General features: G+C 42.1%; 5 protein-coding genes across 6 annotated transcripts in view; 4 read left to right on the forward strand and 1 right to left on the reverse strand.

Moving 5' to 3' along the window:
* The first annotated feature begins 1,694 nt into the window (after positions 1-1,694).
* Positions 1,695-11,785, forward strand: LOC117557476 (CTP synthase 1-like). The gene is made up of 18 exons (XM_034233332.1): positions 1,695-1,904; positions 2,875-3,055; positions 3,152-3,322; positions 4,542-4,642; positions 5,357-5,473; positions 5,566-5,649; positions 5,888-5,968; positions 6,104-6,255; positions 6,390-6,522; positions 6,714-6,802; positions 7,205-7,299; positions 8,383-8,445; positions 8,587-8,630; positions 8,716-8,812; positions 8,898-8,953; positions 9,168-9,264; positions 9,429-9,573; positions 10,361-11,785. Exons 1-18 carry the CDS (start codon positions 1,818-1,820, stop codon positions 10,437-10,439), a joined length of 1,872 nt encoding a protein of 623 aa, XP_034089223.1. The 5' UTR covers positions 1,695-1,817; the 3' UTR covers positions 10,440-11,785.
* An 827-nt stretch (positions 11,786-12,612) lies between these two features.
* On the forward strand, positions 12,613-16,637 carry rab42b (RAB42, member RAS oncogene family). The gene is made up of 3 exons (XM_034233343.1): positions 12,613-12,950; positions 13,144-13,366; positions 14,144-16,637. Exons 2-3 carry the CDS (start codon positions 13,149-13,151, stop codon positions 14,592-14,594), a joined length of 669 nt encoding a protein of 222 aa, XP_034089234.1. The 5' UTR covers positions 12,613-12,950; positions 13,144-13,148; the 3' UTR covers positions 14,595-16,637.
* A 166-nt stretch (positions 16,638-16,803) lies between these two features.
* taf12 (TAF12 RNA polymerase II, TATA box binding protein (TBP)-associated factor) lies at positions 16,804-21,979 on the reverse strand. 2 transcript variants are annotated; one of them, XM_034233355.1, is made up of 6 exons: positions 21,789-21,979; positions 20,791-21,006; positions 20,581-20,658; positions 20,222-20,336; positions 17,275-17,363; positions 16,804-17,138 (listed from the first exon to the last, which is right to left on the reverse strand). In XM_034233355.1, exons 2-6 carry the CDS (start codon positions 20,866-20,868, stop codon positions 17,103-17,105), a joined length of 396 nt encoding a protein of 131 aa, XP_034089246.1. In that variant the 5' UTR covers positions 20,869-21,006; positions 21,789-21,979; the 3' UTR covers positions 16,804-17,102. The 2 variants fall into 2 exon arrangements, with proteins under 2 accessions (XP_034089246.1, XP_034089256.1); XM_034233365.1 differs by having other exon boundaries at positions 20,791-20,898; positions 21,789-21,938.
* A 1,426-nt stretch (positions 21,980-23,405) lies between these two features.
* Positions 23,406-33,232, forward strand: si:ch211-79k12.1 (uncharacterized protein LOC568891 homolog). Its single transcript, XM_034233740.1, has 7 exons — positions 23,406-23,574; positions 24,302-24,423; positions 25,062-25,257; positions 26,317-26,462; positions 28,806-28,950; positions 30,665-30,809; positions 32,503-33,232. Exons 1-7 carry the CDS (start codon positions 23,523-23,525, stop codon positions 32,588-32,590), a joined length of 894 nt encoding a protein of 297 aa, XP_034089631.1. The 5' UTR covers positions 23,406-23,522; the 3' UTR covers positions 32,591-33,232.
* Positions 33,233-36,852: 3,620 nt separating this feature from the next.
* Positions 36,853-71,621, forward strand: part of cadm4 (cell adhesion molecule 4) — a 165,341-nt gene continuing 130,572 nt past the window's right edge. The window contains exon 1 of the mRNA XM_034233385.1: positions 36,853-37,183. Coding sequence (XP_034089276.1) covers positions 37,111-37,183 — 73 coding nt within the window. The 5' untranslated portion in view covers positions 36,853-37,110. The remainder of the gene's footprint in view (positions 37,184-71,621) is intronic.

Here is a 71,621-nt window from a genome sequence, read left to right on the forward strand (position 1 = left end):
GTATCAATACTCAGTTAACACTTAGAACAAAAGAAAATAAGCCTATTACTGTTATACAATTCCATCACATGGGAAAATGCCACTTTGCGTTCACTGATACAATTGTCGGGGCTATGAATGATGTTACATCCTTTTAAATTGCCACAAGTCAAATCATTTTGTGTGAACTGCAATATGATTTATGTCAAGACCTCTCCAAACTCATTGGCTTGTCTTGCTCTGTGTGGAAGGTAATAGATAATGATTAACAAACAAGAATGAGCTGTTACAGCTGACTTTGGCCACAGTCAGACACATGACCCAAACACATTGCAAAACATAGCATTGCACTATCTTGTCATCTGCAGAAAATACAATCATAGTGTAGGTTGGTAATACTGTGCACTGCCATCCACAGATGCGTTTTCCAAAAAGGTGTATTCATCGGGCTGGAACTGCCTTTAAATGGCCCACTCTGTTATTTTAAGATTGCAGAAAGATAAGGGGAGCACAGTAGCTCTTTGTGCAGGAGGTTAATGTGTGTCTGTGCTCACATGCCAGATGTAATTGAAGGGAACAGCTTATGAAAATGAGGTGGCAGGGATGAAGTCTTTAATTAGATCAAGACCATGGACAGAAATGAATTAGAATCACCACTCTCATTGCCCACAGCAAAACTGGAGCGGCACGACAGTGAATACATGAAGGAAAAACTCTAATATTTCACATACTGTTACTGTAGCAAATGGGTTTTAAGGGACAATTGGTCCATCTTGAAAGGCCTCACTTGGACAAATAATAGTCTATTAAGGAATCTATACACCAGTATTACAATCCTTGTAGCTGTGTCTGACGCCTTTTTCACATCATTAAGTAATTGGGTTCAATATGTGTGAAAAACAATGTTAAAAGCTCAATTTAGTCTAGATGTGTGCTGAATAATGTAATATAGAACTAACATGCCATCTGGTGGTGAAACTGATATTTGAAAGGACACAGAAAAATAGCAAGTGACACAACACAATTATAAAAAATAGTCTCAATGTTGTTAATGAGTAAACATATTACAAATGTATTACATATAAAATAAATTGACTACATCAAATAATATGTCCAAGAACAGTCATGGCAACTTTGTGATCTTACTGTAAAAGAACATGACAACTTCATTGACTCATTACGCTGAATATTTGTAAAATAATATAATAAAAAAGGTACACGTTTATTGAATCCAATCTGAGGGAAACTGCTGCACAGCAGTTGCAATACAAAGCGTGCAAATGTAAGTCTAATAACAATATGATGAAAATTAGGTAGGCTGCAAATCTAAAAGCATATACAATGTTGGCCATGGTAATGCCAACACCAGGTGAATAGTATGGGACATTAAAATATAAATAAACAGTATGTAACTTTTGTTGAGATACTAGGTGGGCTTGCAAATAGATAGAAATGCAGTAGAGTATAAGATCTGAAGTACAGTTAGTGGAAGAGTACATGATACAAAAATTCCATATTATAACATCAAGTTGCACTTGCATTGACCTTGAAACGCTTTATCCACTCCAATACGCGACGCATGTGGTGAAGACATTTTATCATATTGGTTAAATACTGCCCAGAGTTTAGTCTCTTAGTAACCTAACTCTGAATGCAGGCACCTGATTGGTTGATCCTGGGTGGTCGGTACACTAGGTTTGCCTGAGAGTCTGCGAAGAGGGCACAAAACTATTGATTTAGCAAAAATACGGAAGGAAATAACCTGTAATGGACAAGTGGATCTGTCTGTCAGCTCCACGTGTTATGGCGTGTTACTGCAGCAAGGAAAGTGGAGACTGATGCTTCTTAAACAGCTAAAAACAGTTTTAGCTTTTAACAGTCAGTTACTGAAACTAAACGCTATCGTCTTTCTCTCAAGCCGTTTGGTAAGTTTCTGTGGTTTTCTAAGACACATTTGGTGTGCTACTGAGCCAGTAAACAGGTTAAAATGCTGCAAAGTCAGTCGTTGTCTAAAACTGGACAAAATTAGCTTGCTAACATAACTGCTAGCTAGCTTAACTGTAGCCTGTTAGCGGAATACTGTACAGGTTGATATCACTTTACCTCTAAGTAGCCTATTTATAACATTCAGCCTGCAAAACTGGTTGTGTGAAGAAGCGGTTCTTGCTGTACAATCAATCCTCCAAAATACACGTGTGTGTAATTATATGTATTGTATTTCTTGACAGACTATTAATGCTTGTTCTCGCAATGTCAACACATGTGTTGGACTGCAAGAATGCTCTCAGTAGCCTCCCCCTCCATATTTGGTTGTTTATTGTGCTACTGGTATTTCCCGCCATTTCTTTTCCTGTTGATGTGGTACAAGACTGTTCAACTTTTTAAACCTGTCTTCAAGTGCTAGAAATTATCTATTTAAAAAGGCAATAACTTTGTATTTACTAGTTTAGCGTCACCATGAGTTTTATGTCATATAATATCCCTTCTCCAGATGTAAACAAATGTGAAGCCTCTTAAGTTTCATGAATCAATAATGTAACCCATCATGATTTCTAATGCCGATTCAATTTGTGTAATGTTATAATGGTGAAGTTTGAGAACACAGGAATCCTACAAGTAAAACAGACCACAATGTTTACATTATAAAGGATTATACACATTAGATAAAAGACTTCTTATACGTACAACGTTTGTTCTAAGGTCAATACAGCCATGAAATAAACCAATGGAGAATTGTTATATTGGTATTCCATTTGAATTATAGAGCACATACTACACAGTGTATACACTCGTGTTGTCTGTATTGCATCAGGTCCTCATCCCACACATGTGGTTGAACAGGTTGGACAGGTGTGTGTGTGCAGCGTTGTGTAAAGATGTATTCTTTGTTTTTAGTCTTCACAAACCACCATGAAGTACATCCTGGTAACCGGTGGTGTCATATCTGGTATTGGCAAAGGAATCATTGCCAGCAGCGTGGGAATAATCCTCAAGTCCTGCGGCCTTCACGTCACAGCCATCAAAATCGACCCGTATATCAATATTGATGCGGGCACCTTCTCACCTTATGAACATGGTGAGTTGTTTGGTGCTTTAGCATCAGTTGCATTTATGTTTATACGTGTCATTCGGTCAAACCCTCTGATAAATAGATATAATGTCTGTCGTGCAGGTGAAGTTTTTGTTCTCGATGACGGCGGGGAAGTGGATCTGGACTTGGGGAACTATGAGCGTTTCCTGGACATCCGTCTTACCAGAGACAACAACCTCACGACTGGAAAGATCTACCAGTCCGTCATCAACAAGGAGAGGAGGGGAGACTACCTGGGCAAGACTGTACAGGGTGAGTGGGTGCACATTAGGGATGGGTACCGAGCCCCGGTATTAAACGGGCCCCGGGGCTGAATTATTAAAGACCGTGGTACCGTTAAGCTCCGACGTTATCAGTGTCGTTCATCAGTGCAGTTTTAGTGTCGCCAACTCCATTTCTAACACGCAAAAAGACTGCAAAATGCGTCATTTTTTTGTATTTTCGATCTCTCTCCCCCGCCTGCTTGCGAGGGGGCGGGGCAGTTTACACACACGCGGCTGCTACATGCAGCAACACACACGGAGGAGATGGCGGAGAGAACTCGCTCCAAGGTGTGGTTATTGCCTAAAGTGCAATAAGAGTTCAGCATGTAAGGGCGGTAACACGAGCAATGTGTCTAAACATTTAGCAAAAGTGCTCCACATCCAGACGGAGAAATGCACCGGGTTCGACTGTCTTTCTAGCAGCTCTGTAGCCCCATCCACGAGTAACGTTTCCACGTCTGGTGTTATGTATGCTAGCAGCAACACACAACACAATTATACAAACTTGGGTTAATGATGAGAGGAAACTGAGTTACTCTTTATTTTGTTAAAGTTTCAGCTATTCTGTTTACAGTTCTGTCATCACATTATTTAATATGATTTGTTAAAACGTTGTTTCTTTTGATGTGAAATATTATTTATTTAATTTAAATAAAAAGCAATGTTAGTTTTGTTCACAATTTGTTTATTTTCATTTAATCGTTTATTTGAATAGGGACAATGCACTTTAATGAACACTTTAGACAAATAATGCTTAAGTGTAAATATGCCGGATTTTAGCTTTGAGCTAATTTCCATCCGTATATTATTTTTTAATATTCTTTGCGGAATTTGGCCGTGTAAAATGTCCTCTTGGTTTGCTGTACAGCCAATGCGTGACGTCATTAGTGCTGATCTGGTAGGCCGTGCACATCTGGTACCTACACCTGACATACAACATATAGTTAGTTTAACCGTTAAAAGACCGGACCGATAAGCGGTATCGATAAAAGTAGTAGTACCGTTAAAACCTTAACGATACCCATCCCTAGTGCACATTCTCCAAAAAAAGAAAAAGCTTCCTCTGACTGTTGTGAAATTCTACATTCTCTCACCTGTATGTGTGTTTAGAGAATGGATAATCTGCCAAGAGCTACATTCTTCACAAGCTTGTCCACTAAGCAGTGATGATTGGTTTTAAATGACTTGTTTTCTATAAATCTCTCCAGTGGTACCCCACATCACGGATGCCATCCAGGAGTGGGTGATGAAGCAGGCCAAGATCTCAGTCGATGATGACGGAGTGGAGCCACAAGTTTGTGTCATTGAGGTACGTTGGTCTTGTAGGTCATTTTCTCTGTTTTTGTGAAGTGAACATTTTATTAAATTGACAAACTGGAATTTGCATATAAAGTCAACGGTGTCATACTTCAACATTTCACGGGCCACACGCAATTATTTGTTACCTTTTTTTAATAGTGGTATTTAAGGGAAATAAAGATTTAATATCAGAAAGGAAACCAAGCATGTTGGCCAAAGCACTGGAACATATTGTACCATTCAGCAAACAGAGAAAATAGCTGAATTCACACATTGATCGGCCAGTGAAGCCGAAAAACAAGCTTTATTTTCACTGAAAAACCAAGGGCTTTAGACATTGATTTGTTGAGGAGAGTCTGTAAAACTTTACTTCTGTTTGCCCAGCCATTATCGGCAATGGGAAATGGTGTACTAAATAGTAAAACAGTGTTTTATTTATTAAAAGGTTTGTTTAAAAACATGTACTGCAAAAGTATATCATCTTTGTTACATGTGCCGCTGAAACTGGTCAACTCTTCATAAACAAAGCAGAATTATTACCCTGCCTCCAACAGCTCTTTCCTCGTGGCATAAATCAAAGCCTGTTTGCCAGTTGAATGTGCTCAGTACAGCGGTTTTCATTTTGTACTCTCCAGGGTGTGTTGGTTATGCAAGATGCCGAGAAACACCTGTGTGTTGGTGCATGCAGTTCTTTGCGCTGAGCAGGTGTTTCTGTGTTTTACAGCTGGGAGGCACAGTGGGGGACATCGAGAGTATGCCCTTCATCGAGGCCTTCAGACAGTTCCAGTTCAAGGTGAAGAGGGAGAACTTCTGCAACATCCACGTCAGCTTGATACCACAGGTACTGCACACCGGTGAACGCATGTGTCCAACCTTGTCGTTTGTCACACATTCGTGCAAACATTTGAGCTGAGTTTGCTTTTGTGTCCTCAGCCCAATACCACAGGAGAGCAGAAAACCAAACCGACCCAGAACAGTGTCCGAGAGCTCAGAGGCCTGGGCTTGTCTCCAGATTTAGTGAGTCGGTTTAAAATATGTTGTTTAATTTGGCATCTCCTCCTGCACCCCATATATAACAGAGCAGGCGTCCACTTTCCCTGTATGTGGAGAAATCTATATCCAATAATTACATACTCATCTCACAGCGATCTAAATCATACCAGACATCACATTTACAAGTGTGTTTTTATGTTGGAACCTTTGAGGGCCATACCTTTTTTTAATATTATAATACAAATGCATTGATTTTTTTCAGATTATGTGCCGCTGTTCAACACCCCTCGAAACGTCTGTCAAGGAGAAGATCTCCATGTTCTGCCATGTGGAGCCCTCGCAGGTAAAGGAGTTCAGAACGTGCATCACTTGGAGCTCGATGTGAAACCCAAGCTGCTTACATTAGTTCTGAACCAATACAATTCATCTGAAGGTGTGGTATTGTATTTTCTAACACACGTTGTGTAATTGTTTCCAGGTGATCTGTGTCCATGACGTCTCCTCGCTCTACAAAGTGCCGCTGCTGCTGGAGGACCAAGGAGTGGTGAGCTACCTCTGTCAGAGACTGAGTCTACCCATCGAGGTGAGGCCCAGGAAGATGCTCACAAAGTGGAAGGAGATGGCTGACAGGTGAGGATGTTGGTTCATACAACTTTAATTTTGCCCGGGGTTCTAAAAAATACATTGTATTGTGTTTTTGAGTCTGTAAAGTAAATAAATGATGCACTCGATCGGTACTGTGAACAATTTTCCTATTTTCGCAGAACTGCCCGTCTCTTGGAGCCAGTCTCCATAGCTCTGGTGGGGAAATACACAAAATTAGCTGACTCCTACACGTCCGTTATCAAGGCCTTAGAGCACTCAGCCCTCATTGTGAATCACAAACTAGAAGTCAAGGTATTGAAGCATCTCACATTTGTATGTTTTGTATATTTCACTTTCGCACCAATGCTGTGCAGTTTATGTTGAATGTTGTCTCTTTAGAAAGTAGCTAAATGCCGAGCGTGTGCTCATATTAAACAGCCTGTTGGCCATGATGTTGACTTGTCCCCTTGCAAATGATGCGTTTTGTATTTTCATGATGACAGTACATAGACTCTGCTGACCTGGAGGCTGCCACTCAGAGGGATGAGCCTGTGAAATATCATGAAGCCTGGCAGAAACTCTGCAGCTCTCAGTGAGTACAATATGAAGATAATGAGTTTTACACTCGGCTGATACAAGGTTTATTACGTATGCCACATGATGGCAGCAGAGTCCTGTCATACCAATGGGTTTACATCGTTTCACAACATGGGATGCATTGGTTTTAAAGAAAGCTGGCATGTAGCCTAATCAAATGATGAGCCATTATGTCTTGCCACATAGTGTCTCACAAAGTTTAGCGAATATAGAACACGAATGCTAGATATCAACGTGTCACACCTTTGTTGAGCTTACTAAGTGGAACACTGATATAGTAGCTCCCCAGTATTTTACTCCTAGACTACAGGGGTTTAAAATGTTTAATGTTTGCCTGCAATGTAATCTGGACTATTATGAAATGAACTGAGGCTGCCCCCCCCCCCTCCTCTCACAGTGGCGTGTTGGTACCAGGAGGTTTTGGTGTGAGAGGGACAGAAGGCAAGATGCACGCTATTAACTGGGCGAGGAAAGAGAACAAGCCATTCCTGGGTAAGAGAGGTTCAATCCTTCCTGCCTTCATTACATGCTATTGTTACATTTCATACTAATAGCAAACCTGATGGAAACTAGACATGTTTACCAGTTCACCTTAAAGACATGTAAACAATTCTATTATTTCATGTTTATTTGTCCCGCTCATGGTACGCAAAACCAAATGTACAATAATTGCCACAAAACATGACTCTACCAAAACACCATTGAGCGAAAAGGAGCAGGGAGAAGAATAACGTCTTCTGTGATCTGCCCCTCTCTAAAAACAACAACATAAATACAAATAGATGGTCTGCCCTTCATAATAATATATATTCACAGCCAAACATAACAGTATCTTAGGATACTAAGAGAAACACAAACAAAAAAATTTCCCACTTGACGGTTAACGGAAAGAAACAAAACATCACAGGTATAAGGAAAAGAAAAGTGCAACACCCTCACCTGAGTCCTGCAGCCTCATACTTAATTAGAGCTGCACTGTATATGTATATCTCAGTTCGTATTGCCTTGTTAGTGCAGTTGAATATAGACAGGAAAGAGGGGCATGGGCCATAGTTACATGGGGGTGCTCAACGCGGTGAGCTTTAGACGCCTCTTACAATAATATGAAGAACAAATAGAATTGATTGCATGCTGCCACAGTCTGTTATATTCCTGTAACTGCCATGAAATGTGTTTTTCCTGCTAAAAACATTAGCATTTGATGAAATATCTAAAGAGACAATGAAAAAGTGTTCAGGTTTCTACATTCGTTACAGACTCACTGTATCCACGATTCAAACCTCAAAGTGCTGCCACATAAAGAACATTACATGAAGGCCATTCATTATTGTGCATTCAATGACTTTGTTCCGACTGACGTTATAATAGAAAAAAAGGTTTAATTGCTGCCACTTAAACACTTGTAATATAATGAGTCCTGAAAAATGTCAAAACCTTATATAGGCACTTTATAATCGCATGCAGAAGCATTAGTCATATAAGTGGTTTTGCACAGTGCGGATATCCGTCAGTCTTCCCTTAAATACGAGTGCTCTGTCTCATTATGCTCGTATCCTGCTGCTCCTGTTTCTGCAGGAGTGTGTTTGGGCATGCAGCTGGCGGTGTGTGAGTTCGCCCGCAATATCCTCGGATGGGAAGGTGAGTGAGTCAGTGTGCAGTTGATGCCACTGTAACACAAATCAACATTTGACTCCTATGGTTCCTAATCGAATGATGAAAGAACACAGACCCGAGGGGAAGTTGATTTGAGCTCATATCAGCTTCGCTTATCTTTTCCAGATGCCAACTCGACAGAATTTAATCCAGAGTCCAGTCACCCCGTAGTAGGTTATCTTCTGAGCCCATATCACATCCTTCCAGCAGAGTCCTCACCAGAATCGGTTTAAACGTCCCGTTTTATCTTGACAGGTGATTGACATGCCAGAGCACAACCCAGGGCAGATGGGCGGGACTATGAGGCTGGGGAAGAGGCGGACTATGTTCAAATCCAACAACAGCGTAATGAGTACGTCTCCTTCTTGAATGAATGGTACAGCGCTGGTTGGCTTCTGGCTATTGTGTTTCTGATGAGTGTCATTTCATTGTTCTAGGAAAACTGTACGGAGATGTGGAATATGTTGACGAGAGGCACAGGCACAGATTTGAGGTAACGCAAAACGTAGGGTCTGGGAGAGCAGAGCTAATGCATTCCTGGTCAATGTTATTATGCTTGTGCAGGCTGCACTCTTAGCTCCATTGAAATGTTTCTGTTTTGCATGGTTATAGCCAGAGTTCATGTTGAGGTATCAGTAATTAGACGACCTTCTAACCTTATTTGGATACAAATCTTTCCCGAAACCTTGAACCATTCCTCATTTCAGGTGAACCCTGAGCTCAAGCACCACTTTGAAGAAAAGGGTCTTCAGTTTGTCGGCCAGGATGTGGAAGGAGAGCGAATGGAGATCATTGAATTGGAGAGTGAGTGTTTTTTAAACCGGCTTCCACGGGCTGAGTATCACCTGAAAGCTTTGACCGGGCTCATGTTTGGGATGGCTCTTACCGTCTCTACCTCTATAAATGTTACCTCCTATGTACTGGAGCTTAATGGGTGTGTACTAATCCACTGCTCTTTGTTGTGTTAGATCATTGTTTCTTTGTGGGAGTGCAGTACCACCCAGAGTTCACCTCCAGACCCATGAAACCTTCTCCTCCGTACTTCGGTCTCCTGCTGGCTGCGGCAGGGAAACTCCCGAGCTACCTGGCCAAGGGCTGCCGTCTGTCTCCACGGTGAGCTCTGACTGCTTCAGACGTTTAGAACTACATTACATCTCATTTGCAAATTACAGTAATTGCAAAAAAACATGGAAATACAAAATTCAGAACACACAGGTATAATCACTCCAAAAGAGCGTAATCACTCAAGTGATGGTGAGTATGTTTCAGATGAGCTATAACCCTTAGCGTTTAATGTGTTGGGTTTAAATCACTCCTTTTTATGTTAATAGCCAAGACCAAGAATAAAATAGCTTCACGATGCTCCAGCAGTTCGTTGGTTACATCTAAATCGTATTTTTCTACAATTATCTACTACGATTGTCTATGCTTATATCCATCTTCTCCCCCCCCCCCCCCCCCCCCCCCCCCCCCCGTACTGGCTAATTCAATTTAAATACGTTTCTTTATTGGAATGGCATCAAATCATGTAAAATATTGTTCCATAACCTGCTTACTGACATTAACTCTGATTAGCTTGAAATCTACCTTACCTAAGATTGGGACATACTGTACATTTCCCCCATAGTGTACAACATAAAGACATCCCATTTTGTGTTTCATTCCCTTTAAAGTATGCCGTTATATTGTTGACGCTTTTATGTGTCGTTGAATTGACTCGTATGTAGTTGACTCTTCAACCTGAACGGCAATTTACAAGCATAATTGTATTAAGTGTCATAATCTACTCTCTTACACTTGGTTCACCGTGAGTATTCTTATCGCAGCTGCAATCACCGTAAAGCAATCGCTGTCAGGCTTTACTGCTGTTCTCACTTTATGTGTTGGCGTTCCTCTGCAGGGACACGTACAGCGACCGCAGCGACAGCAGCTCTCCTGAACCAGACCTCTCGGATCTCAAGTTCCTCTCTCTGTCCTGAGAGCCAGCGTGGGAAGCTGTGAGTTCCTGTGTCACTCAGGCAGAGGAAAGGCTGGACTGTTATTAACTATTTATACCTTCTGATCGGAACGATATGTTACATAATAATGTATACACTCAAATATATTAAGCTTGTATTGGATGTGTATACTGTAGGGGTTTCATGCTGTCTACGCTGTGGGGGTTTGCAGTTGCTTTCATAAGCAGAAGCTGAGGTGAAGTGTGTGTATAGGGAACTGAAAGGAAACACATTTTTGAATACCTGTACAAATATATATTTGTCGAATGGGAAGAGAGAAACACGGACATCAGCATCAGCTTGATTGTCTACAGTCGGCACATTTTAAATCGTAAAGCTTGAGAGAAAGTTGACATGGATATTATATGTTGTTTCTGTTAAGAATAGAAACTTAGGAAAAAGTTTGAAAAAGCCGATCATTTATTAATTTGCACCAGCGAGAAAGAGTCAGGGTTCCAGTTCGAACATCTGTCCTTTAATTCAATCAAATGTATGAAAACACTCATAAGAAACATGTATTGTACAATCGTTGTGTTTGTATAGTCAAAATAACATTTAAACATTTACTTCTTTGAACAATGTCTGTTACTGTGTGTCTTGCAATTATATGTGATGTATTTCTTCTTGCATGTCATATCTCTCATTCAGAGTTTCCACACAACAGTGAGTAGGCTTTATGCCATTATGGTTTCAAATAGTCTGGCACTGTAACTCAAGACTGAGATTAAACGTGTTCACAAAGTTATGTTTAGGTGACTTTGGGGTCTATATTTGTTTTTGTTGTATTAAAGTGAATTGTTTAGACATCAGCAAATCCATTCAAAGCCTTTGTAATGGGTCGTGCACTTTAGGGTGTTATTTCTTCAAGGTTTCTCACCTTCAACTTGAACTCACCGCTCCTGCTTGCATGACTTTTATGTTAGAGCTTGCTGACACACAAAGGCTTTGAACTCCATTGCCTTTTACAGAGCGTACTAAACTGACTTAGTTATCTGAAGATCAGGTCCACTTAAAGTGACCTGTTGAGTCAGCCGTTTTAACAGAATAAAGAAGGCTTGGATATGAGATCTGAGATCTGACGCTTTAAAACTGATAGAGAAACCTAAAGATCTGATTTCAAAGCATCCCCAACAGCCAACTTTAGAAGAGGTCACATTTTCACTTGGAGTCTTGTCGAATGTAATGAGCCTGAATATCTAAATCATTGCTGCCAATGCTAAATCTGTTGGTGACCCAAATGAAAACATGCTGTATTTTTATATGAAGCTCAGATGCATGTGTGATTGTGTGTTCATTCTGAATAAATATATTTATATTCCTCTCGACAATTTGGCTTTTTATTGAAGTAAAGCTGAGAATCATGGCAACTTCTGCTTTTTACCAGCGACTATGAGAACCTTGGTTTAAATGAAAGCTAAACAAGAGCATGCATTGATACTCTAATGCGTTTTAAAGAGACTGAAAAGCTTTTGTATTCATTGATAGCAATACTGTTGATGCTGTTTGGCATTGGGGGAACTTGAAACTACTAGTGTTCTTTTTTTTTATATAAATGTAAAGGCTAGAAGATGTCTTATTCATTACAATTCGGTTTGGACAGAAAAATAACTTGTACAGTATTTAGTTGCTGTCTTGTGATAGCTGTAAAAAGCTGAATACATTTGTGTGCTATTTTATTTGTTGCTCTCATAGAAACGTGCATTTAATGACACCCAAGTTTAATACTAAAATAGTCACAATGACTAAGAAGTAGACATGTAGTCATTACTAAACATACCATGAAACCTTCAACAAACCCATTGTAGAAAAGGAGTAGCCTTTCCTAGTGATTCCCAGGGGAACATAAAGGAGTATTCTTGTCAACTTCCCTTTTCAGGTAGCAATGTTCACTCTACTGACAATACCATAAAGTGATGAGAACTGCTGCAAATCCTGTGGGCAGACAGTTGCCCAAGTCCACCACTGTCAATGATGTCACTCAGATATAAACCAGCAGGAAACATTACGTTTTGTCTTGATATGGTATCAAATGCAACACTACTTCCTTTATAACCCCCCCTCCCCTTTTACTCCCACATATGGCCCTCCCATTCCACAACAGCCCTCCCCATATCCTTTTTCTACCCCGCCTTTTGTCAAGTATAAACAGGGAAACTTTAGAAGTGCACTCCCCTGCAGCACACCCATGCACATGCTTACAGTATCAGTCAGGTTCAGCAACTCGGGTGCCAAACACAGCTGTACTAGGATCTACTTTTGTGGGACAGATTTGTCCACAAACCTGCTTTTTGAAGAGTTTTAGATGAACCACCATGGGGCAGAGAGTGAGAGACTTGTGCTGCAGCCCTCACCTGTATAGGAGTTTGAGGTGACTGTCAACAGATTGCTGATTGCGAGATTTACAAGGAGTGGCTGCTGTGGTTGTTCTCAACATTTGGAGCGTCAAAGATAAGGAACCAACTGGTGGGAAGCTGGATTTCTAGTCTCTTACAGGTAATATGTCTTCTTTAAATATCTTGTACAACCCTTAAGGTACCATCTATAGTGTTCAATATAAACCTTAGCTATTCCTGACCTTACTTGCAACCTCTTTCATAATTCCTTTGGTGTCCATCTTATTTTGAACCCAACTTGTATACTCCCAACAAGTTGTATTCACTGTCATACCTTGTTTCCCCACAACCAGCAACCATGGATCTAACGTTGTGGCAGTACCAGTTCAGGATCATCATGCTGGGGGACTCCACAGTGGGCAAGTCCTCCCTGCTGAAGCGCTACACAGAAGACTTGTTCCTGGAGTCCATCAACCAGACGGTGGGTGTAGACTTCTACGTTCACTTCCTGGAGGTGGAGCCGGGCGTCCGCGTCAAGCTGCAGTTCTGGGACACAGCCGGGCAGGAAAGGTTCAGGTGAGGATGCACCAGACGCTATTCTTCTTTGTATAAGATAGTACTAGAATATAAATATCACAATATGACTCCTCTGCATGCAAATATACTATCCAAATAAACTAGCACGGGTTATTCCATTCACACTGTGTATCCACCCTGCCAAACTCACACCATCAGTGTGTGCAGAGACGCAGTGATGTATGTGTAATGCTTAAAGTTGAAGAGGCCGATCTTTCAAAGGGCGTTATTCTTCATGCTCAGCATATTTAAAGAAAAAACAAACAGTACAATATTTCACTCTGTCTCTAAATTCATTAAATCAGTTCTCCAGTTGAACGAACTGTGACAAATTGCAGACTGCCTGTTTGTGTTTACCTCCTCTCTGCCTCGTATCTGTAGCCAGCTTATCCCACATGAGTCAGCTAAAAAGTCAGCTGAATAGTTTTCCTAAATAAGTCATGAATAAAGTGTGGAGCAACGGGCTCCAAGGAGGACCAGCCCTATGATTTTGGTTAAACATTCAGTGACTCATGGGGGAACTCTATGCCTCTTGACAGTTTCCTGATTAGGCTGAGAGAAACAGTGGTTACTCATTTCTTGACTCTTTAATCAACCTGCTTATCTTTAAAAAGAGCTCAACTCAGACAGTGAAGAGCATCAGCTGATTATTTGATCACTCTAACAGGAAGTTAGTAAGCCCAGTCTGACCTCTGCACCACCCAGTGAGGTTTTCATGTGTTGACATTCAAACCTCCAGCCTCTTTCCTCATGATTTAACCCCGTGTCTCTCCTCAGGTCTGTCACCCGTTCTTATTACCGCAACTCAGTCGGAGGCCTGCTGGTGTTTGACATGACCAACCAAGCCTCCTTTGACCACATTAAGGAGTGGCACGATGAGGTGTGCGAGCGAGTGCAGCCGCATAAGGTTCTGTTTGTCCTGGTGGGACAGAAGAGCGACCAAGATGCTCAGGCGGGGAGGGTGGTGAGTCAGGAGCAGGCTGAGAAACTGGCCGGGCAGCTAGGGATGCCGTACATCGAGGCTTCTGCCAAGACGGGTCAGAACGTGAGGGAGGCCTTCGAGCTGCTCACTCGGAGGGTCTACCAGGGTCTGCTGAGCGGAGAGGTGGAGCTGCAGGAGGGCTGGGATGGAGTCAAGTGTGCCGCACCTCATGCGCTTCAGTTACAGAGAGCCAGCCTGACACAACCCAGCTCCACCACCACCAAGAAGAAGAAGTGTTGTAATTAAACCGTGGACTGGCGGTGGTCTCCCACAATGTTACAATAGAACTAAAACCAGCTCCCAGGAGGTCTGATCTATGCTGGAGGTTTAATGTAATAACGGGACCATCATGAAAACCACTAAAGTACAATGTTTTGACTTTCATCTTTGGGCCATGATGGCAATGTTGATCAGTTGTTTGGTAAAACAGATAAACGTACTTTTAGATGACAGATTTTAGATCCCAAGAGGATTTTTCCCCACTGACTTTGGTGATTCCCTGACTTTTTTTGGTACCACTTTACAATAAGACTACCCTTATAAAGGATTCATAAAGGGTTTATAATTAGGTTATGAATTAGGTTGTAAACACTTTATTTATCATTAAGAACCATTTATAAACCAGTTCTAACATAGACGTCAACACAGGCTCACTATTTGGCAAGATGACTAAGCCTTATATTGGCTACTTAGCGAGAATCAACTCCGTGAGCAACAGATACCAAGGATGCTGGCTGATGAAGGAGACGAAGTAAGCTAAGTAGCCAATATAAGGCTTAGCAGTACAGATAAATGTGGACTCACTATTTGACAAGCAACCGGTCACTGCCCTGTTTATCTCATGTCTTATAAAAGCTTATTCAGGATTTATAAAGTGTTCACAACCTAATTAATAAATAAATTATAAACTATTCGTAAACCCTTTATAAGGCTAGTCTTATTGTAAAGTGGTACCCTTTTTGTATCTAACACCAGCAGCAGGTTGCCATGTTTGTTTTTTGGTGAAATGTCTGAATATTTACTCCAGGTGCTCAGGCCCTTTTACTTTTGTTCTAGCGCAATCTTCAGTTCAAATTTTACATTTGGCCCAACACTTGGGTTTATGAAAACTAAAATCATGCCTATTTTCCAAAGCTGTACTTTTTGGCTGTTGCTATTGTTCGGGGATAAAATGGTGACATGATATATTACCTGCTAATCAGCAGCATGCTAACAAGCTGATGTTAGCAATAGTCACATGTTGCTAGCGCAGCTGTAAACTCTTATTTAATTGCAAAATCTCTAGTTCCTTCCTTTATAGGACTTTTAAAACTTGACAGAGCGGTTCAGATCTCGTTGGTGAGATGCTAGGCCAACAGCTGATCAGCCTAACATGGACTGATGAGGTCTTTGCTTACCTGAGTTCAGAAGGGCAGGAGTTGTAATGAGGACATATTGATCCACCACTGGTGCCAGATGAGAGTGCATCACAATGGCATTCATTGTATACAAGTGGGATACGATCACATCTTCTCTTCTATCGATGTTTGGACAGTAGGTTGCCAACCTTGGTGTCCTGATTCCATTACCATATCTGATTGGTCAGAATGTGTACTGTTGTTGCAAATTGGCATCATTTGTTTTATTTTTCCTTGTGAGACTGTACAATGACACTGCTTTTCCTTCTTTAGAACCCATCTCCGCACCTTAATCTGTGATTCTTGTCCATGTTACTTGTTCTGTCGGTGATTGGCAGCTGTTATTTCGGGTGCCTTGGTGGAGATTATAAACATCCCCCTATGACTGTGAATTGTGCTGCAATGCTTTGGGCCTGATCGGTGTTCTCTAGAGACGGCTTTGTTGCATCACAGCATGTTGAGAGTGAGCGCTGGTTTTGGACGTCCTTTTGTTCAAATTAATTAATTTATACAACTCTAGGGTACATTTGGATATTGTTTTATGTTGTGAGAGGTTTCCATAGCAATTACTGTCCGTCTGGCAGATTAAACAGCCACCTGTGTTTCTGCAGAGAAAAGGCAGACCATTTGTTTTGCTACTAAAAGAAACCCAGAGATTTACTGACAGGTTAACTGTTGTGTGTTTGTACAGGGATGTTATTGGCTCAATGCAAATATACCACATGTGAAATGATCCTATTAGTTAGACTCACTTATGTCAAATGCTGCAAATACAAAATGTCTCTTTTGATACCAGATCCTTTGTTTATGTATTTATTATTTTGTGAAAAGTACCATTTCTTCTATAATTGTTTTGCTGAAATAGACAAAAATAAAACTTGCAGGGATGGTGGCAAAAAGTGTCAATGTAATAAAACCTACTATAGCCATCATATGCAATAGGATGTTATTAAATATCCTAAAATAAAACATTTTGGCATGAGAACACTAAATCTTTTTGAATCCACGTCCAAATGCTTTAGAATATTAAAAAGGTAAACCAGAAACACCTCATCGAAAAGAAGTATTCCAGTAAATGTTTATTGAAAAAATTGCAATGAATAGAGCTCTGCCAGGCTTAGCTTAATGGCAACAAAAACAGAATCCGACACAATAATTACATTATTATGTGATCTATGTGGCACAGTACTCAAAAAGTTAGAGACATGACAATGAAACACTATCTAATATCAAATGAAAAAAAAAAACTTCACCCAAACCATCCTTTTCTTCCTTACAAGTCAAAAAACATCCCAACTGAAAAGGGGGAAAAAAGACAATACACAGAGTGGGTACAACATATCAGAGAACAGTCTTGCTACTTTTTGGTTGTCTTGCGGATCAGCGCCATTCTCTGAAATGAAAAACAAAAGAAACCGGTTAGGCTTGTTCATTTCAATATGAATAAAAAGTAATGACATGTACGAGATTGATCCAAAAAAACGTATGAATCTGAATATTTAACTGTGACCAACAACTGTGTCGCTCACCTGTTTGTGAGCCTCTGTGGTGCAAGCCTTCTTGAACGGCCGGATCTCATCGGAGCCGTAACCAGGAATCCACATGTTCCACTGGCGCTCTGAGAAAAGACATGCAAAATCATTTCAACATCCACAACGGCCTTGACTATCCTTACTGTCATGGCAAAGCAGAGCTGACATTTTATCAGTCAGTGATTTGGTTGCCATGTTACCCCGAAAGCTGTCTGCAAACAGTCACAAGAGCTTCCTGAGAAGTCCATTGTCACTCCGGGAGATGAGCACAAATTACCTTCGCTCAAGGGTAGAACGCAGCTTTTCTATTCGACATAACACTTTCAAAGAGGTTTGTTTTTGTATTTTCTCTACAGCATAAATCCTTGAATGCTTCCTTTGAAGATGCCAGCTTTTTGTAAAATTCTAAAAGAAAATGTCTCTTCAGAAACGCCAATGTGATTAACTGTCATTAGTGTGTGAGTGTGTATGATTATGCAGGGGTAGACATTAAGGGTACAATTCCACTAGCTACTGGTTACAATGGGGGGGCATTGTAACCACTGGCCCCACCATTGTAACCACTGGCCCCCCCCATTGTAACCACTGGCCCCCCCCATTGTAACCACTGGCCCCCCCATTGTAACCACTGGCCCCCCATTGTAACCACTGGCCCCACCATTGTAACCACTGGCCCCACCATTGTAACCACTGGCCCCACCATTGTAACCACTGGCCCCCCCATTGTAACCACTGGCCCCCCATTGTAACCACTGGCCCCCCATTGTAACCACTGGCCCCACCATTGTAACCACTGGCCCCCCCATTGTAACCACTGGCCCCCCCATTGTAACCACTGGCCCCACCATTGTAACCACTGGCCCCCCATTGTAACCACTGGCCCCACCATTGTAACCACTGGCCCCACCATTGTAACCACTGGCCCCCCCATTGTAACCACTGGCCCCCCATTGTAACCACTGGCCCCCCATTGTAACCACTGGCCCCCCCATTGTAACCACTGGCCCCACCATTGTAACCACTGGCCCCACCATTGTAACCACTGGCCCCCCCATTGTAACCACTGGCCCCCCATTGTAACCACTGGCCCCCCCATTGTAACCACTGGCCCCCCCATTGTAACCACTGGCCCCCCCATTGTAACCACTGGCCCCCCCATTGTAACCACTGGCCCCCCATTGTAACCACTGGCCCCCCATTGTAACCACTGGCCCCCCATTGTAACCACTGGCCCCACCATTGTAACCACTGGCCCCACCATTGTAACCACTGGCCCCACCATTGTAACCACTGGCCCCACCATTGTAACCACTGGCCCCACCATTGTAACCACTGGCCCCCCCATTGTAACCACTGGCCCCCCCATTGTAACCACTGGCCCCCCATTGTAACCACTGGCCCCCCATTGTAACCACTGGCCCCCCATTGTAACCACTGGCCCCCCCATTGTAACCACTGGCCCCCCCATTGTAACCACTGGCCCCCCCATTGTAACCACTGGCCCCCCCATTGTAACCACTGGCCCCCCATTGTAACCACTGGCCCCCCATTGTAACCACTGGCCCCACCATTGTAACCACTGGCCCCACCATTGTAACCACTGGCCCCACCATTGTAACCACTGGCCCCACCATTGTAACCACTGGCCCCACCATTGTAACCACTGGCCCCCCCATTGTAACCACTGGCCCCCCCATTGTAACCACTGGCCCCACCATTGTAACCACTGGCCCCACCATTGTAACCACTGGCCCCCCCATTGTAACCACTGGCCCCCCCATTGTAACCACTGGCCCCCCCATTGTAACCACTGGCCCCCCCATTGTAACCACTGGCCCCCCCATTGTAACCACTGGCCCCCCCATTGTAACCACTGGCCCCCCCATTGTAACCACTGGCCCCCCCATTGTAACCACTGGCCCCCCCATTGTAACCACTGGCCCCCCATTGTAACCACTGGCCCCACCATTGTAACCACTGGCCCCCCATTGTAACCACTGGCCCCCCCATTGTAACCACTGGCCCCACCATTGTAACCACTGGCCCCCCCATTGTAACCACTGGCCCCACCATTGTAACCACTGGCCCCCCCATTGTAACCACTGGCCCCCCCATTGTAACCACTGGCCCCCCCATTGTAACCACTGGCCCGGAGCATTCGTCCAAAAAATCCACTAATAATGAAGAAAATGAACACATTTGTTGCAATAGTCATTTATGCACAAACATTACTACAACATTTGATTCATCAGTTCTTCCTAATTTTCCTCAATTGTTCATATTTGGTTTATTAAAATAATGATATTGTGGTCATTGTTAAAAAATGTCTGCTATTATCATTATTACTAGTATAATGCACTTTCTGCCTTCCTGTCATTAGGAGTTAGAAATGTAATGGCTATGTAATAGATTAGATTCTTCATTATCCTAAACTGCTGGGACATTTCTCTAAAGCCAATATACCTTTATATGTTCTACTCTTCGATGGATCAAGCCAGTGTGGCTGAAACTTTCTCTCCCTCTTCTTCTCCTACTCCCTGTCACTCTCTAACTCCTTCTGTGACATTCTTTTATTTGAAGATAGTTTTTTTTTGCCCAGCGCTTGGCCGGTTATCGCTGGTATTAAAAACATTTTGGCGAATGGTTAGGTGGGGAGAAAGTCTGCAGTGAATGAGCACGGGAGCCTGCTGGCGCCCCGCAGCAAACAGCTTATTTTTCTTTTTAAAGGAGTGTCTAAATAATGCTTCCGGGCCAGAGGGGCATTTATAATGTCGAGCCCTGTTATGGCTTCAACATTAAATTAACGTTAGGTTAATGACATGTTAAGACAATTGTTTAGTAAAGCAATTATCCACAACAGCTGACAGGGCTGCCATGTATTGTATACCTGAACACATTAGCTGTTCAAAGAAACGCTTAAACACCGCATTTAAAGCCAACTTACCCAGATGTAATTGAACATCCTTCACCTCCAAGGTGTTGGACTTGCGATGGCGAGCCAGCTGACAGGCCGCTGTCACAACGCTCTCTATAAAGTCATCTGCAATTTGTAGCAGCATCTGAGAAGAGACAGGCATTTTGAAAACCATCCATCGTGCTCAGTAAAGGAAAGTAACTTTCCCCGACGGCTGGACAGATCCCTCATTTTTCATGCAGCCAGGCTTTCCATAGAATAACACTTCCAAATGATGGATGTGGCAGTCAGTTAGGAAAGCTATAGCAACAAGGGCCTGCAAGATGCAAGTAGTATTCATGTCACACTTTAAACTTCACTACCTAACATCATTAAGAAAGCTGACGAACCTCCTCAACATCCTCGTCCAGCTGCTCATTGGGATCGATCTCTCTCACCAGGTCCTGCAGCTTCTTCTTACTGAGCACCTGGAGGCAAAGCAGACGTATTCATGTTACAAAAGAGTACAGATGTTGAGTCCTTGCTAAGTAGTGTAATGAGGGCTCTAGATAAAAAGGTGATAACAGGGACCCCATCATTAAATAAATAGGCTGACTGACCTGAGATCCCTCTGGACTGGTCCTGCCAGCGGGGCCAGGGGTCCCAACCTTCACTGCTGCTGCGGTGCTGTTAGCCATGTTGGTGGCCACAGATAAAGCGAAGGGTCTCTGGAGTTTCACAAGAAGCAGAATTGTTGTGTGTCAGAGTCCGGAGTGACAATCCAAGGTGGGCACAGGAGTGATAGATTCTCGTTTACAGGGACCACCTCCGTAAATCTGGGGAAAAGAGCCAAGTTAGGATCACAGAAACAATACGTTAACATGCTTAAAACTGCTTGCAAACCCTTCACGGAAAAAACATATATTAATGCATGCCTTTAGTTTTTCCTATTGTTATATCCATTATGCTCGATTTCTTGATGTAACTTTTATTTTTTATTGTGGTTACGTGTTGTTATGTCATTATCCGTTTTTGCTCTACATTGTATTGCATTACTGTGCTGATGTTATTGTCTTTGTAGAGTACTTTGTGAAACCACAAATAGGTCATTAACATTACATTTAGCTGACGCTTTTATACAAAGCGACTTACAATAAGTGCATTCGAAGATACAAACTTGAAGAAAACAGAATCATATAAGTACATCAGGTTTCATAGAGACAAACCATTTCAAGTGCTACTCAACTGGCTTTAGGTAAGCCAGTCCTTTATTAGTATATAATGTTTTGTTAGTAGTTCTATCGCTCGAAGTGGAGTCGAAAGAGATGAGTTTTCAGTCAGAAAACTTAGCCGCAAAACTATGCCGTCTGATCTCAATTGTAACAGATACAGAAAAATGACACTGTCAAACAATGGGATCAATTCTGTCAGCTCCAATCGGCTGTGTATGTTGTATAAAGAAAGGAAAAGGTTAAATACCGACGCTAACACACCGTAATGTGCTAAAAACAATAGCAGCTTTGAATGTAGCATTACAGGCTAACATTAGCAGCTAATCTTAGCGCCGCGGCTTTCTGCACCATACATCCTAGAATTAGCCGTTAAGTTGACAACTTACCCAGTAAAACAAACACTATCTGTCCATGTTTCGGGGTCGTTGCGGGGAATATAGGTAAGTTTGATACAAAAAGAGTCCCTCAAATTGCCTCGGCACAGCTAGAAAAATGATCGAGGTTATCTCGTTCACTACTTCCGCTTTGTTTATATCTATTTCCGGTGAAAACATGAAGCCTCTACACTGCCATCTGCCGGATAATTTGGAACTACACCATTATTAAACCAATTGATGATAAGGAAATACAGTATTTTCAAGATATATCCCATTAATAACAAGTATAATACTTAAACAAATGTGTACAAATAATGGCATAGAATAATGGCAATATTTTTAAAAATGCATTCATAGAGCAAAACACATTTAAAGTAGTAAAGAAATAATAGATTTGTGTTGGATAAGTTATAACAATGAAACAAAACATCTTCAACTTCAAGCATTTATTATAATATTCGCATTACGCCTTTATTGTAAATCATGCTGATTTAGACATACCACCTACATATTTTTTTTAAAACAACCACCTACATAGCACTTTGTTAGATTTGTTCAAGGTTTATGTGGTTTAATTTATAATGAAGTTATAGGAAGTAGTACATATCCTTTGCAGTGATGGGCATAAGGATATAATACAGTCTAAGTACAACTTCTCAAAATATGCAGGCCCCTGCGTTGCAGGTAATTGTTAAATTAGATACTGTTTACATGGAGGGTATACATCCATAATGTGTGCTAATTTTAAGATGTTTTAAAGGTTTATTTGATTGTGAACACAAAGGCCTATATATATATATACTTTTATCTTAAATAGTGTTAAGGCTGGTGTAGACTTTCTGATTTGTGTAGATATGTGCATAGGAGGAACATTTCAGAGTTATGAGAAAAGGGAACACTGTCGTTTGCTTGCTCTGACCGACATGTATTTCTGACACAATGTTTCGCTTGTTGAAAAGTCACTATATTATTGTAGTAATAGAATATCAGTGGGAGAAAAATATAGTGTATGCCTATTTATTTAATAAGCTATCCATGATTTATGAAGACAACCGAACACACCTGGATCTAACTGAAAGTGAAAAAACTAGGATTTCAATGATAAGTAACTTAAAGCGAGCTACCCGCTGCAGTGGAAACGCGCCATAAGTGTGCGTTCAGCAAACGCTCGTGATGCTCTGTATTTGATGGACTGAATATCTTTCGATTTCATTCCCGCTCATCTCAATGATCAAAGCGAGTGAAGCGTAAAATGCTTGCTGGCTCGGTGTTATGTAGGCTATATCACGCCAGGGAAATTACGAAACTCTGCTTTTACATGTTAAGACATCTCTCGAAACCTGTTGAACTTATACAACATACTGACCTCAACAACAAGCTCAGAGAGCAAACGTGGAGGGTCTGACTCTGCCCAGAGAGTGGTGACGCAGTGGCACTGCATTTAAATATCACTGGAGCACTTCCTTCATTTACACTTCACATAAACAATTCCAGGCGTCTATTCACCTCATATTATATGTCATGACCAGAGACATTAAAAAGAAAATGAACTATTTTGATTCGCATGGTTGTTTTGTTTAATACTTTCACAATATCGGACTACTTTGAAGCTACTTCCTCAAAATACAAGCCACTCCTACACCTCGGCATAAATAAATACTGTGCAAGTTTCATTTCAGATAAGAGGCTTCACAGGAGATCGCACCATTTCGCCACAGTATTGAGAACATATTTTGAACAATCATGAATGTTCTTCTTGTTGCTGCAGTGGTTGCCCTGATCCATGGCAGCTATGGTAAATCTGTTTTATTTACTCATGTACTGTTTTACAATCTAGTAAAAACATTTAATTTTATTGCTGCTTTGGAAAAATCTATTTAATCCTCAAGTCTTGTTCTGGGGTTTTTAACTTCCATATTCATACATTTGTTGTTGGATTATTGTGTGTGTTTGTGTGTATGTGTGTGTTCCTGCCTGTTTCACTGCTTGCTTGTCTGGTTGGTAGTGCGTATGTCCTCGAGAGGAAATGCTTTATTTTCTCTTCTGTCACACTGATGGGTTTCCCCTTGTGGCAACACAGACTGACGCAAGAAGTGTTTGTTGTATCATCAAGGGACTGGCAAGAAAAACAATGTTGTATATAGATTTGTATGTATTTACACTTATCCTACTGAATACAAATATATGTTCAGTTTAAACTAATTGCTTAACTGTACAAAATAATGCAAACTATGTCTGTGGTATGCAATAGTTCTCGTCTTAAGTGAACAACAAATAGATGACTGTCAGGAGTTCAGCGAAGGAAGTGGAATAACCTGTTGTTGGTCATGTGGCCATGGGGACTTTGAGAGTATTGGCAGTGTTTACAGGAGCAGGAAACAAAATGTCAGCAAAAGGCAGCGGTTGTCTAGAAAGTATTGCCCAGAACAGCAGCGAGATCCCCCAGGCCGATCCCCAGTGAGCCCCCTGCCCATTTATGTTGTGATCAATAACCAGCATGTGTAATCTCTGTCCACACGCAGCCACTTTGCTCATTAAAGGGCCGACCCAGCCGGTCCTGGAGGGAGAGAGCGTCACCCTGGAGTGTCTCTACTCTGACTCTGAAGCCAACATCAGCCAAGTCCACTTTGAGAAATTTGCTGAGGTGAGCCACGGGAACAAATGGGTCGGTGGGAGGGAGAGGAAACAAATAAAAAAAACTCTGATTACTTATCTCATTATTGTTTGCCTTCAACGCTGCAGGAAATAAATGGCAAACAGTGTTCTATTGCTGAAAATTGTAATACCTCTTGGAGTGTTTTATTATGTTGTTATTTTTAACTTAAAGGCGGATACTGCTCATATACAAAGCCTCTTAACATTGTCACATGTAGGGCTGCTCGATTATGGCAAAAATCATAATCTCGATTATTTGGGTCAATAATTGATATCACGATTATTAAAAACGATTATCCATTTGCTTTGAAAACATCCATGTATTGAAAAAAAATGTAACCGTATGTTTTTAACAGTTGATTACCCTGAACTTTAAGTATAATTCAACTGAAAAATCGTTTTATTTCGATTACGTTGTTTTCGTTGCAAGCCAAAATCGTAATTGCGATTAAAATACGATTAATTGAGCAGCCCTAGTCACATGATGACATTTATAACCTAAACTAATTTGAATTGGCTGCCAATATATGGACTATCTACTGCTTTATGTAAATGGTGCAACTGGCTGCTGTGTAGTTCAACAAATGTGAGAATTGAACATAACACATTTTGTCTTTCCCCTAACAGTACATGCAGAAGTGGCTTCCAGTTCGTGAGCGCTTTTGGTGCTACAATCCGAAGCCAGTCGTGCAGTCTGACCGCCTCACCCTGACCCTCCCCCACCCAGGGAGGTTCAATGAAGGCTCCTACCGCTGTGTGTCCAACACCGAAAATGTGACTGAGCAGGAGCGATCCTCCGAGACGCTGACCTTCAAAGTGTATTGTGAGTGTGCAGGTTGATATGAGTAGGAGCTGTCTGCTGTAACTCATGTGAAACAATGACTCCTTTTGATACATACAGAACACTCTAGATCTTTCATACTGTCTTTGTCCTGCAAGAGATTCAAGCAGGAATCTGACAATAAGGTGAACATTTGACTTGCAAATAAGATACTGAGTTTCTCTTCCCGTTAAGGAAATGTGTGACTACTGACCAATAAGGACGCATAAAAAACACCTGATTGTACATTGGGAAACAATCCAGACGAGAAGACAGAACAGAGAGACTCGGAAATCTTCACATTTGTTTGTTCATATTTCCAACCAGCAGGAGGTAAAGACAATCTTTCAGACAGTCTGGACTTAGCTTTCTTCACAGTGAGGGATAGAAAAACACATTAATAGTTAATAAGACAAGACATATCTGTGCAATGCAGCTGCAGAGGGTGTACAACAAAACAACTGTAAGTAGTTCACGCGCCGTGTTGCCATGACATGTTGAGTACAGTCATTTCATTTTTTCTTTCTCTCTGCACTCCAAGCAAACAAAGAAAGCATTCTCCCAGTGGGACTCAAGTTTGAAGCTATCAATGCAGGATACACAGTTGCATGAAATGGCGTAGCTAGTCACATTATCAGTGTCCTCTATCTTCTCAGTGGCCATCAAATCGACCGTAATGCTGTTTGATCGGCTCCTCAGCCTCATGGGGGGAATCAATAAGAGGCAAAGATTAGAACGGACTAAAGGACTGAAAGAGGGCGGAGAGGGAGAGAAGCCATGAGCTGGAGGAACGTGGGTCATCTATTGAGATAGAAGATGAGCCATTATTCACAACACTGCCCCTCTAAAGACTTCGATAAGATGAAGCCTATTATCATTGTTATTGATTGCTTGGGACAGTGTGTACCACTGGAGGCATTCATATTTCTTTATTCTTAAAAGATCTGCTGCCACTGAAAACGTGTATTCAGTCACGTCTCGAACTCTTGAAGCCTCAGCGAACAGAAAATGTCTTGCTTCATTAATGCGTGATCGTTCCCCCTCATTTCCCGCTGGTTTTAGATATGGGAGAGCTGTTACTGACAAGGGCCGGGTTCACCAGCTATCTGGGGGTCTCTACGGAGCTGAAGGTGCGACTCGGGGACGAAGTGGTGTTGAAGTGCTCAGCCGGATCATCAGAGGAACCCACCTACTACTGGAGTAAAGACGTGAGAAAGACTCAATTTTCCTCCAGTGTCCTCATTATGCCTTTGGAAACTTTTCATGCTCTCTCTGGCTCCCTCCCTCCACTTTCCGATGTAACCTCTTTATTTTCTTTGCTGTCTTGTTCCAGTCTTTCTGGGCCCCTATTTCTCTCTTGGCTTCCCTCACAGCACTCTCTCCTCCTCCAACACGGTTTCTCTCCGTGAGTTTGTCAGGCCACTAGTTTCTCCTCGGCTGTCGCCGTCCCATCCCCTCCTCAATCAATCAATCAATGTTTATTTATATAGCCCAATATCACAAATGTTACATTTGTCTCAGTGGACTTTACAGTTTTACAGTTTACTCCTCACAAGAAGTGCCCTGTATTTAAGTGACCGGTTGGCTTAGGCCCACCACTCGCTGGGGATTGCAGCTTGCCCACTTACAGAGGATTAATAGTTTAATGAGGTCTAGACAAGAGCCAGTCAACCTGAAAACAATTATGCAGATAGATTTCTAATGATTTATTTTTTGTGTTTGGTTAACCAGTATTGAATTATTCAACTGGGCTCTTCACTAAGCTAAGGAACTCTTGCCCGAGGGAAATTAACACGTCTCCGTGTAAAATGCCAAAGTGACAATAGGCATATAGACGAAGAATAAGTTGATGAAGCTTGTGGCGCAGTGGATAGAGCCTTGGTGTTGGGATCAGGGGTCACAGGTTCAAACCCCACTGCAGTCAGCATGTCGTTGTGCCCCTGGGCAAGACACTTCACCCCAAATTGCTCCTGTGGGGATTGTCCACAGTACTGAATGTATGTAAGTCGCTTTGGATAAAAGCGTCTAACAAGTAACATGTAATAATAATAATAATGATGAGCCGGGAGATACACCGTGCCCTTGTGGTGAGAAAATGGTATTGCTTTTTCAAGGTGTCATCAACATAACAACAGCTGCCAGCAGCAAGTCAGGGAAGTAATGAAGCTACGCAACCGTGAAGATATCTCGGGATCAGGCAGACAAGTTGCCAAGTTTTCCCTTTTGTTATTATTTTTGATAAGTCGGCTCAAGGTTAATATGCTTGTTAAAGGGTCACTGTAAATCCAGGTTTTAAATGGGCTTACAAGTCCAAATCCAATTCAGTGGATATGTTATACTGCTAATACTGTGTGTCCTTCGATCATATGCAGTGCTTCAGGGTTTTGGTTCCTTATTTGTTAAAGATACAGCTCTGTCACATATGCATTACTGGCAGGCCGGTCGTTAATGATTCACCTGTCAAATTATTCGTAAATAATTTCAGAAGAGGTTTGGTAGAGAGGTGTGACGCAAGGAGATGATAACATGAGATTACATTTGTTGTGTCTATTTACTGTGCGTATGACAGGAATAGATATGGGGAAGAAAGTGGCATCCGGATGGCCTACTTTGACAGACAGCTTCCTTGGTGTGGGCACATTGGCATTGGTAATGACAGCAGGACAGAGGCAGAAACGGGCCACTGCTTAGGCAGCCAGTGGATTTGCATACAAAATGCTGCTTTGGCCAGACCTGGCCTTTATGGGAAATCCTCTTAATTCAGATCCATTCAAATTGAAATGCACTTTCTTGGCAGCAGCTGCAGCTCCCAGGAGCCAAATCATTTGCATGGTGTAATGTCTTTTTTTTTTTTTACCTCATCCTCCATGTACGCTTGTTTTCCAATCCTTGTGTTTGGCCTATTATCTGTTTCCTCCCATGTCGGGCTCTATCTCATAATAGTGCTGCTATTTTTGTGTCAACAATTCGTCCCGCTCCCTCGCCATCTCATTACGTGTTGCGTTAACAGTCTGTGGTTGCGGCATTATTCTTTGCCAATGATGGTGTTATCTGGGTTATTGACTTGTGTCGACGTGTGTTCATCCATTTGGATTACTGCTCAGGTAAATGCTCTTCATTTGGGACTTTGGGGACTGTTCTCTGAGGGCAGTGCTACTGCATGTATGTCTTGCTTTCTCTCTTTACCCCACTGCCATTTAAATCTTTCTGTTTCTCCCTTTCCTATTTTATGTTGTTCTCTTTTTCGCCCTTCTTTTTACTCATATAGAAAATCAGTCAAAAATAACACTTTATTCCCCTTTTCTTTCTCTTACTCTCTCCCTCATGACTGACAGCTTCTCGTTTTCTTTCTGTCTCTTAGCCAACAACCTTAATTTATTCTCAAATCTTCTTGCGCTTTCAGCTCAGCACAATTTACATTTTCCACGAGTGTGTTGATTCCCGCAGGGCTGCAAAAAATCCAGCCAATTTTTCTTCTTCTACTTCCTGACCTCCTTTCTGTTTGTTTCACTCTCCTCACGCTCTCTTGTATGTCTCCATCTTTCTCTCAGGGTGACGACTGGATCCTGCCATCCTCCACGCTGACGCTGAGGAAGATGACAGCGGCCGATGAAGGGCAGTACACCTGCGTAGCCGAGCATCCCTCTGTGGAGACACTCAGCAAGAAACGCACCATCAGCATCGCCGTGCTTCCTGGTGAGATAACACTCTAAATCCTGTTGTCCTCTATACTGACTGTTGTAGACTTGAGCGGTCGTTTCTGCTTCCTCTTTGTAAAAACCTATTTAGGCTTTCTTTGTAACTCTCTGGAAATTCAACTGTCTACATCCTCATAGCACAAACAAAATAAAACATTGTGTTCTTGTTTATTTTCAATCAGCCACTTGAATGTGACCTGAGTTAAGGTGTCTGAGTGCATTCACGTCATCCAGAACAAATGCAGAAGTGTGAAAGCCTTATTGCGGAAGACGTAATGCAGGAATGAGGTTTAATTTATCTGCACACATAAATGATAGTAACACAGAACAAGACGTCTGATGCTGTGATAAAGACAGGGGAAGGCATTTAATGAAAACTCCTCACAGAAAAAAGGTGACAAAGAAAGGAAATCTCCTCTAAAATGAAAAATAGGTACGATGATTGCAGAGAACATCAGTACATTTAAAAATATATAAATACTTCAGAGGACAGGGGGATGATTAGTAAATAAAAGGAAGCAATTACTTGACCTGACCTTTTCATTTATTTTTCTTTTGAAGCTTTTGAAACAGAAGTGGGTACATGGCAGAGAGAAGTGTTTAGTTAAAAATACTTATGCCATTTGGAAATGACATTTGAGAGCATACAATAGGCTGCTGTATTATTATTATGTATGAGTTTTCTGAGACATAGATGGTCATCACGAAGTATACAGTACATTATAATCCATGAAAATAAAATGAGACTTTTATTAAGAAGTCCTGCTGTCTGTGAGCGTTGGAAGCTGGATGTCTATGAAGTTTTCTTTGTGTGAATCTGCATGACTGACAAGCATAATTATCATCTAACAGGAATATTGCATTCAAGTGGAGAGCTAATTTCATTACAACATTATTGCTAATCCAATTTATGGCCCTTCATCTGTCTTCATCATCTGTATCAGTGACCTGTGAGATGACTGCACTGTGTTAATGCACTGCTTTTTTTTACACCCTGTTCTGCCGCCCACTAGGATTCATAAGCCTTGTGATTTCAATTGTTGAAATTATGCAACCTCTAAAAAAGCAATTACGCCAATACATGTTTTTTTTCCTAGAGTAGAGCTATCTTATTACTTCTGCAATTGACTCATCAGTCACTGCGCTACATTGCGTCTCCAGTGTTTCCTCTGAAGCACATATAGTAATTAAAAAGCTAATCATTTCTATATGCTGGAATAATGTTTGCTTATGCAAATATTGCATGTCGTTTCTTTGAAGTTGTACTACAATAGCTGTTCAAACCAAAGCAAACATTCCTGTTGCCAGGAAATCCTCTTAACATATGGAATGGCTGTATATGTGAAAAAGCAAAGCATGTGTTTGCTGCCTCAAATCCTAATAGCCATAATTCTACAATGTGGACTTAGTCCTGTGCTCTAAAGAAGGGGTTTTAGAACACAAGGTCCACACATGTTTTGTATAATTTGTGAATGTAAGCACAGAAAGGGCATAACCAGACAATATTGTTTTACATTTTGAGAAGCAGACTTGTTAAAGGTCAGTGCTTTGTACAGCAGCAAGGCCGTCTTAACTCTTTTCTTCCACAAACAAACAAACAAACAGGAGTTTGTCTTCAGAGGCTGCGCCTGGAGGAAGGAAGCTTGTAGTTGCTGATTTCAGAGTCTGTGTGATGCATGTTTTCCTTCATGTCTGACTGATCTGTCCCACAGAGGATGCCCGCTGGTATGAGTCTAGTGATGGGCAGCTCATCTTGATGATCTCTGCAGCGGCTGCCGCTCTCTTGGTGTTCCTGCTCTCCATGAGCGTGTTCCTGTGCCGCAGGGCCAAGCAGGCCAAGACCAGCAAGGGACCAATGTAAGAAACCAGTGTGTGTGTGTGTGTGTGTGTGTGTGTGTGTGTGTGTGTGTGTGTGTGTGTGTGTGTGTGTGTGTGTGTGTGTGTGTGTGTGTGTGTGTGTGTGTGTGTGTGTGTGTGTGTGTGTGTGTGTGTGTGTGTGTGTGTGTGTGTGTGTGTGTGTGTGTGTGTGTGTGTGTGTGTGTGTGTGTGTGTGTGTGTGTGTGTCTCGGTTCCTCTTTCCTAATGTCACAATCTGGCTCAGGGAAAGTCACAATGAGGGAGTCCGCCCTAGGTTATTCTTAAAACAAACATCATTTATTATGCATTACTCAAATGGACAATGGAGTGTGTAGAGCAGCATGAAAGCGCGCTGGGTGTTGAAGGTGCAAAACCAAATACAATGAAAGGGTGGATACCAGCGGTAGGAAGGTAGAGTCATAATGACCTTGTTTATTTTGACTTTCAGTTAACTGCAGCTGCCCGAACAATATACAGTTGCATGCTGTATGTCGGACATTCCAGTATGGCATACTGCATTCGACATACTATTTATTTGAACGTACTTAATCTTTTCCTGACATACTAAATAGTTTGGTAGTCCGGATGTTGGAACACACAATGTCAGAAAAAGCGTTAACGCAATGGGGAATTTTTCAGGCTGAGAGACAGACGAGCTTAATCAGGCCGACGTCCCTTCATTGCCAGCCAACTGCTGAGGTTGGCCATATTCAGAATCTGATGGATAATGTGTGTGTGTGTGTGTGTGTGTGTGTGTGTGTGTGTGTGTGTGTGGGCCAGTGTGATTGTCTGATTCCTTTACTGCACTTTATCCACACTCACCTTCCTATTTTCCCTAACTCAGCCCCAGTCTCTCCTCCCGCAGTTTGACTTTATATTACGGATATGGTTATTGCCGCAATATTTCATTCTGTCTCATCGGATAGAACCAAGGCCATTTCAGTTACGGAGTGTGTGTTTTTGGCACGCATGCATTTTAGTGTTTACTTCACATTGTGTGTGTGTGCGTGTGTTTCCAAGTGTGAACCTTCCCACAAATATGCCGTCTAGTGCCTGTGTGCTTTTATGTGTTTTTAAAAGGTGTTATCCATATTGAATATTAAAGTCTATCTCGGCAGGTGTGACCTACTTGACCCTGTCCTTGATCCCTTTTACGCTTCTTGATCTCCTGTGGGTTTCCATCCACTTTCTCTCTGTGAAAAGCTAATAAGACCAGCTTTTCATTCTGTGATAGTATTTCAAGTATATATGAAGGTGTCGGCAATGACTAAAACTGTAGCAGGAGTCCTATTACACCCATAGCTGACAGTATGTTAATGTGCACCATGACCCAATGCAGTATTGCTCATTAGCTTATTTCCATATGGGCTGAATAAAATAGAATTCCTTTCAAATGGCATAATTTCCATAAGAGCCTGCTTCATACATGATTTCTGCGTCTTTGTAGTGCCACATAAGAGAAGTTGAATCCTTGAAAGTGGGGCTAGGCGTGAGCCGCCATGTGTATAAAAGCATGGTTGTTAGAAAGAGACAGAGAACCAAAGACAGAAAAATTGACTTTCACATCAACAGCCATGATGTGGCCCCATCGCTCGCTTCTAGTCTATAATTTCCTCACTTATGATTTTCTAGTGCCTACTGGGAGGTCGATATACTGATAATAACGCTCCTCTGTCTTTCTTTCTCTTGCCAGTGATGACCGGTCTCAGAAGAAACCCATCTACAAAACTAGTGTGGAGTCCCTGACCTCCACCTGTGCAGACAAACAACCTCTGGTTTGACTGCACAGGCAGGTGGAAGGATGAGGAGGGAGGAGGAAGATGGAGTGAGTTGCCGGAGAATGAGGGATGGGATTGAGGGAATATTTTAAGAGCGAGGAAATAGTGTAGGACTCTGGATGGTCACATTGGGGGAGGAGAGAAGTGAAGCAAAGAGGGATATTCAAAATCTGTAGGGAAGGGAGAGCGAAGCTGGGTGTGAAAAAAGGGAAATTATTGCTTTAGAAGCTGCTTTGCTTGTGTGTGTAGGCAGCAGTTATGCATCTTGAACTGAATGGTGGGCAATTTTCCTTTCATTTATTCTGTAGCATGGAAAATGGTGAGCTACATTCTCAGTAAAACGATAGGAGATTAATCTTGTGTACTAAGCAATGGTTTAGACTCCACATGCAATTCTCCACTTTTCTTTTCTAAACATAATTGCTCAGCTGTGAATGAGTAATTTGGGTGATGGGAGAAGGTTGTTTTTGTTGTTGATTTGTTTCCTTTTCAACCTGTTTTTCCAAAGCAGAACCAGCTCAAAGCATCTGTGAGAACGTTATTCTAATCCATTTTCCGTGACAGCCCTCAAGCACACCGCACTCTACTATTTAATGTACTGCACTTTGGATTTCTTTGATATTAAATGGCTTTCAGAAAATATTATTTGCTGCCCTTCTGTGTGCAATTGATTGTGTTCCTTTTTGAAGATACAAAAGAGGTAGGGGGTATTGAGTTCGGTGAAAGCTGCATGCATGCTCGTCCAGGCGCACATCTTCTCCATCCAATGCCATCTTCTTGCATCAGCTTGTTTACCAACCTTCCCTTTCAGTCCGCAAGACCTTACTCTGAAGCGTTGACCTTTGTTCAAAGTATCGTGCCTGTCCATGCTTGTGTGTCTCCCCAAATGCCTGCAGGCACAGAGCCATTCAGTTCAGCTCACAAGATGAACCAAAAAGCCCACACTAACAGTGAGAATAATAGTTACGTCAGGTAACCATGAATCTCTGCCCATCGTATTATAAGAGTCTGCCTGGTGAGCCAATGTTCAACCATTTGAAAACTACACAAACCTAACAGAAAACAAATAATATACAATGCAGAAAGAGGCAGAAAACACATTCTGCTTATGTGAAGCCTCCACAAATCCCAATATTATAAAGAACAAGATATTATTATAAAAAAATATGAATTCAATAGTGATGGCATACTAATATAACAACTCATAAAAGAAAACAAATTAAACGTTGAAAAAAAGAAGAATGTAATTGTGAAAAGTGTGTGTGTATCTCTGTGTGAGTGTGTGCTTGTGTTTGTGGGAGGGATATTGGATTATACACCTGCATTGACTGCTGAGCAATAGTTATGTTAAATGTCATTGTGAACAAAACAAAAATGGATTGAAACCGAGATACATGTCAAATACATCTGGACAAGCAGTTACAAAACAGCAGATAAATAGTCTATTAGGAGTTTTATGTGACATTTTATAGAGGAATAGCTTTAAGTCAGGTGGGACAAAACCTTCCATTATTTGGTACCTCAGAATCTAATCAAACTTTGGCCTCTGCAAGGTACACTTGGGGGGCTTAAGAGCTGAAGATTGACAATATGCGTTAGAATGAATCTGTGATTTCTCTTTAAAGTTGGTATTAAACTTCTAGGTAATATTCCCTTTAATAAGAACTAGATTTAGTCTAATCTGATTTCCCCAAATTAACCATCATAGTCTACAACTTCATCTTTTTAATTTTCTCCTCTGTTGCTTTATAACCCCAACGCGATGCCACGGCACCATCGCTTATTTCAGTAACCGTGCAGAGAATTTCATTACGCTTGTCTGTTGAAGTTATGTTGGGTTTTATGTGATTTTATTATCGGTGTGTGGTTGACCGTGGGCCGTCGTTAATAATGGTCGAACCAGCAGTTTAACAATGACACTCCATTAACGGTTGCATGCGCCACGGAGCACACAGCCAGGATAATGTTATTAAACTGATTATTCAAAGCCCCCTGTACAGCTCCTCTCTGCTGCAGACATTCTTTGTCGAGCATTTTACAGACTCCTGGTATTTCTCTACAAACTTCTGCTCACTTTATGTATTAAGCCAAGACCAGGAATAAAGAGACAACAGATGGGGTGACTTTAAAAACAAAAAACTTCCACGCTCTGCTGGAAAAAACACAATGTTGTAAATTTAAAATGCCTGCTTGTGGAATGCCAGCGAGCATCCTCTTGTTTTGGCCGTTGAGTCAATCATGAGTGAAAAGCCGGGTGCTCCCCATGGGCTTTGGTCCTAGGGCTTCAACCGGTTGGCCAGAAAAGACAAAATTATGTATCAGGGATTTCACGCAGCGGAGATGTCCCTGAGGTATAAGGCTCTGGTTGGGAGGGAGAGAAGTGTAGTTTACAGAGACATTTTGACCTTGATAGTGCCTCATGGATAAACCGACGGACAACAGCTTAGGGCAAAGCGTGAGCTGTGAAGAGAATACATAGCAGCAGACATGTTGTGTCTGGGGCAGGAAGGGCCCTTACATGACAGGGATGCAAATATGTGACAACTATAGTGGCAGCTCCTCAGTGGTGACAGTTATTCAGGTGGGCCTGGCTGACAGCCCCCAGTACGCCGACCTACAAGTATAGGTGAATTATACCAAACATGACAGTTCATTGACTAATGCAACAAAGTGCCAGGCATTTCTAACAGAATGCCATCGCCCAGTGCTGTTCTGGTCACGGTCACTTGGTTTTGTATGTGCAACCTGCATATGTTGTGTCAAATGGCTGGAAATGAAGGAGTGGAGTTAGCTGGAAAAGCAAGTGTTTTCCCCTCATTACTTTCTGACAATGCCCCATCTGGTGCAGGGGAGCCGCTGCCACAGACACCCTGCCAACCGGGGAACAAACACTCGCAGAGAGCCTGACAGGGAGAAATGGGTTGGGATTTAGGGAATGAGTTAACCAGATACTATTGACCCCAAAACAAGGTTATAACTTAAAATAAATCATGACATGTAGAGAGCCTGAAGCTGAGACATAAAGATTTCACACACATCCATGGAAAAGAGGTCAGATGTGAGGCAAGAGTTCAAAGCAACTTTAGTCAAGGTTGGAAACATTAATATTAATTCTTAATAGACTGCTTTGATACATAACTGCCTGTCTGAATGTTGAACCAAAAGTGTCAGGATTCGTGTCAGATGAGAGAGAGCCCTAAACAGATTTGAGACCCATGACGTGATATTCATAATCTTACCTGAAGGCGGCGCCAAAGATGGTTGGAAAAAAGATAAAAGTTCCCTTCATGCCTCGCAGGCTACAAACCCATGGTATAGCAGTAGATTAGGAAGAGAGAAAAAAGAGATGCGGAATGAGAAACAATTTTCATAATAGAGAAGCAGCCTCTGACTGGAAAACACAATTATGGGGAAACTGTGGCCACAGCATGGGTAAAGTTAAAGAGCTTCCGTGGGACCTAATAAGCCCTGACTTTAGATGAGCAGAAAGGAAAGGTTCGTCCAGAGCACAAGTTTATGTTGCGGGTCATTACTGTCCATCGTGAAGGGCGATTTAACGGAATACACTCAGGTCTGTTTCCTGCTCCTTGATGATTCCCGGGCACTCTTTGGAGACAGAGCCTCTTCTGCACCTTAATGTCCCCTAATCTTAAAGACTGCTGCATATTCTGATTTGGCAGTGAGTCAACATATAACCTTTCCTCCAGTTTTGATCAGCAAATAATCATTAATAAAAAAGTATAATATTTCAGAAAGTTATTGTTTGCCACCAGCCAACATGTGGAAAAGTGAATCCACATTGCATTACGCATGATGACTGACATTCAGATAAGCACACACAAATATATGCTGATTTATTTACATGATATTTTGGAAATTGACTTCAGAATACACTTAATGACTGCATTATTGTCTCTTCAAACGACTAACATCTGATTCATTTTCGTCATCTTAATCATTGTGCCACACATCCTTTCTCGGTCCGTGGAGCTGAATTTGAAATACATTGGTTATTTGTGCCGGGAAATTAATGTTGGTTATCAATCACGTTTAGAGCGAATGGATTTATATTAATTGGAAGATTCCCCCCCCCCCCCCCTGCTCTCCTCGTGTATAGCCGATGTATTCCAGCAAGCCCAGCCCCTATCTATCCTCCGCACACCCCTCCACCTGCTCCGGCTCTCTGCGATTGGTCGGAAACGCACACCGGCCCGCCCCATTGGAAGACTTTTAAATATATTTACAATGTAAAGTAACCAAGAAAAACCAGCCAAGCCATCATATCCAGTCATTCCAAGAGGGAGGGAGAATATAGGTGTGTGTGGGGAGGGAGCATTACAATGTAAAGACCTGCCATTGAGCGCTTCACTGAACACACACACTCGTCCACGCACATTACGCACTCACACACACAGACGCTGAAGGAGCCGTTGGAGAGTGGACCTGCGGGTTCATGTCACTCTGATTTCTCCAAGGAAGAGGAATAACGAGGAACAGATCAGAGGGGAATATCAGCGACAGCCATGGCTTTCGCGTCCGTTTGGAACTACTGCGTCCCCCTCACCATCCTCACCGTCGCCTGCCTGGTGCGCACTGGTAAGTCACCACGGAGAGAGTGAATGAGTGCGATGTGAATGAGAAGAGAGCCAAGCTTCCGCGATGTGTTGTGGCTTTTACCGTGCAAGTTTGCTTAAGTCCTGTAAGAAAACGCACCGGGCTTATTCTGACTTGACAGACAGGGGGAAAGGGAAGTAAACGCTCAGCGCGGGACAAAAGCACGTGTACTTATAACAAGCTACAATCATCCTGCGGAATAAGGTTATTATCCACCACGGGGTAATTAGAGAACCCATTGCGCAAGTCTGGGCTACATCCGTATTTTCTATTTCAATATCAGTCATTGTGTTGAGCACTTCTCGTAATCTTACAATGGAAATCCCCCAAAACATGTCAAAAGTGAAAGGTTCGCCTTCACTTTTCACCCACGCAGAAATATTTCATAAGCTCTGTTGTTGACCTGCTTGTGTCACGATATTGTAATTGTTTGGTGTTTGGAATTCACTTTGCCTATAGCTGCTGCATGACATATATGTGCTGTAGGTGGAGAGCTCCGATTCTGACACATGAGAGCTCATAACAAATGCCCGCAGTGGACCAGACGTGTGTCACACTACACCCAGCAGTGTTTCGGTCACTGCTTTTTATATGCTGCAGCAGTGTGATGGACTAAAAAGACCTTTGAGACCTCACCATCAGATACAGTCACAACTAACAATCAATTGTGAAGCATTGTAATGGCTCATGCAGTGCCTTTGTTGCTGTTACTCTTCCCACTGGACCCTCTCAGTGTGGGGTAGTCCTGCATCGCTATAGGGATTTGGATTAGGCTCACTCATGACTCAGGTATTTAGTGTCATCTACTTTTGAAGTAGTAAACTATGGTCTCATTATATTAAATACTAACCGGTGCTTCAGTAAATCTGACTGAGCAGGAATGGCAACGAGGAAGTGCACACGGATGTTTTCTTATTGATTTGTGTCTCGTGGTTGTTGTGCACTTGGGGGCTTTGGCTGAGTGGGGGGTTGGCCATTGTCCCCGTCAGACCTTTGCTGTGTTATTCTGATGTCTCTTTTACATATGGAGCTCTACATTGCTCCATTGCCATTCCTCCGGCTGCACTGACACCAACCTCACCATGGCCTGTGTATTGATTTCGTCCCTCGTGTGTTTGGTTCTATTTGTATGTCTGCATGTTTAGCTGTAGAGGGTTGATTTATGCAAAAGTGTGTAGGCGTTTTCTATGTTAGTCTAACTGGAGTACTGTGTAAGAGGTTTGTGCACGTCTGTGTCTGGGCGTCCATTTCTGAACGTGCTTGTGTGTTGCATGTAAATGTGCTTTATGTCTGTGTTTGTGTGCTGCTTACAGTGCCGTGGTTTTGCCCGAGCTGCAGGCAACCTCTGCTGGGGGCTGCTCACTGAGCACTGCCATTAATCTAGCCGCTGACAGGGGCCTGGAGAGACAGGGGGCTGGGGGGTGGAGCGAGGGGTGTTGCAGGCAGAGGGTGGATGGAGGAAGGAGGGAGAGAAGGACGTGCAGAGATGGTTTGATTCACAACACCCTGCACAGGTGCACATATAACATGCATAAAAACATCTTGATCACAAATCAGCGTGTCATTTTTGTCTCCAAAGACGAAAATGGCAAAACTAATCTAGCAGAAAGCAAAAGGGAGAAAAAAAAAAAGGGTGGGAGGCGACGAGGATTTGTTATTATGCCAGAATAGAGATGGACAGATTGATTGGGCAGATAGACGGATGAGCAGACAGAGAGATTGAGAGGGTGCTGTGAAGATGGCGTGACTGGGAGACATGGCCCTCCTTTGAAGAACGAGGGAGAGAAGGAGGGATGGAGGAGATGGAGGGAGCAAGAAAGGCAGAAAAGAGCGAGGGAGGGAGGAAGGAAGAGTGGGAGAAGAAAGGCAGAAAGACTTCACAGTCTGTCTGACGGGCAGGCCTGAGGGACACACACACACAATCACTCACTCACACACAGTCAGCGCTGGGTGTTTATGCACAGTGCTCGGTTTGTGGGGGTGGCTGATCCACAGGCCAAACTTAAACCCCACGTAACAAATGCTGTTAACTCCACCTCTGCTGCTCGGCCACTCTTAATCGCTACCACGCATCCCTTCCATCACTTCCATGCTTCCACCTCCCCCCCATTTTTCTCCCATACCTCTATTACCTCTACTTCCTTATCGCTGTGTGCATTAAATCACCTCCATTTGTTTATTTGATTGTGTGCAATGAGAGCCATCCGTTTTCAGCTTGTTTCCCCATCATGCTGTTTGGACCTTGGCTGGCTCTCTGGCGGTTGAAAAACGGCAGCAGTTGGACGTACTTGTGGGAGGAGATTTGAATACCAATTATAGTTTGTGTGTGTGCAAGCCCACACACAAACACAGGCCATGCATAAATCAATGTCGCTGTGAGTCACAGAAGAGAGGCCTAGCGTGTAAACACAAACATCAAGGGAAATGCTGTACACACCAAAACCAAAAATGTGGACGTGCATGAACACACACATAAGTGCAGGAACACACGTGTACACATACACCTTGCCTGCAGACAGCATAGTGCTTTAGAGTTTCTTTTGAACATAGTAAAAGGACTGCTAATGTAAGTTTGTCTGAGCCCAATTGCAGTTTTTGATGCTTGTCAGGCGCAATTTGCATCATGCCAGAGTTGCCTTTCTACTTTCTTCTACATTGCGCAGTGCTTGCTGTTTCAGCGTCTATCTTTGTTCTCTAATGCGCAGAAAAAGTCTTCACAGCAATCCCAGGTTTATCCTTTGATCCAAACCTTGGAGGATAATTCCGTCTTAAAATAAAATAAACTTGTCGACAGTTTAATTAAAAAGAGCGAGACCTGCCATCTGCCGGTTCACGGTGTAAACTTGTGCTCGGTGAACAGACTTCAGTGTTTCAGTCTCTCTTCTTTTCTGTGACTCCCTGTCTTGTAGGTCTCAATAATTGGACGAGCTGAACTTTGCAGACGGTGCTGACATGCCCGTCAATGGAAGAGAAGCTGAAATTAGCTTTTTTTTTTACAACATGTCAAATTGTGCCGAATGCTGTCGTGCACAGTCCTGTTTGATCAACCGCTGCAGTCCTAAAGGGTCCTGACAGGGTAGTCCTCTATCTCCGCTGTGCAACTGCTCACACATAAGCTCCATAAACAAATTGGTCCGTGTCGCTTTTTGGGCAAGTCATGACTTGGAGAGTAACAGAGCTTAGTGTGGGCTGGTTTTATTCTCCCCCTGAGCTTTTATAGGTCTATTACCCAGAAGCAGAAGAAGTTCCTCGTCTCACCGTTTAGTGCAGGCGATGTATTCTACAGTAATTATCTCCTAATCTGCCCCCCAGTCTTCAATGCGATCCCTAACTCCTTGTTTTGAAACTGCTGCTGTTTCACACTATGATTGCATCTTAATAACCCCCTCCAGCTTTATAGGCCAGTGAGTATTTTATTTTGACATCGACGTAAATAGATGTAAAGGGAAATGAGACCTGACGAGTTACTTAGTTTCTACTGCAAGGTCACTTCATTTGACGGGACCATCACATAAGCCTTTCCACATGTCGTTTATGGCACCATGTTGCAGTCTGTTGTGTGTACTATGAGACCTCATGATTGAAAAAGGCACAATAAGACACCAATTGGTAATTGAAGACTTATATCTCATTTGACCATTTGTTTAATTGTCCATTAGTTAAACTTGCTGTCAATCTAATCAGGCCATTGCTAATGTAGAAACACTCTTTATAGCTGCCACCTCATCTCCTTCCCATTACTATTCCCCAGACAGTACCGCTTGTGATTATCATAATGGTGATCTATGTCGTCCTTACGTGTCGCTCTCTGAGAACAACTGGCGTTTCACCAACTTAGCTGCTGAAGTTTTTTAATGCTCAGTAGGGTGCCAAGGACGTCTCCTCCATTTGCCGACATTAGAGGCCTGCCAATCAATCCAGCGCTTTTAACTCCATCCCATCTGATTGGCTCAGTAGAAGAGAGTAACGTCCTCCTCTGGTGCAGCTTTCCATAGCGTGACCTGATGTCCCCTGAGCCAGCAGCTTTTCTCCAGCCACTGACCCCTCTCGCTGTATATTTGTCTTTGCCACGGGAGTGTGAACTCAGTAAACAGCCGTTCCCGCCGCACTGCTTCTTGGCACAACACACAAAGGCAGTTGCTATGTATTCTTTCTACTGGGGTAGAATGTGTACTAATGTCTCAAGCCAGTCAAAGTTAAATAATGGTTAACAGAGATGGAGGGAGAGAGAGGGAATTCTCAGTCTGAAAAAATAATTAAACAGGGAGGGGGGCATTCCTTGCTATTGGTGACACAGTTTCCATGACTAAGAGTACACGTTTACCTCTTGCTTGGCCCTGGGTTTGTTGAACACCCTTCCTCATTGCAGAGACACCTGTCTTCGAAACTCCCACAGGAACCGGTGCTAACTTGGCTAGACAGCGGTCCCCAGTAGCGCCCGTAACCAAGGTGATTATCCCCACTCAGGCACCGCGGCGGAGCCCTCACTGGTTGTGATTGGGGGAGAGAGACTGATTGAGCTGAAAAGGGCAAGTGCCTAAAATGGAAGAGCTTGGAAACTGTGTACTCTGCCAGTGCAGAGGCTAATACACACCCCATCTGGAAGATGTGGAGACGAGAGGAGGGGACGGCCGGTAATGAGGTGCTCGTCCAGGTGTGAGGAGGATCAGTGAAGGACTTAAACCCAGGTGAAACTGTCAAGGCTTGGCATGGAGGTTGCCAACAAGACCCCTGTTTCCCTTTTACCCTTGGGAGGTCTGCGTGTCCAGTGGAGGAGCTGATGAAGAGTGACCAGGCTTAGCAGGGGCACCAGGGGACTGATGGGGTCAGGGAGGCAGAGTGAAACAGAGGGGGGGGGGAGAGCAAGAGATGGCTGGCTGCACAGTGTATAAAATAAGTGAAGGAAGGGTGTGAGGAGAGGGGGGGGCACCACGGGCTTGAGTCACAGACCAGTGAAGCAGAGGAGAAAGTCGGGCAGAGAGGAGTCCAACAAACAAGTGAATGATTGCAGGATTTCAGCTCTGAAATGGGGGTTTAAAAGGGAGAGGGAGAGCAACCCCTGCTGTGCCAAATGACAGACAAAAAAGGAGGAAGGAGGTAAGGGGGAGATTAAGAGGGTGGTAGAAAAAGTACAGGGTGCTGGAGTGAGATAGGACAAGGTGGAGTAGGAGGAGAGACAGAGAGATGGATGGTGATACACAGAGATAAAGACGGAGAGAGGGCAAGCACTGTGTAGGTGACCACACCTGAGAGACTAGGTGTCATGATCGATGAGGTCACAGTGCGCACACACACTCTCCCACCCCCACACACACACAAGCAAACAAGCATCAAAATTGTTTCCCAGAGCTCATGGCCAGTCCTCCCACTTTCAGAGAAGCTGCGCGGCGCTCCGACTCTGAGAATTAAACACCCACACACGCACAGGGATATTCATCGGTCTGCCATTTAGAATCCTTCTTCGTATCATCGGCATTAATAGGTTGGCTTTGATGAGATTGTCGGAAGCTGAACATTTCCAGTCAAAGCAAGCAGTGCACTATCTACTGGGAAATCAGATGGAGATTTTCAGAAGGCGGACAAAACAACGCTGAAGAGGTCTCGGATGAGTTTTCTATCTTAGGAAACTCTCACAATGTCTCTCCTACGAGTTTGGATTCATTTAAGCCATGATCAAGTCTGACATCGATAAGGTGGTTGTGTCCTTTGTATAAACTTCAGTAAGGAAGTTATTTTGTGTAATCGGAACAGATGAGATTATTCTAATGATTTTTTTTTAAAGCATTTGAAGTTGGGAGAAATCAAAGCTTCAACATTTTTTATTGAGCATCACAAGATTATCAGATATTACCAAATGTTACCACACATCCCGCTTTGCTGTGTGCACTTTTGAACCAAACGCTATCACTCAACGAAAGACGAGCGATAACGGCAGCTGCCAATAGATCAAACTCTGACTGACTACATTCTGGATAAATGCCAAGTGTTTGTTTAAAACCGCTACAAAAAAAGAAATCCACTGCAGCTTTCACAATACTTCCCAGACACACCCTCCCTCTCTCCGCTTATCTCTATCTGACTATTCTTCATCTCTTACTCAGGCCTGAGACAACGGCTTCAACATAAGGACTAGTAAGCTTTGATCCACTTCATTAGCAAACCGTAAGCAACCATTCATTATAGGCAATTAATTGGCAGCACGCGAAAAACTATCCTCGACAAGTTGTCCACTCTCCAACCCCCACTAGTACCCTAGGAAATAAGGAAGAGGGAGAGAGAGATGGCAAGAAAAGGACTCAAAATGAGAGGAATAAGGCCTGTGGTCATACTTAATGTGCTAGGGCGAGATTTACCACGATGATTTGCTGGGCTCTTTTGAGATTCATAAGGTCATCAATTCATGCTCTGCTTTCAGCTGGGCAAAACAAAAGTGAGGCTCTGCAGCCGGCTGCACTGAACTAAGGAGAAGAGAGGCTCGGCCAAATTGGATTGGTGCTGCAATTGTTTCTGCAGAGATTGTTACAGTTGGTGTGTCCACTTAAAAAGTGGCCAAGCACCAACGACCTTGAGGGAAGCTCTGCTCGACACTCTACCAGGATTCATTTTCTCCTGTGCGGCTGGATGGGCATTTAAGTGCATTCACCTCATGGCCGTTAACAGGTACACCCCCTCACCTCCCATTAAGAGCACCAGCTGACTGAAGCGGCGCTTTGACTCGTACTCACAGACGTGTTCCTATCTCCGTGTCCATCTCAAGGTTCTTTATTTGTCATCTGTCGGCTGAATAATGTTATCATGTTCTGCAGAAGGGCCGTGTCTTTACTTCCTGGCCGTTGCAGTAGAGGAGCGGAACAGCCACACAATCTGTGATCCTGAATGAGCTTGACAAAGGCCTTGGGCATTGGGTGCAGTTGCGGTTTCATAGCGACTGCCACCCGCCGAGCTCTACTGCTGAACGGAGATGTGAAGCAGCTTGCAGAGGCCGGTGGGGTTCTCTGCTCCGTACCAGTCATTTTTGCCTTTGTGGACTCGGTAGCCATGGACAGCAAGTGGTTTTTATTTCTGCGATATATATATATATATATATATATCCTATAGTTTGGAGATCCGTACAATACACACAGCACGACACTGTTGCCTCTTGACTGAAAATACAGTAACATGCTTTATTGCAAGAGAAACCAATAAAAGAAAGCCGTAGGGGAATGTTCTCTCATTCTTGATTATTTTTCTTCTCTTCCCAAGGGCCAAGATGGCTGCCATCTGTCCTCCCATTTACCACAGCAACTGCTTTAGTCACCAAGCCTGCAGTATCTTTTTACAAGTGATCCAAAATGACACATGATGCATGATTTTCATTTTAAAATGGGATTTTCACATCATTAAAATGATCTGCACTGAATTATTTGACTAACATTGATAGTGGCTTATAATTGCAATTATTTTTTTAATGGCATATCTGCAATAAGATGATATCGACGATGGCAGTGGACAATGTTTATCTGTTTAGTCACATTAATGTTTTGCTGGCTAAATGTTGTTTTAGTTATTTGCTGTTGATTCATAAAATAAGCCACTGGCTGGACACGACTTTGGCATGATGAGGAGCATAACGAGTGCCAGCGTGCTGCTCAGACGTGTGGTTGGATTTAATTTAAGAACAATGAAAATGTCAGCTCGGTGGGAGTATAACATTCTCTCGTAAAAATGATCAGCGCCATGCAGTTTGTAAGAAATGTTTCCCAGAAATGCAAACAAAACTGCTCTGGGACATTTGAGAAACAGCCACTTCCCATTTAGCAGCAGTGAGTGCTCCATGCAGCAACACGACAGAAAGCAACTGCTACTAATGGCGCGTTTCCACTGCAGCGTGCCGAGCCGTGCGGGGCCCGTTTTTGGTTGCGTTTCCACTTTGCCTAGTTTTGGCCCGGGGCTACTTTTTCACCTTTTTTCTGGCCCGACTAAATCGTGGTTCTAGGGCCAGGAACAACCAGGCTGAGTCGGGCTGAGTATGCTAAACTAGAGAGAAGTAACAACATACTGATACCGGTTAGTAAAAAAACCATGAATTAATGCTTTGACAAGTCTGCAGACAGACGGCAGGAGAAAAACCCCTTTTAAAATGCGTGTTTTCTAAATGTAGCTTGGCTAAGCTAACGTTATATGCTCCGACCGTCCACACTCACAACAACGGCCTATACAGACATAAATACACCAGCGACTGTATTCGCCATGACACAGGCAGTCTGTGGTTTGTACTTGTTTAACTTTTGTCTAGTTTCTGAACAGATATGAGGAGCTGTGAGCTCTGAGTGCTAACAGCTAACGGCTGTGTTGTTTTTCTGGGGCTCTCATTGAAGATGACGTCACGGCTCCGCCTACACTGCGTTACTATAGTAACTACCCCAGTTCCTAAACTGTAATGGAAGCGCAGCATTAATGTGAGCCGGGCCTAATAAGGCCTAACCCAGGGGTGCCCACACTTTTTGGGCTGGTGAGCTACTTTTGAAATGACCAGCTCACCGAGGTCTACCAACCAAAAATAAAATCCCAAATTGCAAGGGTTGCTGAATAACACGTTTTATTTATACATGGGATAATAGGGCTGCAACAAACGACTAATTTGATAATCGATTAATCTATTGATTAATGAAACGACTAATCGACTATTCAGACTATTACTGTATGCCTTGCACAATTTCTCAAACGCTCTTATTTAGCCATCAACTTTTAGATTTAGCTTGAGGTTGTTTTAGGCATGTGGAAACTAACAATGAAGACAATAAAGATGAATACTTGATTCAAAAATACATATTATTAAATTAACTAATTGTTTACAAAATTAACATTGCTTTTTATTTAAATAAAATAAATAATATTTCACATCAAAAGAAACAACAACGTTTTAACAAATCGTATTAAATAATCTGATGACAGAACTGTAAACACAATAGCTGAAATTGTAACAAACTAAATAACTCAGTTACCTCTAATCATTAACCCATGTTTGTATAATGTAGTTAACTCGTGTGTTGCTGCTAGCATACATAACTGACGTGGAAACGTTACTCGTGGACGGGGCAACAGAACCACTAGAAAGACAGTGGAACCCGGTGCATTCCTCCGTCTGAATGTGGAGCACTTTTGCTAAATGTTTAGACACATTGCTCGTGTTACCGCCCTTACATGCTAAACACTCTTGGCAAGGAGCATTGTCCACCTCAAGACGGGTAACATTTAACCACACCTTGGAGCGCTTCTCTCCGCCATCTCCACCATGTGTTGCTGCATGTAGCAGCCGCGTGTGTGTAAACTGCCCCGCCCCCTCGCACACAGACGGGGGAGAGAGATCTCGTCTGGATTGGAAAGATCAAAAATACACCGACCATAGACGCATTTGTTTGTCTTTTTGCATGTTAGAAACGAGTTGGCGACACTAAGACTGCGAGATAATGTTTGTGTAGCAATAATATATGACCTTTCTCAACTCGCTACTCGGAGGGAAGTCGCTGTCATATGCCTTGTGAACACTCCGATAATGCCTCTCCACATTACCTTTCTTTGGCAGAGCGACGCTTGCTTTACAAATAAGGCAAATAACCTTTGAATGTGACATCACAAACAAATATTCTGGGTGGAAGTGGTATGTCTTTAGCTTTTTGTTCGGTCCCGCACTCATTTTGTTGTTTGTCTCTTGTTAGTCTCTTTAACTTAATTTGAGTTTTCCCGGCACTTGACTGATTTTGTATCGCTTTGCATTCTGGGTTAACAGACTGGAAAGCGATAGGTCGCTTTTTCTGTCAATCAAGTAAACTCCTGAATTAAGTGTCAGGGAGGCCAAGAGAGGAGGGATCAAAACCTGTTTTGTCTATTTTAACGGAACTGGATTTTTTTTTTTATGAATGACTCGCGATCTACCAGCATTGCCCCCGCGGTCGACCGGTCGCCCGCGGTCGACGTACTGGGCACCTCTAGCCTAACCAAACCGAGCGAGGCCGAGCGAGGCCTGCAGTGGAAACGTGCCATAAGAGATATAGTATGCAACAAAGCGAGACATTTTTAACAAGGCTACTTTTAGTTAACATAGGTAGTTGTATAGCAGGGTGAAAAGGCTTTCAATGCACCTTTTCCATGTGAAAGAGGAAGGCTATCTGAAAGGTTGTTCTATTGAGTTGTAGAGTTCATTCATTCCTCAGTTGTTTACTTTGCACAGAAATGTTATAAACAAAAACTTTGGCATTGACTTTCGGCTAATGTGTTTTCAAAAATCTTGATTTTGGGCCAGAATTACATACTCTGTGCATTCCTAAATAAAATGAACAATCAGTAAAAACAAGCATTTGAAATGAAAGAATAACAATTCCAAAAAAGACTTACTTCATGCGTGCATCCAAGACTTTCAAAAACAAAGTGTAAACCTAAATTGTATCCATCCCCGCAGCATGAGGTGAATGGTTGACGTTTGCTTTGTGAGGCAGGAAATTGTATCTGCCAACAAATATGAAGGTTTAACAATCCGAGAGGAAGATTATATGAGGAAGTGTGTGTCTTAAAATTGACTCGAAGTTAATTCATCAACGTCAGGAACAGAGATAATGGAGGAGACGTGGCCAATATCTGGTTATTATGTTTCTGTTGGTTGGATAACGCTGCCTAATGCGGAACAAACTTTCTTGGATAAATGTAACTCTGGACGATTGAAAGTTTCATCAACTGAGATAAGAGTTTCAAATGTAATCAAACACGTTGAAAACTGATGGTCCGGATGACTTCAGTTAGTTTGTCAACTGTGCTACTTTCTATTCAGATTGCCCCCCCCCCATTGATTGCTTTAAACCCAGGCTAAAACATACTCTTATGCTCTAGCGTTTGACTCCTTATCAGGCTGATAGTGCCTATGCCTATGTATCTATTTGTACACATGAGCTGCGTATTAATGTTTACGTCTGTGTTTCTTTTATGGTTGCGTTGTCTTCCTGCTCTGTTCTGTACAATGTGCTTTATAAATAAATGTCATTGATTGAAGTAAAAGTCCCGCATTCAAAAATATGTATTCAGTAAAAATACAAAGGAATAAGCATCAAAATGTAAAAGATATTAAAATAATACAAATTCTGCTAATTTTTCTATGATCTTTTGGGATTATGATTATTAATGCTTTAATGTTATCTTCATCTTAATGTTCAATTGAGCTGGGCTGCCACAACAGCAGCCACGGTGCTGCGACTGAGGCTGCACTTCAAGGTCGATGAGGGAGGGGTACATGATTTCAGATTGTGGAACAAATTCACCAGGAGAGTTTTCTTGACTAATAGAATGAATTCTGGGGGTTGGAGCTTAGACTTTCCCACTTTCAATTTTAAGGACCACCCTAATATATATATATATATATATATATATACTGGCGGGTCACTTATACATTTCACCAAGGGCTCCATAAAGTTTATATTAACCTATAAAAATACATGAGCCATTATTGGCTGATCATCTTTTGTATTATTAATCCTGCATTATTAATCTGAAATGTAATAAATTAAATTGATTTAGTGTACCTGAAATGAGTACATTGAAATACTCAATCATAGTACAAGTACTTCAAAGTATCTGCAGTAAAGTTCTTAGTTTCTGTGTACCAATGTATTTATCATCACTTATGTATTCTGTATGTTTCCTTATGCAATTCACTCAACGATGACAGCATTTGTGACAGCGCACACTTCTTGTATATGCAATTATAACTGATGCTTATTTACCATGGAGATGGATTTGAGCTGCGCTGAGGGAAAGCGATTTATGAGCTTATGGGGGAAATTAAAAACAAACATAAACCATAGGTAATTAAAAAGCAGGTTGATCCCAAATGATGACTTATGTATAACTCTCTGGCCGTGTTACAGAAGTGAGCACAAAGCTGCAGCAAAGTAGACAGGCAGGTTGGCAGTTTGGCTTACACACACATTTGCATGCATGAATACAAACACGCCACTGCACTCGGGAGACTGCAGAGACCTTTTGGAGTTTCCAAACTTATTTACTGCAGCGTGTTGTGTCTTGATGCTCTGTGCCTTTTTTAAATGCCATGTACCCTCGCTGGCCTCTTTTTCATGAGCCTCCCTGGGATAGTTTTGACAAATAGAGGGACACACCAGGTGATTGTGCTTCAAGTACACTACATATTCACACAGACAATGTTTTTCATACTTTTTCCCCCCAGTACGTGTAGCACCCTTCTTCTGCCTTTCGTTCTCAAACAAAACCTGTTTTACTCTTAATCGCTGGACCTGCCATTTTCTAAACCTTGTTGTTTTTCCACGCTCCATCCGCCTCTCTTACTGTCTTTTAGTTTTTCACTCAACAGATTTTTTACCACTCCTACTATGTGTTGCTACTTAAATACCCGAGCCAATGCACTCCCTATTCATGTGCTCTGGGTAGTTGTGTGTGCATTCGCTCCTGCTGTTAGAGAGAGTTTGCAGATAGTTGGAAAGACAGATCTTGGTGAAGGGAAGGAGGGACTTCTCATTGCCAGGATCCTTGTTGATGGATCTTTTGGCTAACTGTCTCTCCTGCCTCCCCGCTGCGTTGCACCCCTTTCCCGCCCCCTCCTCTCATACTGTAGCCTCAGGCTGTGGGGATGCCAGGGCCAGGTGTGGAGAGGTAGACAGTGAGAGGAGAGGAGAGGAGAGGAGAGCGGGAGAATTGACAGGGCCCAGGTGGCCAGCTTGAACGCCTGTGCTACTGCTTTCCCCTTCTCATTTGCATAGATAAAATGTTTTTTTCCTTCTGTCTTCTCTCTCTCTGCTTCCATTTACTCTCGCCGCATCGATTCATTTTCAATATTGCTTTTGTTTTCTCTCCGCCTCTTCTCCCGCCGCTCTTCTTGTTTCCCTCGGCTTTGAACTTTCTGTTGTCTTTTTATAGACAATTGCCTTTGCCCCTTTTTCTTTTGACTGTACCTCCAGATTTACCTTCTCTCCCCATCTCTTTTGCTCTGGGCTTGCTGAACTATGCATTTTACTTATGCTGCAGTACAATATCCTGGAGGTGGAGGCTTATTCTCCCCCAACGTACACTTAAGAGACTATGCAGTCCCTCTAACCATCTCCATTCATCTCCCACACACTTTTTCTGGCTCCCATGACTGTTTTCGACCCTATATCTTCTCTCCCACTTTCCCTTATTTTTCCCGAAGCCTGTGCAAAACTTTGTTTTCCTATTATTCAGCTCGTTCATATTTTATTCCCTCATCTACTTCCAATCTTTTGTTCAGGCCATCATTCACACACAAACACACACTTCATCACTCCCCTCTTTCTTCCTCTACTTTTTCCATGGTGCTCCCTTAACCTCTGTGCCACTTTATCTCACTTATCCATTATATCTCATGATCCACCTTTTCTACTTGGCCTGCTCTTGGCATATTGGCCATTTTACAGTTGTCTGTGCTGCTGTGTAGGTGTGTGTTTGAAAGAGGCTGAGTAGTATTCTGCTCACATATGTAGGCACATACACATGCATCATTGTACTGGAGTTTTTGTCATGCCACACACACTCCTGACTAGCTTAGCCTGATCCTACATTCTGAATAAGCAAGCACCTGCTCTAAGAAATATATATATTTAAATTGTTTGGTACTTTATTCGAAATTCAATACAAAAATCTTCCTTTTGGAGATATGCCAGGTTAATATCTGTACAATTCTGCAGAGCGTAATGGAAGCCCACATAGGTGACACAGTCTGGCAGATAGCCACACACAGATTTGCGCACACTCACACACATGCACACACAAGAACTCAGCCACCAGGTTTCCTCAGAATTGAGTTATGTAGGCTGTCAGTCAACTAGCTTGCACTCACACAGCCGCCCGTCTGATGGTGCATATTTCGCACGGGGAAGGGACTCAATTACGGCGAAGGTGAACGAAGCAATAAACACGGCACAGATACAGTGAGGCGCTCAGCAGCACTGCAGCCAATCACAGAGCCAGGTAGGTAGCCGCTCTGCTCATCCAGTTGTGATGTGCCGAGAACGGCCAGGGGTGGTGGTGGAAAGAGGCGAGGAGGAAGACAACATTATTTTATATTGAATTTAAAGCTAGGGGAGTAAACTTTGTCGCCAGGTATTACAGCAAACATATGATATCTGTCTGTATATCTGATGTTAAAATGTGTCTATTTTAATCACTGTCACATGAACATCAGTTTGCATCAAACACCAGCCTTTTGTCTCGGATATATGTCGGGGCATTTCATGTTAACATGACTGTGCTTACATGGTGTAAATAAGGTCATATAAACAGCAGCATGTGACTGAAATGTCTGCGGAAAGCGCAATACAGTTCTCGTAGATCGTCCTCATATCCTATTTTAATCTAGATAGATGTGTACTCCTACTGTTGTTTGTCTGATCTGATTCTTTGTGTAACAGTATAATTACATGTTATGATTGTACATATCACACATGTATAGAGTGAAAAAATGATGTAATAAAAAGAAACATCTTTCTAAACAAGGTGAGAGGAAGGTGTAGGGCAGCGAAAACCTGCCATCCGACCCTTCTGAAAATGATGTGGCAGCAACCAACGTACAGCGACCTGCCACTGAGGGGACACAGAGGTGGGATGGATGCTGGCAGTGGGAGATGATAACAGCCCACCTTCATTTCAGCTCTCAGCATACACCCATAGTTATATTCGGCTGGAACACACACACACACACACACACACACACACACACACACACACACACACACACACACACACACACACACACACACACACACACACACACACACACACACACACACTCTTGACCGTCACTGGTAGCCACACGATTTTGGTCACCCACCCACACAGAGGACCAACAGATACAATCACACAAAACAGTGCAGCATTTGCCCTGTTGTTCTTTTCACTTGTGTGTGTGGGTTTATGTGTGAGGCTGATATAACTAACACCTCGCCTGATGTTGATACCGCCATAAATGAGGCTGTGGGTTGAATATATTCTGGACACTATGCACACGGGACTGCTTATCAGTCTACTAACGACAACTATACATTCAGGCTCTGCTAATGCTGTTTCGGACAAGTTTTAGAGAAATGGATGCAGCAGTTTCTTTATAACTGAAACAAGGAATAGGTTTCCTGGTTTATTACAACATGGATCTTTCTTTTGTGTTTCTTTGGACATCATTGCTTCTGGTTACAATAAGTAATTGCTGAGATTTAGGAACACGTTAACCACAGGTCAAAAAAAGCAGTCTGATAATTATAAAGAACCCTTAGGTTAGTCAAACTTAATTGGAAGACAGAATAGGGATGACTTCCTGCATTAAATTTGACCTACTGTACTTTCTGTAGTTATTCATGCACACAGGTGTTCAACATTTCCAGGTGCGCTCGCTTTAGGTTTAGAGTGGTTTGGATTATCTGTCTGAGCAGTTGGCTCGTTTACAATCTGTCTGACCATCTGATCGTTTCTTGCTCCTTACTGGCAGATACAATCTTCTCATAACAATTAAAATAATGGCTAAATCTAGGGAAATAACATCTAATTTGCAATAAACTGGAGTTATCAACTTGAAGTGCCATCCCACTTCTCGGAGACACAAATGTGCTCGTGATTCTGATATGTTTGCAGCCTTGGGCATGTTCACAAAGTGACAGGTAGTGGGTTACACATTTCAGGCCTGCCTAACATTTTTTAAAAGCATTTTCAAAAAGAGCAAGACAGCTGTGCTCCAGCTTATCTGACAGGTGGTGTCTTACCGAAATAAATGACATAACCTCCATCCTGCGGGGAGATTCACCTGAAATGTACACAAGTTAATCTACTTATGATCCCGACAATCTGTTGCTGCCGATGGATCTAACAAACTTTCACATACTTGTAGTCGGTGATGTTCTGCCATACACCGCCCACACACACACACACACACACACACACACACACACACACACACACATACACACACACCATGCTGTGACAGTTTAGTATTCCCATTAACGGCCTCACACACAGCTCCAGTTGATAACTGCAGCAGAGGCAGGGGAGGAAGTGACTGCCTACTGAGAATCTAATAGTTGCAGCAGCTCTCTCTCTCACCTCAGTTACCTTTTCGATCCTATCTGTCTCCCTCCATATTTTATTCATTTATGTTCCCCTTAGCACATCCATATTTCTCCCTGCCTCCTCCCATGTCTCCCTCTCTTCCCACCTTGTCCGCTTCAGAATTTACCGCCAAACAGCTTCAGGCAGTTCCTCCTCCATTTCTACCAGCTCTTCTCTCCCTCTGTGACTTTTTCTTCTTGGCCTCCCTTTCTTTCTGTCATAGTCTCTTTTGTCTCGGTATCAAATCCCATTTTGTTTTACTTGGCCCAAACCTCTCCGCCTTTCTTTTTCTGCCTCTCACTCCGCACCTTCTTTCACAAGTGTAAGTTGGCAGAGATGTATGGAGGAGATGGGAACACAAAACGTTTCATATTGCGGGATGAGGAGACGCTGCACTGTAAAGAATACCGAAAACACACATCGGCCAGCTTTAAATTATTCTTATTAATTGCCAGTGCGAAACGTAGGGGTTGTGACACTCTTGTTATTGCTTTGTGTTATTAATGAAATCAATAAGCAGGCTTAAAGGGGGAATAATGCAAGGAGAGCAGGGCACAGGGACAAACTTGGTGCCGTTCGGACGTTGTTATTAGTTGCTGCTGCCCCTTTTAATGAGGGTTATTTAACGGGCCAGAAAACAGGCGCACACAGCAACCAGCAAACTGAATGCTGATTGGCTTCTGCAAGAACAAACCAAAGTCTGACAACTCCTTTTATCTAACTGAAGGCAATGGGAGTGCAATATGAAGGTGCCGGAAAAAGCAAAGTACTTGGCCAAAGCCCTCCAGCCTTCTCACCCCTAACCCCCCTCCCCTCCCCACGCTCGCTTGTGTGCGTCATTTGTTTCACTTTCATCCTCATTTACTCTCTGGGCCTTTCTTTATCACGCTTCCTCTCTCTCTTCTCTTTTCCCACAGCGGCTTTCTTTTATGGGAAATGTATTCATTACAGGACAATAAAGGCGTGATTGGAAAGAGCGGACGGTCTTTCAGAACACCGTGTTAAAAAGCAGGACGGAGAGAGTGTGTGATGGCATTACACTCATGATATCTTCACTCAAAAAGGCAGAGTAGATTTCCTCTGCACCGCTGCTTACCCCTCAACATCCTATCAGATCACCTGTAACTGAGCATTGTTTTTTACGCTATTAGAGTCGAGGAGAGTTCTTGGAAATCTGCTGCACTGCAAAAATAATACGGAGCGATTCACTGTTCTGAATGCAAGACGGGTTTTCAGAACCACTTTGCCGATGCTATATTTACATTTAACAATCGTCTAGATCTGAGTGTGACACTCGTTCAATTATGTGATGTGTCTCCCCCGTGTAAACATAGCACGGCGGTGTAATGTAATTCACGGCTATAAAGACATTTCAAGGGTGGATGACAGAGATGGATGGAGCAACGCAGTCACAGAATCTGCATGGTGTTAGTTCAGCCCGGGTTATCACTCCCAACTTTTCTTTCCATGTTTCCATGTCTACTTTTATTTTCTCCCTACTCATAAAGACCAGCATTATGAGATGTATTTTTAAAGTAATGACAATGACGTCTCAAGTTGTTAAAGGGACCCTATGATGCTATTTGGTGTTTTCCCTATAGGTTTTTGCATGTAAACGGTCTGCAAAGGCAAAAATCCCAAAGTTGCCTCCAGGGGAGTTTCTCTCAAACATTGCCTTAGAATAAAAATGACTTTTTCGCAACAGCTATTCCTATCTGGATGATATATTATATCCAGTGCAATGTATGAGTGTGACTGGAAAAGGGCCAATAACACACTACGCATGAAAGAAAATTAATTTTTTGTTGACTTTTTCTTTGAAAATATGCCAAATGTGGTGACATCATCACTGGCATCCCTTCAGCCACTATTAATGATTAGACCGGACCATATAAGCAGCACACACTTTTATTGCATCCTGGCACAGACGAGCGCAGTTGAATTTGATTGAAAAACACTGGTATCTAAAACAATACCAAGTGTACCCTGCACTACATATCACAGACAACATCCTATACGAGCCTCTGCAGCAATAACAGTAAAACAAGTAATATTGTAAAAACAAATAGTCAAGTGAAAGGAGACATATTGGTCGGGGAAATGGCAGTATCCTAAAAGACAAAGAGGATTTATTTTGATTAAAAACTCTATTTGAGTGTCTTTGTTTCCAGCATCCAGTGAAACGATTGCCCTTATAAATCACATCTGATATTTAGCGTAACCACCTGTCATGAAGATTAGTCAAACGTCAGGCTAAATTAAAGGACTAGTCGAGCACACCTGAGAGCATTTCATCGAGGGTGCTTCCCAAAGTGTGAGCTCATGCTGCCCATTTTGCACAAAAGTCAGATTTAGCGCAACTGAAAGTGCAAAGCGCTGTCAGCACTGAAGAATCTGGCCTGCAGGTGTTTACAGGTGTAGACAAATGTGCTGTGAACGCTCTGGGGCCGAGTCAAACTCTGTAAAAACACACAGACGCAGAAATATGCATGTGCAAACACGCTGCCAGATGTATTAACCTGTGTACACATTGTTCAGCGAAATTCATCTCATGTCAGTGTGAAATTGTGCGCAAAGGCACACGTGTGACACTCCTTCGCACAATTATCCAATAATGGATGTCAACAAATCCCTGTAAGATATTATCTGGACATAAAACATTATAAATATATAATTTTTTGCTTAATCTGGCATTTGTGAGAACCCCTGATGGCTTCACAGCAGTCCTTCTTGTAATTAGACACTGATATGAGCCCTAACCGCTTGTAATACTATATTATCTTATGCATGCTATTACACATACGTTATGATTGCATATCTATTTGCACAAGTACAACATCATCATGTAGAAAGTAGGAAGTGAATGCACTGATGTTTGAATGTTATGTGGAGCTGTTTGGAGAATATGTTGAGACCGACTGCATGATGTGCTGGAAAGATTATGTGCAAATGAAATGTAGCCCAAAGCCCAAATTTCCTCTTTGATATTATCGCTCCTCTCTCTCTGCAACATTTGCTGTTTCGCAGTCAGGTCAGCGCACTCATGAAGGTCTTTGTGAGCTCAGTGTAAAGCAAGTGTGGAGGTTAGTGCTGTAACGATTACTTGATTAACGGAGTAGTCAGTAGACAGAAAAAATGAATTGACAATTATTTAGTTAATTAAGTGTTGAAAGCACTGTGTTACACTTGGAAGACTCACAGAAGAATCGTTAACATCGAAGCAGCAGAGATGTCTTGACTTTTTGTCCCAGGCTGCAACACAGGCGCTCTGTTAGCTGAGGTAACCCTGATGACATCACGATGACATCATGTAAGAGGTCGTTTTCTCAGACTTGACAAAGCTCCTTCAGAGTCACACAAGACATTATGCAACTGTTTTTCTAAGGAGGATTAGTACTAACCACGACAAGTACACTGACCTTGTCGATTTTAATGCGAGGGATTGACAAGACGTTTGTTGGAAAAGTGTATGCAGTCAGAGTAATCTTTTTCTAGCTGCTAAGCAAACTTTCAGTGGTTTATGCTTTTCTAATCTGACAATGCTTGCATTTTGTATCATTACAAATTAAATTTCTTTAGGCCTTTGATTAAGTAGACTCAGCGCCATATAGATAGAAGAGTTACGACAACGGAAGTCCAAAAACGGTTATCGTCACGTGGTTCATGTAGACGAGGATCGTTCCCCGGAAGTTCATGGCGGGCAATGTGAATGCATTGATAACAGGAGATAGAACTACGATTTTTGGTAATTATTAGTGAATAAAGGTTTTGATATGCAATATTTATACAACAAATCGATATGTGTATGTATTTACATCAATATATTTGAAAAAATAAAATAGAATTTGCTAATATTAAGTGATAATATTAGGATTAGTGTGAACAACTAGTTTACATGTTAGGCTAACAGTGCCTTGGTTAAAGAGCCTGTTGCTGTTTATTTATAGCTTTGCATTCTTTAAAACCAATATTATCTTCTTAAACTTGTATGGTAGTCAGGAGCATCACTTTCTAATGTTTATTGATATATTTAGAGGGAGGGGATCTAAAGTAATGCTTTAAAATTCAGATTAGATTAATTTCTACCATTTTCTTAAATTCATGGTAGTTTCAGTAACCATGGTAATTGAGGACACAAGTTATCTAAATGACTAATGTCATCTTTATGGCTTTCAGAAAGGACAGGAGACCGACAGGTGACTATCAAAGGACTAGCAGCAGCAGCATGATGATGATGATGTTAAATGTGTTGTTTTAGGAACATCCATTGCAAATACATAGAATTCAATAAACATTGAATAGCATATCATGCAGTTTGTCGGTGCCTTTTCCTCCGTGTTGTCCTGGTTTGCTGTGCTGCCTCCTAGTCGCCACCTTGGTTTGCTGTGCTGCCTGGGGATGCTCCAATCGCTCAGAGAAAGGAGTACGAATGTACGGCTTCCCCACTGACACAGAGCGGAGGAAAAAATGACTGGCTCAAGACAGCAGGAGCAATTTCACAACCAACAGCAAAAAAATATGTGATGTAATTATATACAAACACTGCATTTGCACTTTTTCACAAAACGAAAACCACACCATTGGGAAAGCTTAATGTTTTGTTTAATACAAAAAAACAGGGAAAGGCTTGAAAAACACAGAGTTGAGACTCAGGGTGCAGGGTGAGGGTCTCAGTGCAGGTATTCAGGCTCCATTGAATCCCCCTCTTTGGTTCTTGTGCTGAAAGAGGGATAAACAGACAGGAGAAAGGGTTATACACACCTATATAGCACACCTATTGGATGGGAAATTGCCTTGGGGAGATAAGGTGTTTACTTATATAAAACAGTAGTATTAAACTTACCTTGTGTGTTCACTCTCACTTAAGTCCCTCTCCCTTTGCCATCAATCCAAAATCAGCTGAGCTGCAACATTATACAGACAGGTAATAATCAACATAATCACAAGGACACAATATGGCTCTGCTAAAAACACTCACTCTTACACGCACCAAAGTTATATTTATCTAATATTTAACTCCCTCCACCCCCGCATACAATCCCGTTTAGAAGCCCCTCTTCTCTAATTCAACAACGTTGGACCAAATGACATTAAGAGAACGGAATTTACAAATTTAAAAGGTTGTTCAACGTGTGTTGCTAACTTGCTTCGGTATCCTAGCTTAATCTGTTATCTGTAAACGTTCCCTAAATCTACTAATTTAGGGATAATCCACTGACATCCTTTAATACACATGTTAATTTGAATCAGATGTACTGATAATATCCGCAATATAAATCTTTAAACTTCTTCTTACCTTTAAAAGTCCGTCACGAACGGTCTATTATGCTGCAACTCCACAGCTCTGCTAGCCTTGGCGCTAACTTCCGGGGAACGATTGAGAGGCTCCACGATCCGCCATTGCTGTAAAAAAGTGGTCCATTGGAGTGAACGGAGATGACGTAACTCTCAGTCTATATGGCGCTGAGTAGACTGAGCCCTTAAAAACAACCTTCACATGTATTGACAGGCTTGCATAAAAGACACAAACTCACACTATTATCACTTATTATATATATTTTTCAACAAGTCCTCCAACTCATACGACCAAATGGACCGATTGTTCAGGCCCTTATTACGACCAAATATGTTGTTTGTTCAAGCGCTTAATACGTCCTATAATTACGTTTAAAGTTTTCGCCCTCCTGTGCTCCCGTTGAATGCAAACGTTACAGATGGTCGTTTATTCACAACCCTCTCTGTAAAATCCTTTAGCCATTAAAACGCTTTTTGATTAGATTTTTAGCAAGAAGTGTATATTGTACTTTTAGAATCCACGTCCATTAGATATGTAGGATCTATAGTTTGATAGATATTACGAAGATGATTTGAGGTATGCGGCAGCCTCTATGTAAAGTTACGGGTTGAAAACAGTATTTCCGACGTTTTCATAATAAAACCAATGATCAAATGATTTAACAGTGATATCTGCAGTACTCATCAACTAAAAAAACATCAGTTTATCCTTGTTAATTATACGACATTTATTGGTTTAAATTGTGTACAATGCTTTTGTGTTATTCCCATAGGTTTTTCTCTTTCGATTCTGAGAGACACCTTTCTTTTTTCAGAGGTTTTGATAGGCTAAAACATCGATTGTTTTAGCCGTCGGGATATGGTGTTTATGCGATATGAAATCGGCAAAAACATTTTTTTTAAATAATACTTAATTCCGAGTGCTGTTGCTTTTCTCTTTGGAAGTCATCACATAACGGCATTGTAATTCACGGTTCGGCTGCATTAAATATTACATATCTGCCGTAGATATGTATTTATAGAGCCCTGATCAGAAGACCTTTTGACAAACTGGAAGAAATGCCGCCAAAACTGAATACGTGACGTGGATCATAAATATATCAGCAATTAAACAACATCTTCCATTTATTTTCACACAATACGTCTCCTTGCAGTATCAACACTAATTCGGCTGACTTTTATATTTGATCCAATTGGTATAAAGGTTATATTTACACCATAACGGTGCACAGCTGATAGAAAGGGACTTTTTTGTAGTTTTTAAAGATATTACTGATTTTCTGAACTACCTTTCCAACTCCTCATGCAGTTGACTGTTACAGGTCTATACAGGTTCATGGTACAATGCATAAGCTTCAAATCGAGAGACTGAAACTGTATTTTCCTTTACCGTTCTGTTTTAATTTCACAATAAAGTTAATAGTCATATTATTATGTTTTATTAACTACACCACTGTTTTTTTAACCCGCACCACCTAGTGGTTAAAGCACGTTATTGAATTTTGTTGTTGAATACGTTTTATTTGATGAAAACATTTAAATATTAAGAGTAGCCTACATACAAAATTGGGGGAAAGTAGAAGGCATGATAGAAATATAGAATAGAAAATATCAAGAAGATACTGTAGTGATCTCTAATAAAACAGTTTAGTGCAGGACGTCCAAAGATATTAACAGGAGGATGTGCAAAACAGACAAACTAATAAGGCTTTATTTAAACATTAAAGATTACTTTAAGTTAAGGTCTTCTTTTGAATAAGAAAAAAACGTTGGGGTTATCAACAGATAAATATGAAGTCTGACAAAGTACTTAACGTCCAATATATTGCATAGTTTATTTTGGCACTTGACAATCACCTTCCCTGAATTTGACTCAGGTGTAACTAAACTGTGATTTAAGGGTTGTTTATATTTCACATCATTAATCAGAATCTGTAAAGTAACTAAAATACATGTAGTGGAGTAAAAATACGAGGTTAACCTCTTAATTGTAGTGTAGTAGATCAAAGTAGTATGCTGCTGTAACAAATTCCAGTTTCCAGTTTTGGATAGTCTGCCGTGGTTCCATTCCATTTCAAAGAGCTGTTGACGCTCAGCGTAACCTTGACGCACTGGCACTCCAACATCCAATCACAGGGCTTGATGACTAATCACGGGGTTTGTAAAGCAAGGCGGATGTTGTAGTCCCAAACGATAGCTGGGGATTCTGGGTAGTGTCGTGTCCTCGGAAACTGTAGTGTCTAAACTCCAAAAAAACTATTTGTTTCTCTGAATTGAAGGTTAAAAACACAAAAGCATTGTACACCATTTTAAACCAATCAATATTGTGTAATTAACAAGGATAAACTGATGTTTTTTAGTGGATGAGTAATGCAGATATCACTGTGTAATCATTTGACAGTGAGGGGAATATATCCGGTTTTATTATGAAAACTTCGAGACCGGAAAAACTGTTTTCACCCACGCTAACTTTACATGGAAGGTGCCCCATATACAGTACACGTTCTCCTGGCGAGACCTCAAATCATCTTCGTAATATCTATCAAACTATAGATCCTAAACATCGACTGGACTTGGAATCTAAGAGTACAATATACACTTCTCGCCAGAAATCGAATCAAAAAGCATTTTAATGGCCAAACTATTCCACAATTTAGGATTTTCCAGAGAGGCTTATTTGTGAATAAACGTCCCTCCGGAGCGTTTGCAATGAACGGGCCGGGAGCATGTTGTTTCTTACACGACCACTAGAGCACCTCTAGTGGTCGTGTAAGAAACAACATACACTTTAAAACGTGTCTCTGGGTCGTAATAAGGGCATGAACAATAGGCCTATGGTCGTTTTTTTGTAGGACAGGCTGTTATATTTTTTTAAAGTAGCGACTAATCAGTATGGATCTCAAGTCCGCAAAGATTTACCTTGTGTCCAAATGACCCACTTTACTTGAAGTTTAATGCATCAGTTATCACCAAAAACTGTTAAATTCAACAGCGTTATTCACTGCACGGCACAAAGGGAGAGCGAGAGTACGTTATGAATCCAGATATTTTCATCTGTGTATCTTTACTTTGGCTTTTTCATTCAAGTGTATTAATGTGTTTCAAGACAGAAGTGTGTGTGGGTGTGAGTGTGTGTGGGATGTATCTGCGTGTGTGTGCCCAGGCTTGTGTTTTGTTGCTGTTTCGGTTTTTTGAAAGAGTACAATGAGCTCGAGGTGGGAGTGAAAGCTCAGCCTCGAGTGCTATAGGCCTCTGATGGAGAGATTAGAGGAGAGGGCTGCGAAATAAAAAGTGTTAATTAAAAGCAGAGAGTGGAGGTGTGGGAAAATCAGCTAAGAGAGATAACATAGAGCCAGGGAGGTGAATAAAACATAATTTACCTACACACACACACACACACACACACACACACACACACACACACACACACACACACACACACCCATTGCAACCTGAAAAGATAGGAGATGAGGGAAAAATGAGCGAGTTAGTGATGTGTAAAGTGTGCAAGAAAGGGAGCAGCAGCGAGTAGGAGGCGATGGGAATAAGGGATTAATTGAATCTTATTATAACCGTGCTTTTCGTTGTTTACATTTGATGCTTAAATTTAAAGAGTGGGCCGGTTTAAAGGGGTTTTTCTACTTTTTCCAGGAGGTCAAATAAGGCAGGTTGTGATAGTGAAAGCCATAAGAGCTGTGATTGCAGAAGAAGAGGAAGGAAACTATCTGCAGCACTTCCTTTCTTCATGATTGAAGCCAGGAAAATGGAATGAGATAACATTTGAGTCAGGCATCCAAGATGTTTCTAATCACAGGGAGGAATACTGTTTGTGTCTGAAAGGATAGAACAAGGTGGAGGAAAGAGAGACTGCAGGAGGCAGAATGTCAGCTCATAAAAAAACGATTGAACCGACAAAGTTGGGAGTTATTCGGGGGGGGGGCGGCGGCGCTGGAAGGAAGTTGCCGAGGTGGAAAGGGCAGGAGGAGAGAAAGCATGAACAGAGAGCGGCAGCGAGCAAAAGGAATTAATCGAAACGGATTTTAATCCCGCCGGTGATATTAGGGTGAGTTATATTTGGGGGGTGCCAGGGGGGCGAGGGTATAGTAGGGGGGGAAGAAGGAGCGAGAGAGTGGAGGGAGGGGGGATTACATCTGTAAATCATTTTAATGACATCTCTCCTCTGCATTAGGGGGCAGCCAGGAGGCCAAACAAACAGTGTGTAATTAGAGCAGGGGAATAGGAACCAGAGATGACGAGAAAGCGGGGGCAAGGGAAAGCCATTTGGTAAAGTAAAGGATTGAATCTGGAGACCTTTGCACAATAATGGTTATGGCTCTCATTATATGGTGCCGCTGTTGAAATGAGACCTGACAAAGTCTGTAGGCGCATTCACACCGCAGTACTTTTCCCACAAAGGTTCATGAGAACTTAGTTCATGAGAACTCTTTAGTTCTCATGAACTAAGTACAGATCGCGTTCACACCGGAATAAGTCCCTGGGGGAGGATTAGGCAAATGAAGCCGCTGACGTCACTTCTTCTTCTTCTGCTTTGGGTTTACTGGCAGGCCGCAAACCACTTCACGGCGTATACTGCCGCCCAAAGTCCCCGGCCGGAAGTCCCCGGAGTTGGGGACTGGCTTCAGTAGAAGCTGCTGGGAGTCCCAGCAGCTTCTACTGAAGCCTTCCGAGTAAATCGCCAAAACGCCGACACCTCCTCATCTCCACCACTCCCACGTTTTATTTTGTGTTGCCATAAGTTAGACTCTCTGCGTTTCTGCGCTGGGCTAATGCTAATGCTAATAATGCAATGCGAGGATAATAAAATGGCGGCTTCACAAAACTTTTTGGGTGTTTTTACGGGGAGTGGTTTGCAATCCGCCCAGCCAATCAGACATAGGAACCTTTTTCTCCCACGAAAGTCCCTGCTCTCTAGCAGGGACGGAAAAGGGGGTGAAAAGGTTCTCATGAACTAATTTTAGTTCCGGCTCTTTTTGGTGTGAACGCAACATTTTGGAACTATATCGGAAATAAAGTGGGAAAAGTACTGCGGTGTGAACGCGCCTTATGTAACCACTAAGGAGCAGTATGATGAAGCTGCGGGCGGTGACGCCATCGCCGTGATGATGAGGAGAGTGGTTGAGGTGATGTTAGACACCATCCTCCTGGGTGGGTGATGATGGTGATGAAGATCCCGGTGTAATGCTGATTATGATTATGATGGTTGGAGCTATGATTACAGTAATGGAGATGATAAATGTGATGACAGTTTCATGGTTGCCAGTGCTGTCAGTTCCGCTAATTATCCATCCATCCAATTTCTATACCCGCTTCTCCTGTGCAGGGTCACAGGAGGGCTGGAGCGTTTCCCAGCATGCATTAGGTGAGTGATGAGAGGTATATCACAGGGTTATCTCACACGGTATAGTCATGGCCTCACGTTAACGCCATTAGAGTTTCTAATTGAACCTGAACTCTTCCTGAACTGGACTGTTGGAGCGAGTTGGAGCCCTGCGCTGCTAATTATTTTAGCTAAATTCAAACTATGTTTTTGGCTGTTCCACATACTTGTGTGTCTGAGGAGTCCATAAGCTCTTTGGGTTTAGTAAAAACAGGGCAGTATTCTGAAGAAAAAAAGTGTCCAAGCTTTTCTTTCATTCCCACAAAAACAGAAAAGGAAACTAAATATTACAGGATGACCTGAAGCTTATATATAACATTGATAAGTATGATATTTTATTTGGACTACAGCTAACTCGTTTTTAAACTATTGATTTATCTGCGGATTGTTTTCATCACAATTCTCAGAGCCCAAGGTATCTTCAAATGCTTCTGTTCAAAACCAAAAATATTAGTTTCCGATGATATAAAGCGGAGAAAGATATTTACATTTACGAAGCTGGGATGCCCACATGTTTGTCATTGGTTCCTGATGGATTTAAATGTTTGGTGATACATTTTCTGTCAACAAATTGGTTCATCGACTAATACTTGATAATGTTGATATTGAAACATACGATGTACTTTAATAAGCATAGGTGCATCGTTTTCTAAGATGAGTGCCCATACATAAACTGGGAGTAATAATTCCCCCTGTCGACTCTGGCTCTGAAAGGTTCACTTTCGAATTTGATTGCCATTTTAAATGAAGGGTTTCAACATCTCCAGTCTATTTTCTGTGCAAAAAGAAACTCAACTAAATTTGAATTGAATCTATTCTAAGCCTTGAGCAGTCGGAGATGGAAAAATCAAGTGGTTATCTTATCTGAAGTAAGTCATTTTTAGTACAGAATTCATTCTTTGCGAGTCCCCAGACAGAGTTTCCTTGCTTAGCTGAAATGTAGGGATACTAACACAAAGAGGACTTTTTTGCATTGGTTACTTTAAGCCTTAGAGCATTGACAGTGGAGAGAGATATTGGATCAACATATCAAACCACGGGAACTCAAACATGTAAACCACCAGTATACCCCAGAGGGAAGTTTTAACTAAGGAAACTTTAACTTTGGAAGATGTCAACTTGATTGATCAACTCAAGCTGATATGTTCCTTTTGATTAATTTTCTGTTGTCACTTACATTGAAAGCATGTAAGGATCTCTCCCCACACTCCCCCGCTCCCTGCTTCTCTAAATATGGACAGATTAACGAACGTAATATCTTTTGTCAGCTGATGAATCGTCTTTGTTTGTTAATGACTGTATGTGAAAACGACAAACAAGATTTCCCCTGATGCATATAATAATCGCTGCAATGCTGAAAGTTACAATTAAAGTCGTGATGAGTTACATGAAAAGCCTCAGCAGTTTGCAATAATGATCAGTTACAGTAATGGCGTTGAGGTGCAGCGCTGTAGGAACCCGCAATGATGACAGTGATGTGCATGTCCGCATGTCATTTCATTTTGTTGAGGTCATAGCTCAGCCCTCATATGGAGCATGTTTTCTCTTTCAGCTGCAATAGGCTCTGTAAGTGTTTCTATCTTTACCGCAGTGCCAACAATGATAATGAAGAAAATGTTACATTAGCTGTCATCAGTCATCGAACGGGGCCCGGGGGATTGCCCTTTGTCGTTCCTGTCTGACCTCCTCCTCGCATTTACACCAATCCATAATTCATGCGCTGTGTAGTGGCTGCTGGATGGCGATACGGAGATGTTATCCGCCAAACACGGACAGTTGTTTGTTTTGCCGGAGAGGTGCATATAAATGAACGCTGGCGGAAAGGAAAAAATAACATATAGGCTTATCGGCGCAACAACAAATGCTGGCGCGTGAGTAAATGAAGGAAATTATGAACAGAAGGCTGAAATGGAGCCAGGTGGAGAAGTGAGGAGCTGTGCACTCAGCTGATGCATGGCTGCGTGTGCTATTTATACGAGTGTGAGAATACAGATGTGTTCAACGGACTGGAGAAGATAGTGAGGGATTTTGTGATTGAGGAAATAGATGATAGGAGGAGAGCTGATTAAGGTGTGTAAGTGTGGCCCATGACTATAGAGAGGTGCAGGAATAAGTCTTAAAACCTAGGAATAATTTAGCATTTCACCACTTCTTGTTCCCTTGTCTCGAAGTCAACATGAATTCGTTTTTGTTTGGCGGAAATAAGCGCTTTGGTTAAACCAAGCTTTAGAGATTTCTATGTTTTATTCTACGATATATAAAACAAGTCATAAACATCCACTCAAACTTTAACTTGTCATTTAAACAGCTGGTGCTAACAAGTGACTAAATAAGAGCACTTAGCTTCATCACGCCGAACATTAGCTGCCTTTAGCTTAGCGGTGGTGACGCGTAGCCATTTAGTCGTGATGTAGTTTGTTTATAGCCTATGGTTAGTGTTTAACCTGTGGTGATTGCAGTTATGCTTCTAAAATCATAAAATAGTGTCAATCCTGCTGAAAAAAACGTACAAATATCATAAAGTGTGTTTTCAAGATCTTACTTCCGCCCTTAGTCCTTAATCCAATGGAAGAATCTTATTGCTATTTCGTCGATGCTCACTTCCAATGCGGCAAAAATATAAGTCATCACTGCCCCACACTATAGGCATATCTGTGTATGATTACTCTCCGACCTGTCACCTCTGGCTCTATGTAGATCCTCACATTTGCACTTCACACACACACACACACACACACACACACCACACACACACACACACACACACACACACACACACACACACACACACACACACACACACACACACACACTCTCTAAATCCAGTGCGCCAAATCCAGCCGAAGGCCAGAGCAGGCGGGAAAATCTCCTCAGAGACACAGAATCTCTCCCTATTTTTTCACTTTCTGATCTCTTCCTCCTTCCATTCCCCCCCCCCTACCTCCTCTCCCTCTTTCTTAAATCCTCATCTCCATATTCATAGACAGAGGGGCTCTTTAAGAGGGCTGCTATCTAAAATGGGCCTGCAGCACCTCTTGTTTGTGGCCCTCCAAATGGAGAAAAGCCATTTCCTCTTCCTGTCAAGCATGGAGGTATACATGGTGTGTGGTTGCATGTGTCTGTGCATGCACGTTGTGTTTGGATGGAGAGTTGCGTTGTCAGGCAGTCTTATAGGCTGAGAGCAGGCCAACTGTTGGAAGCTAAACCTCAATTCCATTTTCCCAATCACACTTCTCGTAAAATCCTTAAACTGCAGCAGAGCTTGAAGAAGTGGGGAAATACAGAAATGCGGCATCAAAGGCAGAATCCAAAAGAAAATGGAGGGGGTGAGACACTTTGTAAATGTTTGCAGTTTATTCCTATTTATTTGAATACTCCATTAATAACAAACTGCTTCAAATTGTACAAGTGTTCATGTTTATGGAGCTCTGTAAAGCATGATGGGTGGTTTCTTGTTCAGTGATGAATTATCTGTGCAGACTGGAAAAGATGTTTCCTCAGTTGTTTTCTGTGCTGTATTGTGAATGAAAGCGAATGCATTAAAAAAACACTAAAGAAGATTTAATAAAAATGTAAAAACCTGAAAGATAAACCAAAGCATAGAAGACCTTTTAAACTGCCTGTGTGGCTCAAACGTAATACAATATAAATAAATGTAATTAAATGGTGGAATATGCCTACAATAAAAACACATAAATAACACTTGATTACCAGTATGCATAATTGCTTTAGAGGAATAAATCCAATTCACGCATTACTGCCGGAACACACTGTATCCGCAGCAGCATGATGCAATTCCATTTTCTAAATCAGAATGAATGAACATGCGAACACTTCACTAGAGTCAATCAACACAGTTTAAGCGCCTGTGAGAAACATTGGGTAAAACAAGAGGGGAGGGGAAACTAAAAAGGGAAATTGTACAAGTTTAGGCATTTTCTTTACCCTGCCTTTTCTCACCTTCCCCCATCATGTTTTTTTATTATTTATTTTTCATCTTTGCCGTATCCATGATGCAACTGAAGGCAATGACTGCTTCAGTTAGAGTTTCATTGAGTCATCATCAGAAAACGTAACGGCTTGTGAAGGAGGTGGCGAAGAGTGTCTGTAGGTGTACCTTTCAGTTTTAGTTTCCGAGTGTCTCCACCTCCCTACTTTGTTTGGAATGAGACCCCATCTGAACGATCAAAGATGTGATGTTGCATTAATTGTACGTCACACGTTGACTCGTGTCTAGCCATCCCAGAAACACTTGGCTCAGAGTCAGGATGCTGCTTCACGGAGTCAAACGTTCGCAGCTTTTGTCTCTAAAATCCTAAATCCCACAGAGCTTAAAGTAGAATACAGGTCGGGTGGTTGCTGTAGATTTAGGATGTTGTTTTCTCCAGCACAGACAAACAAATGAATATATGGTTGGAAAATAGGCCTACATGATTATCAAGATTCCTCCTCGACATAACTTTCAACTCATTTGCATTAGCACATGCGTTTTTCATTAAATGTTACATTTAATTAAGTGTGTTTTTAATCAGCAAAAGAAAAAACATTTCAGCTGATCATATCTGCCAACGATTCACTGACAACATTTTTAATTTGTTTCCCGACAACATCTGTTGCTGGCATCTATTGTGTGATTAACATTTGTGTGGTCATGTTTAAACAACTACAAACACTGTCTTGGATAAGTATTAAACACGACTATGAGTATACTAGCAGCTGAATGTGCTCAGGGATAATCCTTCCTTCCTGCAGCGGTCAGACTATACACACACACACACACACACACACACACACACACACACACACACACACACACACACCAACCACACACACAACAACACAGACTATAACACCCCTTGCTGTTAAATACCAACCAACTATGTGCAATATATATATATATATATATATATATATATATATATATATATATATATATATATATATATATATATATATATATATATCGTTAATAACTGTGCAATATATACCTGGCTGCTAAATCCTAAGAACTGTTACAGGATGTGTATTTTGTAAATTGTGTAACTTTTTATTTTGTATTATATTTGTTATCTTCACTTTTCTTTTTTACTTAGTACTTTTTAATGCATCAACTTGTTAACATATGTAACATTAAGCTGTCTGTGGCTCTTTTTCTGCTGTAACAACGTACATTTCCCCTCTGTGGGACTAATAAAGGGATTCTGATTCTAATGGTGACATGCTGAAGTTAAATCAGTATAATATTAACCAGTATAATAATGTTATCATGCTTACATTTTATACCACTAAGTGGATCTGACACTGATGGGATTGTCAAATGTAATATTACATTTCGGGCCTGATGATGCCTCTTGATATTACTTTTATGGATCACCAAAGTTATTATCTTTAATCCTACGAGGAACCTATACACAATGTCCATCCATCCATTAGTTGATTTATTTCAGTCTGGACCTAAGAGGTGGAGTGTGTGACTGACGTTGGCATCCCTAGAGCTACCAGCTTGGCTAATCAAAAGTTCATACTGACTGAAAACAAAAGACAATCTTTTTGACTAAATGTTTAAACCAATATTGTTTCCTAAACATGTTTTTAGTAGCATTGAACACTTGTGATGCAGGGTGCTATCCAAATACCTGCTCTTTGTTGCTACACCCAACCTCCGTCCCACTAACCTGGATTAGAACAAAATGCCATTGAATAGAATCTATAATCACCTTCTTCAAAACAGCATTTTGCAAAGAAAATCAGTATTTGAAGGTGCTTTTCAGTACAAATTATTGAACTACCCCATAAATCAAAGCATGGCCAGTTGATCAAACAAAAAATAAAATCAGTGTGAATTGTTTTCTTTCTGTCAAGACTTAATTGTCTAACACATAAAAGGTTCTATCCATCATCAGGCCCAATTTGAACTTCATTCACCAATAAATGCCTGTGTGTGAATGCCTTTTTGTGGCAAACACAAAGAGCTGGTGACATACGTTCCGGTCATGCTGCTGCGTTCCTGAGCCGTGTGCAAGGACTTGATTGTTGAAAATGGGTTTGGATCAGCAGGTGGACAGTGATGTGGCGTTGATCGACTCTGATTTAGAGTGTTAGTGTGTGTTAATGGCGCTGTGAGGTGACTAACTTACAGAAGTCATTCTAACCAGTCCTGTAGAACCAGTCCTATTTGTCATTGAGACATCACACCCTATTCACAAGACTAAGCAAACACAGGAGGGTGTGTTAGAATTTGCCCTTAAAGAGAAACAAAAAAGACACACACACCAACACCACACTGTAGATGTATCCTCATTTACTCCTCCTGCCTCCCCCCTCTTTCTCTCCCTCCCTCCCCACTAATCCTTTTTTTCTCAGCGTTCTCTGAGGACTGATTTTCTCCCCCCTCCATCTTTCTCTCGCCTTTTCTCCCCATTCTTTTCATTTTTCACTTTTCCCCTTGTTTATTTCCCATGCCTTGTTCCCTTTTCTCTCCAATCCCTCCGCGCCTGCCTCCTGTCTTTTCTCCTTCAACCTGCTCTCATTTCTCTCCTCGGCTCATTTTCTCCTTCTCCCCCTGTCTCCCAGTGTATCGCTGCAGACTCTTGTACTCAATTATCCCTTCTGTTAATGAGCAGATAAATCTAATTGCTCTCTCCTCAGTGCCTGACGGCGTTTCTCTTCTCTGCCTTTCTAAGCCCTCAGGATGCGCATCATTCTCTCCCCCCATCATTTTTCAACCCTCTCTCCATGCACTGTTCATCTTTTTTTATCCTGGCCTTGTATTGGTTTTTCTATTGGTTTGCATCTTTCATGTCATCCCCATTTATTTTTTCCACTGCTGCCATGACCTCTTCTTTCCCCTCGCGTAGAAGGACCCTTCACCTTCACCTCGACATCACATCTGCTCACTGTCACTCGTCCCCTTCACTCCGCTTCAGTGTGACCAGTCGCTGAAGGCTGTAAAGGGCTGCTGGTCGTAGGGATTGATGGCGATAGAGGGCATGGCTGTGCAGCTGTCTCGCCCATAATCTTTCCCCTTTTGACTTTTGCTGAAAGAGAGTTTTGTTATAAATACTAGAACTGAAACAAAAAGTCCATCAAATAACAAAGGAAAATATTTGGCAAAATATTGAAAATTCATCAATTCTAGCATCTCAAATTCGTTTTTTCCACTCTTTGTCTTAGTTTTTTAACATTCCTGACAGTTTGACCATGAATATGCATTTTTGCAGTCTGCCTTAAAGGTGGGGTAGGTAATTTTGGAGAAACCAGCTCGAGTGCGCTAGAATTTTAAAATACACACCCGGAAAAATGCCACTTCCTTACAGAGCCCCTCCTCCAACACACACGAACGCGCACATGACCAATGAGGGCACGAGATAAGTTTGTGCCCAGATGGAAGGCTGACAGGCAGGTAGGCCATCCAGCTACTTTAGCCGGGCCGGCTCAGATGATTGGTCATGCTTTTTACAGTACTACGGCTTCCCAATTTTGTTATGGATTTGTTGTCAAAGCACTTCAGATATTCATTGCTATCGGGATGTTAAGAGCATTCCATGGAATATAACAAAAAGTGTATCTCGAGCCGGTTTCTCAAACTCACCTACCCCGCCTTTAACTTCTGGT

The sequence above is a fragment of the Gymnodraco acuticeps genome, unplaced genomic scaffold (assembly GCF_902827175.1).
Source record: "Gymnodraco acuticeps unplaced genomic scaffold, fGymAcu1.1, whole genome shotgun sequence".
NCBI lineage: Eukaryota > Metazoa > Chordata > Actinopteri > Perciformes > Bathydraconidae > Gymnodraco > Gymnodraco acuticeps.

Coding starts and splice junctions, on each gene's coding strand:
- LOC117557476 (XM_034233332.1), top strand. CDS start 1,818: ATGCTTCTTAAACAGCTAAAAACAGTTTTAGCTTTTAACAGTCAGTTA. Junction 5,969..6,103: donor GCCATGTGGAGCCCTCGCAG/GTAAAGGAGTTC, acceptor AATTGTTTCCAG/GTGATCTGTGTCCATGACGT. Junction 8,954..9,167: donor GGCACAGGCACAGATTTGAG/GTAACGCAAAAC, acceptor TCCTCATTTCAG/GTGAACCCTGAGCTCAAGCA.
- rab42b (XM_034233343.1), top strand. CDS start 13,149: ATGGATCTAACGTTGTGGCAGTACCAGTTCAGGATCATCATGCTGGGG. Junction 13,367..14,143: donor GCCGGGCAGGAAAGGTTCAG/GTGAGGATGCAC, acceptor GTCTCTCCTCAG/GTCTGTCACCCGTTCTTATT.
- taf12 (XM_034233355.1), bottom strand. CDS start 20,868: ATGGCTAACAGCACCGCAGCAGCAGTGAAGGTTGGGACCCCTGGCCCC. Junction 17,364..20,221: donor GGATGTTCAATTACATCTGG/GTAAGTTGGCTT, acceptor GTCTTTTCTCAG/AGCGCCAGTGGAACATGTGG. Junction 17,139..17,274: donor CCACAGAGGCTCACAAACAG/GTGAGCGACACA, acceptor TTTTCATTTCAG/AGAATGGCGCTGATCCGCAA.
- si:ch211-79k12.1 (XM_034233740.1), top strand. CDS start 23,523: ATGAATGTTCTTCTTGTTGCTGCAGTGGTTGCCCTGATCCATGGCAGC. Junction 23,575..24,301: donor CCTGATCCATGGCAGCTATG/GTAAATCTGTTT, acceptor GTCCACACGCAG/CCACTTTGCTCATTAAAGGG. Junction 28,951..30,664: donor CAGCATCGCCGTGCTTCCTG/GTGAGATAACAC, acceptor TCTGTCCCACAG/AGGATGCCCGCTGGTATGAG.